Source organism: Pelmatolapia mariae, linkage group LG7, assembly GCF_036321145.2.
Source record: "Pelmatolapia mariae isolate MD_Pm_ZW linkage group LG7, Pm_UMD_F_2, whole genome shotgun sequence".
NCBI lineage: Eukaryota > Metazoa > Chordata > Actinopteri > Cichliformes > Cichlidae > Pelmatolapia > Pelmatolapia mariae.
In genome coordinates, this window is record NC_086233.1 from 26,587,095 (window position 1) to 26,648,325 (window position 61,231).

The following is a 61,231-nucleotide window of genomic DNA, read 5'->3' on the forward strand; positions in this document are numbered from 1 at the left end:
GTATAAAAAATGTGATGAGGAAAGTTCAAAATAACGAGTGGAACTGAAGATTTGATTTGGCTCATATGTATGGGTTACTCACACTGCTGAATTTATGTGGGTGTAATAATGATTTCTTCAATTTAATATCTGCATTCTGGCTTCAGTTCACTCCTTTAACACCTGTATCCACAGGTTCCCCTCTTTTAACAGACTTAGATTTGTGCATTGCCTTCTTTTTGTGCATAAGCCACATTTATAAATGAGAAACCAGAATCAGTATGGATCCGCACTAGACCTGTAGACTTTGCCTGTATGTTCACTGGCAAACTGTAGCTGTCTAGCCTGCCTCACATAAATGTAATTGTCTGAGTTCTCTTTGACTACGTGTGTAAAGGAGTAACTTTCAGATGCCACGTCTTCACCTTCTCCTTCCAGCACACTGATGCCGGTGGAGCCAGTCCTGAAAAAAATGGCAGTTTGAATTCGACCCTGTGGCTGATATCACTTACAGAGTAATGATTTACTAAAGTATTTTTAATGCAAGACATGCACACACAGTGTTGGGGAGTAACGGAATACATGTACCGCCGTTACGTATTTAGAATACAAAATATGAGTAACTGTATTCCGTTACAGTTACCGTTTAAAAAGGTGGTATTCAGAATACAGTTACTTTGTTGAAATAAATGGATTACACGGCGGTACTTTCCTGTTTCATATTGTCGCGGGTCAGGACTGTTTGGGTTTGTTTGACAGCTACGCTCTGTTGTTCCAGGCGGCAGCGTTACGGTTGCCATGGTTACAGGGTGACGCGCTCTCACAGTGTGTTTCCTGGGTGAGAGAGCACTTTTGTTGTTGTTGTTGTGCTAAGCTAAAGGGCAGAATGCTACAGGCATGGCCCTAAAGAATGTAGCCTCATGGGCAGTGTAGTCCGTGCTGCAGGGAGAATGGACTACCATACACGTTATGTGTCTGTGAGCGAGGGAGGGAGAGAAAGGAAAAGTCCGAGTTGTCACGAAGCAAAAACGGGAGCTGGAAGCATGTAAATATAATAATAACCACTGCAGCCAAGAAGAGTGCCTGACGAGCCCATTTGTAAGTAAGCTATTAAGACTCAACTGTACACTGTGTTCGTGTTTTCCTCCGGAAAAAATAAGTTCGGTTGGAGCAGCCTTTCAGCGCCTTTCTCTGTCTCTCGCTAGCAAAGTTGACCCAGACAACAAAGTAAAGCTATTTTTCGGGTACCAGCCCGACACGGAACCCACCGTATTAGCCAGAGGTCCCTTTACTACGGTTCGGAGCCGCGGACCTTCAGTAACAGTAATAAATCACAGCAATAGTACATTCATGTAGTTGTAAACAGCATGATAATATATTAAGTAATCCAAAGTATTCAGAATACGTTACCCTCATTGAGTAACGTAACGGAATACGTTACAGAATACATTTTGGGGCATGTATTCGGTATTCTGTAATGGAATACATTTTAAAAGTAACCTTCCCAACACTGTGCACACATGTGTGAAAAGCTGTAAGGGTGCGATTTACTTTTTCCGTGCATCTTACTTTTTTGCTTTTTAAATAAAAGCAAACATAAATTTGTCTTTAATAATCAGAAAGGATCAGATAAAGTTAGCATATTCCATGGGCTGTACTGTACTGTACTGTTGTTACCCAATATAACACTTAGAATAACTCAGAATAACTGCACTAATTTTGCTCATGCATGTCAGCACATCAAGCACATAACCACTCCTAAATAAAAGCACAAACTAACAAGTCACAGCGTTTCCTGTTAATGTAACAAATCAATTATCTCTCATTTCCTGTACATCTAAAGAGCCAGTTTGCTCCGGTTTCCTGTTTGTGTCTTGCAGGAAAGATATTTGCCAGCAGAGCAGCTGTCTTGTTTGTGACAGACCACATGCACACGTCAAACAACTTCTAATAGCTGTCTTATCACATTAACATCACATAAACATGCCATGAACCCATCAGGAGGGCAGCATGTGTACGTGTGTGTGTGTGTGTGTGTGTGTGTGTGTGTGTGTGTGTGTGTGTGTGTGTGTGCGCCCACTCCTTTGTTCAGTTGATACTGCTGTACCTAAAGCTGCTGTACCTAAAAAACATGTTAGCTAACAGATGGCTATTTATACATCCAGCAGACATAGGGCACACAGCATTAACATTCATTTGGTCTCATTTTTGTGTCCACCTGATAAAATATTCATACATCTCTGGTGAAAAACATCTTTAGAAACAGATATGCGCAATTTAGCTGCTAAATGGTCCTCTATACTCAGTGGATTTTTCACTGTGCTGGTGCTGGGCAGGTCATACAGGAAGAGCTTATGTGTGCTTGATCACCGAAAACAGCTGCCTGTTGGAACTGAAGGTTATACACATGATAATGGGACTGGAGCGTAAACCTGTTGACCGTTAAATAAAAAGATTTTTGAAGGAATCCAAAAGGTTTTAAGTGTTGGGAAGCTGTACGTTTGTTTATTGTGATGAGTAACACCTTTAAGGTACATAAAATAATGTGATCTATACTTAATATAACACTGGTTATTTTACTGTAAAGATTTCTCTCCCCTGACTTTCCACTGATTTGCTTCACAGCGAAGAACGAGCATTGAAGACCAATTTTAAATCCAGATAAATATTTTATTGTTGCTATCTCGTGCCATAAATGAAATGTGAAGGTCGTAAAGCACTACGCGGTCTGCCCATGTAGTCAGTTTAATTATTATTGCCATGATATGCATTTGAAATTACACTGAAAGAACATTTGAAAAACAAGTCATTTTGGCATCATGGTGAGATGAAATATATAAAAACAAAAGCCACAGGGAATGTTTCACATGGCTAAAAGCAAAACTACAGTTTTAAATAAATAAAAAATACTATGAATGCTATGTAAAACACACGCGCGCACACACGCACACACACATCCACATAAATTCTTTCAGCAAACATATACATCAAAGCAGTCGATAACACTAAAGTACTGTCCCTTTCAAAAATGTAATTTCAGTGAGACACATGACATGGGGCTATGGTGGTTAGTTCCTGATTTTGTTTCAAAAATATACTGCATATCTATTTATACTTTTCCATATAAACAACAATGCTTCTGATAATCTTAATTTTTTTAATAATTCTAAAATACTTCTATAATATTCAAAAGGCGTATTTACAATTTTCTCCCCGCAGCAGGTTTTTATGTAATCAAATCAGATTCTTCTAAAATAGAAGAATAAATTAAAGTCTGAGCACTCGTGTTTGCAAGCCCAGTGGGTTTAAGAGCCGATAGACATTGTTTGTCCCACGCCCACACGCACGTACTCTTACACAGATACACAAAGGACATGTGGTCCCAGTTGCTGTTGGAGAAAATATTTAGGCTGAAAAATTACTTCAGTGATTTCTCAAATTTTCAGAGCAACTAATAGCTGTCTACTATAACTGTGTGACCCAGCAAGGCACTGATGAGTTGTGTAATTAGTGATAACACTACCTCTGTTTGAGCTTCTTGTTTTCCCTACTGCATACTCCGTGCTCACTCTCTGTGTAAATTAAGTGAAACACAGACCTTTATGTTTCAAGTTATATGAACTCGCATGCACATCAAAGCCCAATCTGTAAAGAGATGAGCCCTACCGCCATGCTTTACAGTTCACTTCCAACATAGCAAACTTTCTGTGCCCAAACATCCATGGAGTGAACAGCTAGAGCAGACTTTTTTTTTAGAGAAGTACATGTGAAACCGCCACGTGCACGAGTTTTATTTAGAGTCCTTATAACCATTTTACTAGAGGGCCACAGTCCATATCTGTGAGATCACTATAGGTAGTGTGAGGAGGAAGCTAAGTAAAGACAACGAGAAGGTCGAAGGTGTTGGTGCTGCTGAAGGAACACGATGATAGTTGTACTGGCTTTGGATTCTGTCAGGCGGCTGCACCGTGATGTAACCATTGATGATGCGAACCATTGGGGGAGGCGGGGACTGCACCACAGAGCTGTAGAGAGAAAAGAGAGGCAAAAACATGGATTTAATAATGAAGATTTATAATATTTCTCAATTAAATGATGGGTCCTAAATGATGAACACAAAACAGAATGATTTTAATTGGTATAATTAACAAGGATCCTGCATTCATTCTTTATTTGCATTTCTTTCACTGGTTTGTGGGCAAAGGGAATGAGTATTAGTGTGGGTAATACTCCCCCCTCCCCGCGCCCCCACTGAAAAAACAATTAGTTGCACAATGATGCTGCACATGCACACTGACACAAATTAACACTCATTATTGCAAAATAATATTTAATTTCTGTCAACTACATCATGGTTTGGCCTTTAAAGGGTTAATTGAATGATGGCTTTCACAATGAACCCATCTTCACTGCCGTGACATTAACGCTTGCTTACATTCATTGATTTTTTTCACTCTTTTTATTACAGGAAAAACAAAACAACATCAGATCTTAATTTCAGAGGCTTTAAAACTCTGTATGCTGCAATTAGTAAACTACACCATAATTTTTTTACAGGCACTGGCTCCCATTTTGCAATTTAGAGTCACTAAAGACTGGGTAGAGTCTTATTAATTCCAGACTTTTACTTTTTTTTTTCTTTTTTTTTAAACAAAAAGCATTTTGTTTTGTTTCTGCACTGTACAATTCTTTGGGACTGTAGGGGACATTGTGGCAGGATCAGCAGGAAAACCAGCCTCTCTCCACATCCACACATTGTCAAAAATTGCCAGAGAAAATATGCAGACTGCAGAAAGTCAACAATGGAAACATTAATGATGATGAAAGCCACAAAGGAAAAGTTCTCTGACAGAACTTCTGGGTGCTCAAATCACTGATCGTCACATGACCAACTGCCAATAAACCTGAAAGCTATTATGCCCTTTATCACTCTTCCTTCACTCCCCAAATTACACAGACTGACGTGTCTGTGAGGCAATGACTGCTTTGAGGTGGTCAAAACCACACAGACATCATAGCATTTCCATTTTTATTAAAAAGAGATATATAAAACACTCCTAACATAATGCCACTTTGCCCCAAATTTACATTACTCTTCATACTTATTTGCATTCAGCCAAATACTCAAGGGCATAGTTTTAGAGAAATTAACTTTAGTTTGTGTGAAAAGACCTTAAGAGGCGTAAAGAAACCAGGTGTGACATATCACTGTGTGGCCGCACAACACTGTGAGACTGGAGTTGCTTCTTTTTCTCGAATTGCCTTACTTTCTCTTACTCAGCCACCTTTTTAGACATTAAAATATACAAGAACGTGCATAACATTGTAACGTCCATGCACAAAGAGTCCGTTTCATTTCTGCTCAAAATACAGGATCTTGCGGATTTAGAGAAAACACTTCTGCAGAAATAAAGTACACAAATGTTCACAAACCTCCTCTGTTCACATGAAGAAGTGACACTATTTGTTTAGCTTTTTCTTTCCATCACTAATTTGGACTAGTGCATACTGCATATTGAAATAATAATTACTGGTAGCACAAGTTCAGTTTTACAAACTGCTACCTGCAACAACTTATTAAGTCCAGATCTACATCTGAATAACGCTAAAGTTAGCTGTTCACCCATTCTCTGTTTCAATTAAGATTCTGAGTGGTTATAATGAACAAATTCAACCTGATGTATCCTTGACTAAGAAGCTGAAATTTTCTGATAGAACTATAGTTCAAATTAAAATATTTAGATTGCGTCTATCTTTTATTCATTTTTCTTTTAGAGTCACCCGTTTCAGAACACTTTTCTCAGATGATGATAAAATGTTAGATAAAATTTCTCTCTGTTTTGTGTCAAGATCACATGTTGTCCTTTTGTCTTTTCTCTTGCAACCCAAGTTTGGGCAAGGCCATGGAAAATTTAAACCCTAAATTCCCCAAAGGTGTGACTGAATAGATTAGGACTAAGTTTATGTGTTGAAGTTCATATTAGCGTTACTGCTTCCTACCCAATGACAAAAACTGTGTTTTGCCATTGCAAAAAATGCAGGGATGTTTCCACATGGCAGACCACACCTGGTGCAAAAGACTCCTTTTTGTCTGAAAGGTGATCTTATCGTGTTGTCCTGTGAGTTCCTGCCTGGAGCTACTGTGAGACCAAATCCCGATACTTAGCAGGAATTCCCAGGTCGCTCTTTTCATAACCAAGACACCTACACTAGCTTGGAACTAGTCAGGACTCATATACCACTGCAGGGCACATATGTGTATGTGCTGAAGTTTATGCAAACTGCATAAAGTGTATGGTGATGTGATACGGTGGCTGTTTGAGCCTGCAGCACTGCACCAGGAAGTGTCAGTTTTATTCTATATACAAGTGTGAGTTACACATTTCCCCTTACATCCTCTCTGGCTTGTTTCTGAGCTCTTGCTATCATACTCTCATTTCACCTGTGGCCTTTCATCTCAAGTCATTGATAACCCATATATAGAGAAGAAAGACCTTCACCTCCTTACCCCTCTTTCTTTTATCTTACCTCTCCTCTATCCGAACCCAGAGGTCATTAAAATGCCTGTGCCGCTGTTTCTTCTGCTTATTCCTCCTCTTTTTCTTTAGCATTTTTCTCTCAGATTTCTCCAGAACCTCCAGGCTATCTGGTGGCAGAAGCATGTGGGGTAACAGATCCTCCTCCAGAGTATGCCCCTGACCCTCCTCTTTGTGAGGAAGCTCGTGCAAGAAAGGTTCCAGCTGAGGCGACTCATCGTAATGGTCCTCCAGCGCTGGTGAGACGGGTCCAGATGATGATCGCCTAGAGGATGCACATTACAGTAGGGTAAGATGCTTTAGAAGGAAAGAGAAAAGGGGTTCGTAGCATGTCACTTTTATAATAAAATCATCAGCTTTAGTCTTTAATCATCTTTAATCCTGCCAACGATGGTGCCAAGCCTGTCTGCAAAAGAAGAAGAGTAGTTACCCTGCCTAGGTAATCAGAAGCAGAAAACTGGGGATACAAGTCAAGAAACCATATGAAGATTATCAGATGATATTTGCCTGTCCTAAGCAAAAGCAAAAACTTGAAATCTTTTATGCTGAAAACACATTTTTGTGGCTGTTTGGATCAAATCACATAGGACAAAAAGAGATCATTGTTGAAGAACTCATCAAGCGTGGCGAACTATATGAGCTCCAATTAGCAATGACCATTCATAGCCTACCATGGATACGAAGGTGATGCTCGACTATACTGGCGATGAAGCCAGTGTTGGTTTCACACTTCACACCGCAGCCTCCCCACATTTCACCCTGCATATGATTGCCTGGAGGGCTTTACCATAAATGGAACTTTCATAATGCACCAAAGAAGATGCGGATGAATCAAACTGAGCACATCTTACAGCCTCTGTGCCTTGTCCAAGGATATTGCCATGGACACCAAAGAATGTAAGGACAAGGTCTGTTTTGCTGTTACAGGCAAAATAAATATCACATTTTCCTGTGAGGTCACTGAAACATGGCATTATAGTCTCGTGGGAGAGTCTACAAGTGCAGAGAAAGTGCTGAGCAAAAGTAGCAAAGTGCTGAAAGTAGGTTAGAGTGTTTTTATACAGGCCAGGAGTTTATTCCACCTGACAGTCCTGTTAAAGAGCCTGCCAATAAAACATTAACATGACAGTTTAAAGTGAATATTTGATCATAATAAGTAAATGGCAGTGAAACACCCAAAACAAGCAGGAGAAACACACTTTCAAATCAAGAGCAGAGCGAAGTAGAGCAAAAATTATTATTAATTATTAATATTATATATTATTATAAACAGGTCTCCATTCTTTCTCCATTCAGGATGCAATGGAAGGACAAAAAACTAAATACAGTCTAATAGTTAACATAGCTTTCTTTTTGTGGAAGAACAAATTACAAGTTGGGAAGCATGACAGAAAAAGCTAAACTCTTCGTTTTGATACTATTTGACACTAGTTTTCCTTTCAAGACACGTTAATCACCATGAATAAACCAATACAATACAAAGTAAATGCACTTAGACCTGAACAACTGTGATGTCAGATATATTATCGAGAAGTCCAATAATAAACTGTTATACATGGATATAACGAAGGCTGTCTGTTCTCTCATGACAACATCAAGGTAGTCTATGAACAGGCAAGATGTGGGTTCATCTCAGGCTCATAATACCATATCAAACACGGGGGCTGTGTGTGAGAAAGTAGAATTACCTATTCATTCACTCAGACACAGGAACAAGAACACAGATTTAAGGCAAGATAACCACCCTCAGTGTGCCAAGGTAGACTGCACTACATGCTTCACAGCAGGAGGTGAGAACCCTACTTAAGTTGGCCTTTTCAACACCACTTCATTGGTGGCCAGCGGGGAATTTGTGACACTTATCTTCCAGTACAATCTAAGCTGAAACAAGAGAAGACTTGCAAAAAGCACACAGGCGGGGAGACGTTACCGAAAACACCATATAGTATATGAGAAACTGCATCAAAAAGCCGTGGTTGTCTTACGGTCCAGTCCCGTTAAACGTATAGCAGCATGATGATGATAATTAGACTGAAGCAAACTCACCGGTTTATGGGCTGCCCAGCAGGTGTGTGCTCCACCTCATAGCCCTGGCGTCGAAGCACGTCAATAACTGTGTTGTTACCCAGAAAGTGACCTGCGACCAAAAAGTAGAAAATTATAAATTTGCTGTTCTGAAAGGAGATGATGAGCTATCTCAAACTAAAATAAGCGAAACATTGTCAGGACAGCACCGATGCAAGTGACAGCTCTGTTAGTTCTCTTTCTCGTTTAACTTAAGAGTAAAACAAAAAGCAAGCCTGATATCACCAATCAAAATATTACGCATACATTTATATATCTGCTTCTGTCATCATTACAAAACTTATGATTCCTACATAAGTTCAGTGTTGCTTTTCTCTGCATCTCCTATCCACTTGTCATTGCCTCTCCTTTTCCCTTTCCTCTTCCACGTCCTTTACTTCGAGCTTTCTTCCTCCATTCTTAATTAATCTTCTACCCTCCATATTATATCTCTTTTCTTCCCTTTCCATTTTCTTCTCTCTGCTCTCCTTCTTTCTTATCTCCAACTTCCCCTCTTCTCCTTTTTTCCCCTCTCATTCTCGTTGTGACCCTCTCAGCTAGGTGAAGTAGGGGCATTGAGGCTTCAGGTTGCCATGTCAAGAGGTCTCCATTCTTCCTCTCACTCTGACAAAAGGGAGCAGGGGTCCATTGTTTGGGCCTGCTCAGCCGTGCCACCACAGAGCTGTGTAAACAATGAGCCCCAGCACTTTAATCTGGCCTAGAGCCATCGATAGAGAGAGGTTAGCCTAGATGCACTATGGGTGTCGTGATGCTGCCCAGAGACTTGGACTGAATGCTGGTTAAAACAATGTCACATTATGTCCCAGCCATAGAAAAAGGCCAGAGAAGGGACTTCTACAATGTTTGCATATGATCTGCTAGAGTAAAACAGTTAAATGATTTGTGAGTGTGAATTTTGTGAGTTTAGTCTAAGTCTAAAAAGAAGACTTTTTGATCCCATGATGCCTATTTTCTTCTAAAGCCTTTTCTTTTTCCTACGCTACAAGCTAACTGTATATTTCTGATGTATAAACAGAAAAAATACCATTAATTATGCTTTCATATCTTATGTTTTCTCTGTCTTAAGGCACATTTACCTAATTCAGGTTTGCTAAAACCTGTAGGAGAAAAACCGCAGTTGCCACAAAAAAAAGACATTTTTTTTGTACTTGTCCAGTAATCATTAGCATGGTCGGCTAAATATCCAGAAGCCCTTAAACTCACAATGAGAGCTGAACCAGAACGAAACAGAGACAGAGACACTGTTTTCCAGCTTGCCCAGGTTTAGAAACAACTCAGCGTGATTTATGCAAGTTTACGTCAGGGGATTAAGGTGGGATAAATGGAGCTGTTGAGCACAATATAGAGCCATAGAGAGGTGGGCGGACTTCAGAACTTCAAAGGAGCACAATTCACACACATACATACACACACGCAAGCGCTAAGGAGGTAAGCCATCAATTCTGTCATGTCCCCAAAGGCCAGTGTGTTCACGGGGAGTGAGAGAATGTTTGACAAGATGAAAAAAAGTAGAGTTCATTTATTCCTGAGTTTAAAAAAGTTTTTTTTAAATCCTGTGGCACAAGAAAATAAAATAAAAAGTGACATTTGTGTGCTTTAAATAATAAATATTTTTTTAATAACAAGCTATCTTATCAACATGCAACCAATGCTTTAAAGCAGATTTTAGGGCATGCTTAATCAATATAATAGAAAACACGAGTGGTGAGACTTTAAACTTTCACACGCTTGTTCCAGAGGGACATTTTTATTTTAGGCATTTTTTTGGATGCCATGCAGCAAACCCTTCACACAAAGACCATTTTATAAGTGTTCCATTTAGCATGAAACATGGGAAACTTGCACTCTAATGGTGCGCCCAACTCATGAAATTACAAACAAAAACAAAATGTAGACATCTTTGATTAAAAATGATTGATGCCCCAGGAAAAAGGTATAAAGTGGGAAAAGAAAATTATGTGTTAGGCCTGGATTTTGATGAAATATGGCCTGTGTATGCTGTAACATTTGGCCACTGGCATGAACCTTATGGCTTTAACCTTATAGGCTATTTCTTTTGTAGATACTAGTTTCATTTTGTGTTATATTGATGTGAATTGTCCAGAGTAACAATATTGCTCATTAATTATATTTATTTTAATTAAGATAAATAAAATCTGAGATTCTTATTTTTGGATTCATTTCATTTCAGTACACTCTGTGCCTTTTGATGATAAGATGAAGCAATATTTTCACTAATTTAATGGAACAAGTTAGCCTACACGAACTTAACAAAACATATACAAGCCCACACCCAGATGTAAGCATATACCATAAAATATGATTCTTCAGTGAAAGCAAATTCTTCTTAGTATGTGTAATTTGTATGGATAAAAAAATTACTAAAGTTACCAGTGCCCTGTATAATGTACCCTGCTCTCGCCCTGTGACTCCTGGGATAGGCTCCAGCCCCCCAGTGATCCTGAATTGGATAAGTGGTTAAGAAAATGGAAATGGGTGGATGGACAGAAAAAAGGAAGGCAGTGTTCTACTGCATAAGTGAGAGATAATATCTAAAGGTATCAACATGCAGAGCTCCACTACGGCTGTCTCCAGCACAGTTTAACTCCTGGTTGTCTCACGCTAAATCAAAACAAACATATCTTTGTACCATAGTTATAAAAGTTACAAATGTTGGGTTTTTTTAGAGTCTACTGGCTCACCATGTTTCTCATTACCAATTAAGTTTAGAGTTTTCTAAGTTAAGGTGCTGTTATGTGTTGTTTTGGGTTGGGTACATAAGCAGTAGTTTATATTTATAGGGTCCCATTCAAAACAGAGCTGCAGGCTGCCGCCCAGCATACAGCCCACGCCACAGTTTTAAGAGCACACTTCTAGAATAACATGTGTGACATCTGACATATTTCCACTGATTACTCATTTAGACCAATTTCATACATTTTACATTAATGAAATTGGCTCTTACTTTGTGTCCTATTGCACAATATATTCACTGTATGGTTTATTTTGTACCACTGAGAGGGGGGAGATGGTACAGATAAAGACCTGTGACCTGAAAGCTTTCATTCACAGCTAACTTCCTTCGTGGCGCTACATGCATACATGAATGGACCTCTGAGTTGGAGTACCATGGACCAGTTCATGTTATGGTTATATAAAAGTGACATCTTTTATAATCATCTACCAGCAGAGTCTAACAATAAACATAAAAACTAAAATCTTTCAAAACACTCTTTAAATCGATCTTATAACATTGTGTCTGAAAGCTGTTACAGGGTAGTCATTTGCATTGTTGCAAAGACTTTTGCTGGAAAGATGGATACATCAGCGGCTAGTCTAGTTCTTACATCCACTTTCCCACACTGTCAAACTCAATGCCGACATCATTGCTCTAGTCCAGTCATTTTCTTGCCTGGTTTCTGTAAGCCAGTTAGCCTCCATTCTGTGTGCTGTAAATATCACTGCTCATTTGTCATTCTGCCATTCAGGCTCTAATTTGTTCAGCCCATCTCCGCCTCACCGTAGTCACTCAAAACTCTATACAAACCCCCATCTTCACCTGCACCACCACCACCAGCGTCTAAACTCCAAGGGGTCCTGGCCTAAATCCTATCGTAGCTGGGACTCTGTTCTGTTATGATGGGTCATCTGAGTCTCATCACCACATAGAATAACTGAATTCTGTATCTCAATAAATTATGTTTCTCTTTATTGAACTTTTATTATGATATTGAGATAACATTACTTTCCTGGTTGACACTATAAAACCAGGAAAGTAACTCTATATAGTCCTGTGAAATATTAAGTACACCCTTAAAGCTTCCATAGGAATCAAGGGGGTAAGCAGATGCTGCTAATCAAATGCACACGATTAACCGATCATCAGCAAGTGTGAGCATCTCTATATAAGCAATAGTTTTGGCAGTTTGATGGTCTGGAGCATGTGTGTTAACATAACAGGTTAATGTGAGGCCACATAATGCCACAGTCTTCCCTGCAAATTCATCACTAACGTCATAGCGTGCAATGCTCAAAGAAGCTGCGAATAAACCGGGAGCTATTTCTCAGCATGTCAAAACAGAAAAAGACTGAACAGATATGCCTCGTTTGGCATGGTTGCCAGGGGAAAGGCTCTTCTCAAAAAAAGAACATGGCCTGACAGCTTAGGGATTGCAAAGTTGCAAATGAACAAACAACCAAACTTCTGGTAACGATTGTAGCTTGTTTTGCAACCACAGGGCCTGGAGTCTAGAGCTAAAGGCTAATTGCAAGGCAATCTATCTGACAGCTAAAGAATGGTCAAAATTTGGTGACATAGCAGATACCAAGCACACCAGCAAATCAACAGAAGAAACACGGGCAAAACAAATCAGGTTTGTTGCAATGACCCAATCAAAGTGAGACTGTGAGTCCTGTGGCAGGACCTTGAGAAAGGGATATGTAAAGAAATATCTGCAACCTTTAAGGAACTGAATCAACACTGTAAAGAACAGTGGTCAAAATTCTTCCACAACCATGTAAAAGACTTAGAAAGCCATACAAAAAAAATTATTACTTCGTTATTGCTGCTAAAGGTGGTGCTACTAGCTAGTTACAGGCTAGGTTCTACATGCTAGACTCTGCAGTCCACAGGACCTTTTCACATGACTTTAAGTGCTAAATGTGAATATTTGTCTGTAACATGAACAAAATACATTTTTGCTAACTCTAACAGAAAAGAACCACAGCAGTATTTGTCCTTAAACGCTTATCCAGTTTTCAGAATCAGTTTGTCAAATTATTAGAACATATGGTAAGCTTTAAATACTGTTCCTTTTCCATACACATCAATATTTACATTACAACTTGTAACTAAGGCTGAAGCAGCAGTTCTCATAACATTACAGCATGCTGGATAAACAAACTCTACATGTATAGGCACCACTGAGGACATTCTGCCCTACATAGCCCTTTCTTTCTGTTTATGTACACATGTTCCTTGCTAGTCAGCTGGACCCAGCAGCCCATAATCATGACCACTGAGCACTGAATAAAGCCTATTTACTGAAGACGATGACAATAAGATATCTGATGTGTGGAGCGTTTGGTTTGCTTCTTTCGGGAAGATACTATTATTGCCCAAGACGTTGAGCCACAATCTTTGGCTCGAATGGTCATTTTCAGTTTTTCTATTCTTGTTCAGATATTTGACGCTGCAGCGGTTTCCTGAACATCAACTGTGCATAAATTACAGCACAGAGACAAAGAGAGCTATAAAAACAGAGAGATTCAGACTATTAAAATAACAAACTAAATTTCATGATCTGACATCTCTAGGACGTCGGAAGTACTAACCTGCCAAAGATTTTACTGGAAAATCACAGTTTTGGCACTTTGAGCTGCTAAAAGTTGAGCAAAACCTCAGTGCCTTCAACTGTCAAGGAGACTTAGCCATCCATGGAGGCAACAGTCATGTCAAAGGCAAATAACAAGAAAATGACTGGTTATCAACTCACATAGAAATCACACAGCCATCCTGGTGTTTTTCAAACAATGCCAGCTCAGTATTAACACACATATCAAGTGTCTGGAAATACGGGCTGTGCTTACACTGCACTTTTTTAATCTCTGGTTAAGTCATAGATTTGCATGTCCTTGATGGACAGTCAATTCCTCCTTGTATTAAACTGAAACCTCATCAATTATCAGTCACATGCAATTTGGTTGAAAAGAACAGGACACTGTTGGAAGTAATATCAAACAACAGGCATGATGATTAAACACTGTCAAGCTAGTTAAGAGCAATTACACACAGTGCCTTGTAATACAGTCTATCAATCTTCACTTTATTATTCTATGATAATTTGTAGATGGATAAAACATTTCATTGGATACAGCTGAAAATACTGGATTTCTTTTTTGTGAATGGTTTGTTTCACTGATTTCAAAGCAGGCTTCACGACTTTTTTCTTTCTATTTTAAGGAAAAACCGAACATCACGCTGACGGTGATGGGAAATAAAATCACTTTGGGTCATAAAACCAAAGTGCTGGTCATATAAAAAGTTCTGGCATAATATGACTCGATACATTGTTAACTAAAATAATAAATTAGTATAATTTTATTGAACAAAACAAGCTTTCTAGTGGCGTGGTCAGTCACTAGTTTTCATCCAATTGAGACCCTGAGAATTTTACAATAGCACATCAAATACCTACCCAGAGAAATGCATAGTTGGTACTAGAGCTACACTGATAACACTGCTGTTGAAGGTGACAGAATGGAAATACATGAAATAACCACTGAGTGTTTAATCTGAATATATCTATACCACAGTGTGATTGCACAGCAACAGCTGTTGTTCTACATACATGAAACTTTCATAATCTTCCTACAACGCACAAAGTCACAACTCCTCTTATACATTCAAAAGATAAACAACCAAAATATTGCCAAGCAACCGCCTACAAATGACCAATTTGTACCAATTATCATCAAATCATTTTAATTTCACAACAAGTAGAATGCAATTTATATCAAGGTACTTTTCATGATGCATGAATTTAGCATGCAGCCTAGCAACCACCTACTAATGGGCTAAAGCATTTGTTTTTTTAAACATGAACTATAAAATGCTAAAGCATTTCACTTTATATATATTCACTTTATCGTTTGACCGTTTTTGACATTTAATTTCTATCTACAAAAATGCTATTATGCAAGACATGTTATGATGCCACCATGGTCTAAAATCACAGCCCATCAGAGGCATGCACTAGATTATCTAATGCAGCCAGCTTGTGGCGCTGAAACTCTTAATGTTAACATTATTCATATCTTTGTGGGCACCGTTATTTTTTTACCATTGGATGAATCATGGAAAAAAAACTTTTTTTGAATGTCAATGTCATTGCCTGGAATCAATTTAGCATGATGTTACATGCAAATGTGTGTTGTCATTTTGATCCAAACCCCCTGCAGGATAAGGGTACTCTTTTCGTGAAAGCATAAGAGAGAACGCCAAAACCAAGATAGTTTTGGTTAAACGGGTGTGCATACAAGCCAGCGGATTTAGTCCCCACCCAAGTCTCAAGCCTTTTATTGGAGTACACCAACTTTCTAACTGTAGAGTATATTACATTGTAACTCTAAACAGTTTTATCTCTTGCAAGTCCTTCAAAAACATAACTTAACTTACCATAAAGACTTTAAAAACGGTGGGCTCTATAGCATCAGAGCAGTCCAGCTCAGAGGACAGCAGTAGAGCTCCACGTGTTGTTTTAGTCAGACTCGACAACATATTACATCATTACAATCAGACCTCGTCCATTCAAACTCCTCCAGGATGTGGTTTTGAAAGGGAGATGCCAGTGATAAGAGAAAGCTGTGATAAACGATGGTTGTGATACGGCTGTAAGAATTTGAAAGACAAGCAGGACTGATCATACACAAGAGAAAGCCACACACCACGTACCTTTATAGAGTTAGGCCAAAGAATGCTAACATCTCCACCAATACCAAAACATTTCTCCTTGTACTTCTCTCAGGCATGTTACTGTGTGACAGACAGTTCACTAATAGGCTTAATTCAGTGAAATAAAACAATTTACAATCAAACTGATAGCAATCAGGATTATGTAAACAGACACAGCTGTTGAAGTAGAGATGACAAAGAAAAAATGAGACACACAGGGAAGGGAAAACAAAGAGGCTAGACATAAATGCAGACAGAAAACAAGGCAATTCAAGACAGAAGCAGAAACAAAAGAGCAGATTTATCCTTCTTACAAAAGAAAAACAGATTGCAAAGCAATACAGGAATGTCAAGACTTCAGATGCCAGACTGTGATAGTAGAGGACAAGAGCATCCTTTAAGGCCACAGTTTTACAGCTAAAACAAACTATTGAGATTCTGTAGACTGTATCTTGAAGCTGTGCCCATGCAAAGTCGGCTTACTACCACCAACCTGAAAAAATGAGTGGGGACGAGACGGTTTGAAGCGCTGTGTCAGCTTGGTGGTGGTTTTCAAACATTTGTATTAACCAAATATCTTGAGCTCAAGCTAAACTAGGGAAAACGGAGATTAGGAAATGTGAATTTGAGAAGAGATTACAACTAGACGTGAACTCCTCATTCACATAATTTGGATCAGAAAACTTTTAGGTGCTTCAGAGGAAATTGATTACATTGCCTTCAGCTCATCTGACACTGTTTGTTACCACCAATTTGTTATTTAATGATTGGCGTCTCTGTCCCAGACAAGTGTTTCGGAATAATGGTCTCTTTAATAATGTGGATGTTATTTGGGAGAATGTGAGAGAAAGTACATGGAGTTGCATTGCTTAGTGCAAATTTGCTGCAACTTTGTTCGCACTTGCAGATGAAGACGGATCATTAAATGCGTTTGTCATTTAATTACTTTGTCTTGCTTTGTGCATTTTTTTGTTTTTTTAAAACATGAACCATGCTTATAATTAGTGTGACAACCGCTCAAGGGTCTGCAAGAGGTTTTTAAGATTCTGCTGAGCAACTGCAGCTTTAAATTTATGCTGAGCCTAAATGAAAAACAGGGCACATAAGAGGTCTGTGGTGTGAGGTTGTTTTTTAAATAAACCCTCACTTGAAAATTTGTGGTGGCACACAGCACTTTGGAGCCGTGTTAGGGATTACATCTGTCAGGCTGCAATAGTCTACACTCTCTCTCTCAGCGCAGTCCTCATTTTTAGCTCCTTCTGCCAAGACATTAAGGGACTTGAGTACACATCGGCTCATTCACTGTGAAAAAGTGATCAAAGTTGGAAAATTCTTTACAAGCGAGCAGTTCTGACAAAATAAACCGGAGCAATGCCAATTCTGAAAGTCCCTACCACTGAATGTCTCATTTTACAAATAAAGTTTCAGAGAATATTTAATAGGGGATGGTGCTGGGCCACCTGTCCACCTACAGCCTGGAACTGAATGAAGTAGACGTAAATAGCATAAAGTGGAAATATCAAAGTAAAGCTCCTAAAAAACTGTACTCGTCACTTTCCAGTACTTATATCCAGTTCAGCGTCTCAAGCGCCAAGAAGGAGAAAAAAAAAACATTGTGTTTGAATATCCGTGACTGAGAAGGCTCTCTTACTGATATACAGTCTTTGGATTTCATGTTAAATTTAATTGTTTCTTCAGCTGCATGGTAGAGACTTTTTGAAACGGTAAAGTGAGACAGATGAAAAATGTATGCACAATAAGAACATTTATATAAGAAAGAGAAGGCAATTTGATATATGCAGATATATTCTTTTGAGAAAAAGAAAAAGGCTTTGTAAAAGATGCCTAGTTTAAATTAGCATTGCAACTTCAATATTATACAAGCTTACATACTCACCAGGTTCACCTAGCTAGTATTAGGTTAGGCCAACTTTTCTCTTTCAGAACTCTCCTAATTCTTCATAGTACAGACTGAACAAGGTGCTGTACACATTCCTCACAGATTTGGGTCCATATTGACATGATAGCATCAGAAAGTTGCTGCAGATTCATCAGCTGTACAGTCATAATATAAATCTGCTGTTCTACCACACTGCAAAGGTGATATGTTGGATGTAGACCAGGGGTGTCCAACGCCAGGCCTCGAAGGCCAGTGTCCTGCAGGTTTTAGATGTGTCCTTGATCCAACACAGCTGATTTAAATGGCTAAATTTCCTCCTCAACATGTCTTGAAGTTCTCCAGAGGCCTGGTAATGAACTAATCATTTGAATCAGGTGTGTTGACCCAGGGTGATATCTAAAACCTACAGGACACCGGCCCTTGAGGCCTGGAGTTGGACACCCCTGATTTAGACTGATGTCTGTGGAGATGGATACACTGTGGTCCCAAAGGGATGTGCATGGTAGGCATGCACCACACCATTACACCACCACCACTGGCTTGATGGAGCCACTCTTCCACCCTACTGTTGCAGCAGAAATTGAGACTCATCAGGCCAGGCTTCAGCTTTCCATTCTTTTGTTATCCAACTTTGGTGAGCCTGTTGAAATTGTAGCCTCACTTTTCTGTTTTTAGCTGAAAGGAGTGGCATCGTGCTTCAAGGTTCGATGTGTTGTGTTCAGAGATACGCTTCTGCATACCTTGGTTGCAACAAGGCATACAACAGGCATTTTTGTATTGGCATCAACTGGGCATGTTCTCTTTTTCAGATCATTCTCTGTAAACCCTAGAGATGTTTATGTGGGAAAATCCCAGTAGATCAGCAGTTTCTAAAATACTCAGACCAGCTCATCTGGCACCAACAATCATTCCATGTTCAAAGTCACTTAAATTCTTCCCAATTCTGACGCTGAACAATTCTGACGCTGAACTGGCTGAAACCACATGCGAATGTATTTAGGCATGTACATATAGTTAAGTTGCAGCCATGTGACTGGCTGATTAGATATTTGAGATTTGAGATATTTAATAAGCAGGTAAATGAGTGAGTATGAGTATGTAATTATTATTATCCTTTCTTCTGGGTCTGTTTGACCAGTGGTTCACAATCTCATGGTCAGGACACTGGAAGCTAATAAAAAGGTAGACAAGTGTACTTGTCAGCAAGCACACAAAGCTTTGTTCAGTGTGAGCAACACATACTGCAGACTTTGATGACCGTTATACTGAATCCAGAAAAGCCAGAAAGTTTTAAAGGTTGTCAAAAGTTATCAGTTGTTTTTTTACAGCAAAGAATGAAAAACTGTCTACACAACATGACCAGTTATGTTACACTCTGCCACCAGAATGTATTCCTGGAGGTTGCATACTGTAGCCTCAAAAACCACTTCCTCTCAAACAAAAACAAGACACAAACACACACAAACCTCTGCGATCCTGCTGTGAGTCTCTGCTCAGGCTTTCAACTGTTTGAGCACAGAAAAAAATATACCAAGAGGAGTCGGATGCCCTCTCACTTTTTAAAAAGAATTCCAGATCGTCATTTTTCTCAGATGTTTTCTCACAGGACTTCCATCTAAAACATGTGGCTTGGAGTGCAATTTTGTGCCTATTTAGTTTGAGTAATCTGCAAGAGCTGTAGCAGTTGTCCAGCGAGGCCTGCATATTGTCTTTGCTTTAGGTCTGTGTTATAAGTAGAAGCAGATCCACAGGACAGAGTATTGTAAAGTCTCACCGGACGTTTGTGACTGCCGTGTTGTCTTTACAACACAATCATTTTTCTTTTCCTCCTTTTTGTTGGCAAATTCAAAAGCACTTTTTTCAGACAGTTTCCCAGTTGTTCGTCCTCTGTCTCTATTCACTCTTGTTTTATCCTTTACTACCTATTTAAAAAGATTGTGACGTGCATTGAACTGTGAGCCTGTTTTCCTACATCCTCCAGCTTTCTGATTTCAGCTTCATAAGAAAACAGACCCACGTTTAACTTCTGCTGTAGCTAAAGCATCTGAAGCAGCTTGGGCAAAACCTGAAAATGATGTTTTTCTGATTAAAACCTCTCATTCACTCCAGATCTTTTTTAAATGCCAAACAGAAGTTATGACCCACAAAAGAGTAATTTCAGCACATGTTAATTAAAACCATACCATCTTAAGCTGATTATTTTGTTCTTTCTGCATCTTTAGCAGGAGGACAGCAGCAATGAATTTTTCAAAGCTCCCTGCTTCCTTCATTTTCCTAATGCTTATAATTTAGGACACATGAAACTCACTCATTTATCAAGTCATTCATTTTAGGACTCTAATGAAGCTAACGACTATTTGTACTCTGTTCAACTAAAACAGTAGTTCATTAACTTCCTTGCTTCTTCTTTGCACAAACAGTATTGTGGAAACATTGTAAGACCAAGTTCTCCTCTTGCAGAAATAATCTTTGAGAGGACGCAGATGTAAAACATAAAATAAAAATGCATTTGTTATGGAAATGACATCAATCAAGTATTTCTACAAAAAAAGATGAGCACATGTTTGGGCAGGCTAGGTCGTCCAGTTCCGTAGGCTATACTCTCACAGGGAGTTAGAAGATGGCCCCTCGCTTCAGAGTTTGTCTGTGTTTACTCTTCTTTCCAGATAAGGTGATTTCTACTCCCCAGCTTCGGTATGCCTAACCTTCATACTTCTGCAGACGTAAATAGAAGTTGCATAGGCACAGGTTCCAAGATCACCCACAGTGTCAGGTCCTAATGTTACAGAAAAGAATCCCCTGAGCATAATCTTTTAAGGCCTCCCCCAAATAGTAAAAGCTAGAGTGACCTACATTTCCTGAGCAGAAATAATCTTTCAGCAATAAGCGGTCAGAGAAATATCATCAGTTAGACATGTTAGTAAGGTACAGCTCCCTTGTTCAGCCATGAGCAAAGGTAACCTTTCTGAGTGCCTCGTTTATCTACTCTCTCCCTCGCTCGGTTACTCTGTCAGCTCTGGCATGTGTTTGAACTCTTACTTAATCCCACAGACTGCAGATAAAAATTGAGAAAGCCACTGTGACATCACCCATTGGTTAGTTAAGTCCCATTGTGAAGCCTTAAGGTCCCAATCCGCAGACCTAGAAACCAGCTGACAACTCCTTGGCAGCCACTTGTTTCTAGGGAAAAGTTTGTATTCCCGGACTGGTTGGTGAGTGGTTGCTGGCTGTCTTGTGAAACTTAAAACTCCAGTTAGACCTAGAGATCAGTCAGTGAAACCCTGGTAGCACCTGGTTGCTAAGAAAACATCTGTGTTCCCCAGACTGGTTGGAAAGTGGTTGCTGGCAATCTCAAAATGAAATAGGTCACCAAATGACATATGGTGCTGCACCAAAACCCTGCTGGCGAATGCTTGGTTGCTGGCAGGTTGCTGCTGTCACTGTAGCTTGCATGGAAGATTCTGACTTGTAAAACAAGTCAGTACAATGAATAAAGGAAACAGACACCATTTGCTTTAAAAGTAAAAGGTGCACGTTTTGAAACATCTTGGTTGCAGCAGCAAGGGAACAACTTTTACTTTGAAGGTGAAGATTCTCCATTTCTCATTTGTGTTGCAGTAGTTTCACTGCAGCTTGGCCAGTAGTTGGCAAGCATCTTTGATTCTAACTGTGGGCAACCATGGCAACAAAATCAAAACCATCACAAAGAGGTTTTTGGTGCTACGTGCCAGCAATAGCCAGCAACCTCCAGCAAACACTTGCCAACCAGTTGGGTAATACATTTTTTTGCTAACAACCAGAGGTTGCCAGGGTGTCCTCTACCTGTCTCAAGGTCTGTGTGACTGAAGCTTGAGCTGTGAGTTTTTGCCATCTTTTGAAATCAAGTTAGACCCAAATTAATACGTCTCCTATGTTGTTTTCCTACATCGAAGCCAATGTAGCATTTTCCAACAGATTACTAAAAATAAAGCAGACTTCATTTTGCACCCAGTGGAGTTGCCCCCTGTTGGTCATTAGCAGGAATCCAAGTTTAAATCGCTTAGCCTTCACTTTTGACCTAGAAGTTACGTCCATAAATGTAATACAGTTTAGGCGTATGCCTTCCTGACTCTTGCTTCCATATTTGATAGCGGAAGCAGCTTTTAGGTTACACATCTGACACCAGAAGTCGGGAAATGAACAAAAAGAATCAGTGCAAGAAGAGAATATTAGTGTATTATTCCTGCAAGTGACACATTTACCATAAACATTAAATTTTTTTATGTTATTAACAAAAACTATGAACAAGAACATTATTACAAAGACTATTTAAATTTGAATTATAAATGTGGTTAATTCAGGACTTACAATTAAAAAAAAAAATTATCATTTGTTATTGTGTTGTTTGCATGAACCATTAATCTAACCATAATGTACAGGACACATAAAGCTAATCTAAGCCAGAAAAGAAGTTACTGAGGTCAAACCCTGCTTTGCTTGTTTGAATGTACAGAGTCACCATACAGCCAGAGACAGACTCATTCATACATGAACTGTACATGAGAAATCCCTGCTTTAAAAATATTCATTAACTCCACAGTGAGATAGAGAATGAAGGAGTGAAAGATCACACAGCTCACGTGTTTCTCTGTCTTTTCACATCTTCATACTCTACAGGCAGCGCTCTTTTATGATCCGCCCTAAAATGAAAGAGGACAGCTCCTTCATAACAATTTCCACTCAAAATCATCAATAGATGCACTGCTGCTAAAGATATCATTTTCCTTTCCCTTTCCCCTTTTATATAGAAGCGAGTTACCTCTGGTCCAAATGAAAACTGAGCCTCTGGGCAGGCATGTAAAAAGCCTTTTCCAGGTGGATAAGGAAATACTGCTGAGTTTGAATGAGGTCAGTGGGTGAGGAGTTCAACTCTTTTAATAAATCACAGCAAACTGCTGTGACAAGCATTTAGTGCTGCAGCCGAGAGAGAAGCGTGAGCTATAGGAAATATGTCTTTCAAGTACAGAGGCTGAGGCCTTTGACCAGATGACTTCAACAAAATGTATATATTTAGGAGCGTTTCACTCAGCAGCTTAACAAGCAGTTAGTTACCCAGAGGGGCTGACAGGTTTATCGCTCTTTTATCCTCATGGAAGAAGACACTGGATGTGCTAATGATACATTACAGATTGTGGTATCTTAACATTTGATTGCTAGAATGTTTTGTCTCTTAATCTGGGCTGAGTTTAATATTAAACATGCAAACAGAAACTACACACAGTTTTAAATAATAAGTAAAAGTCTGTCTGGCTGAACTCAAAGCAGCTAGTTGTTCCTCTCTTCTGACACGAAACCTCATCACGGTGTGTTTACCACTCTGGAGGTGGTAAACACACCATGTCCACCTCCTCAGATTTGTTTTTTAAAAAAACACCTGATAGCTGTTGTTTTATTCTATCAAACATGATTAAATATCTTACTGATAATTTCATTTACAAAAAGTAAATGTATCATCATAAACTAAACCTTAAAAAAAAAGTTTAGTCATAAAGGTGTCATTCAAACTTAAATCCGGGACTTAATCCAGGATTGGCAGATGGTCCGGCCCTGGCTGCCTGTTTCCCTAACCGGTGTGTGGTAGGTCTGGTCTGGATTTTAATGGTGTTGGATGACATGTGTGTACTTGTGTCAGCGACTACCCCAAACAGTTGTAAACTGGCTGTTTATGAGTGTGAGGTTGCTGTGAAAAAAGCACCATATTTTTTTTGACTTTCACACCATCTGGGCGAGAAAAACCAAAGGGGCAGTGGCAGCGGTGATGCCGTGCATACAGTAAAAACACACAGCAGAGATCTGAGCCATGTATGTGGAAGATTTAACCTGGAGAAATCTCTAGTCAATCCTATGAATCAAGCATTTTATGCACGTAGGGGCAGTAAAGGCTTAGTTTATTTACACAAAAAAGTGTTGTAACAACAGTTATAATGTAATGCTTTTCAAATGAGCTGAATATGGTTTGATTACAGTGTGTGGCAGGATCATAAACTATAGATTCTGCATCAATTTGTTTTAACTCTTCATCACAACTATATTTACACTGAGGGAAATATTCAAACCTATGTTTATATGGGGTTGGCACGGTGGTTAGCGCTGTTACCGCTGGGTTCAAACTTACTGACTCCCCAAGTCTCAATGTTATCACTGTGCCAGTGGTTAAGTCCTGCCACAGACCAAAGCATGCTTTGTTAGCTGGTGACTCTAAATTGCCTGTAGGTGTAGATGTGAGTGTCAGTGGTTGCTTCATGCCATATGATTAGCTGACAACCTATCCAGAGTGTACCCCATCTCCCTTATGACTGTCATCGTATCTGCTAAACCTAATCCTAATCCTACCCTGCACTTTGGGAGAGCAGCACCAACCATTGGCAGCAAATAATGCATTAAAATATAAACTAAAACAAATACCTGAATCCCAAATATCAATTGAGATGATCTAAAATATAACATTAAATGTGATACAGAACATTTTTGCTTCTGCATGTATTATTTCACATAATTGTAAAATAATAACTGTATCATTATCACATCATAAAATAACAAAAAAAAATCTTCTGAGTTATTTACAGTAAGATATGTCCACAACATAAGCACGGTTAGCTTGTTGGCTTCACTCTATTTTTGTGGTACAGCACTTATGTGTCAATAAAAGCCACATAACTTCACTGTTAACATAAAAACTGATATAAAGTAGCAGCTGAAAATGGTTAGTGTCACACTACCATCTCAAAATGGTAGTGGGATTTGGATTCACTGTCATGTCCATTGGCTCGAGAGGGCTCCAACTGGAATATGCCAGATATTTTCTTATTATTTAAGTTGCTTTTAAATAGTTTGGCAAACAAATGCATTATAAATGTGGCTATGTTAGTACCCTTTGCTTATATTGAAACTAGAGGACTCAGCACAGTTCATTAAGGGACTCCAGTACCAAGAGCAACCCACATACTGACTTGTCAAGGTGCTTTGTGTGAGTTATGAGTTCATGTCAACTTCTGTCATGAGTTGCAGCTCATGAGCCAAAACATCCATTTATTACAGGCGTACCCACAGTACTAAACAGCTCACTAACCAAGGGGTATTCACTTTAGCAAGGCTGTACCAAGCTAAACAGCAAAAGATCCAAAGTCAAACCTTAATTGTCTGTGAAAAGAGTCAAACATTTCAAAGTACAGTAACCGTTAGAGCCTGTCAACCACACTGGCAATTACACTGCCGCAAATATTTAAATTTGTGGTTTTGGAGCAGATTTTCAGGAGAATCATGGTGTGCTAAGGAGCTTCAGGCTGAAACATGGATGTATTCAAGTTCAGCCTGGAAAAAGAAAAAAATTTGAGAGCAGGCAGAACGTCGCTCTCGGCCTTTAGCGATATGTAAACACACCATTTTATTAAAGTCAAGAGTGCCAGGGTATGGCAGAGATTATAAAGGGAACAAGGGTTCAGATTGTATACATGGATTGGGTTACTGTACCTATGGAGCGGAGCAATAACCACTTCCATATGCCTGTCTGAACATATGGCACGTTTTCAACATCATCATTCACGTTGAGTGATGGGCGTGGTATTTCAGACAAACAAGTGGGGGGAAAAGACAAATTTCTAGGAGGTATTTACTTACAGTACAGTAAAGTACAAAGTTGTGACAGGATAGCTGTTTAGCTACGCAAAGTAAAACTGGAAAAACCTTCATAGTTTTACCATTATGGTCAAGACAAGGGCACGATATATTAGTCTAAAATCACTGCTCCTTCTAGGACTAAAGAACTGGCAAATATTATATGTACACCATTATGAGTTATGTTGTTAAAAAATTTTAAAAAAAATTTTTAAAAAAGGCAAATCGCTGAAAGCTGGCTCAAATCCCAGTATAGTCAAAACCTTTTTATTGACATGTTTTTGTATGAGGATGACAGGAAAGACTGGGGAAATGTCTCTGTTACTCTAATAACCCTGGTTTTTATGCTTTAGCAGAAAGATGGGGCACTAAGCATGACACAGGGTACTTTGTGCTGCAGGTGTATGAAACGTTTATCTACCTTAAATTTTCTCATAACAACCAGAACTACTGGGTGGTCACAGAGGTCTGTGCATCATGAATGTGACTCTATTATAACCGGCTCTTATCACCGCATCTCTTTTCCTTCTTCAAATCTTTATCCACTGTACTCTGTGAACTTGCATTAACAGGCAGTTTGCACAAGGAAAAGAAGAAAGGACTCTAGACAACAAAGTGTGAGGTGGGAGTAAAGAGAGACACAGCCAGTGTAGAGTGAGAGCGTGTGTATGTCTGCTCCATTGGGCCTTAAAGTGTAGTGTGAGGTACTGACCAGCGACCGCTACTGTTTGTTTGACTGCTGCCTTCCTGACCACTATTCTGGCCAGACTGCTGAAAAACAAAGTTTATCTAACAGTGAAAGCTGGGATGCAAACCAATCACAGGCCACATTCTGGTGAATTTGAACATGAGTGTGAAAATGATGACAAGAAATTAAATAACAATTTCTCAGTTGACCAGTCAGTTTAGCCCCTACAGCTCAGTTCAAGTAAAAGACTTTGGCAGGGCCTCGTTTTCCACCCACATGTAACAAAGCAATTCTTTCTTGGTGTATAAATCAGTGTGTATGTGTTCCTGTTTGCTCAAAGAACATGGGAAATTATTTAGGGTGGGAAAGCATTTTACTCTAGTGTGTGACTACTGTCCATTCATGGATATTTTTTTTTTACGCACAATGCAAAAACACCTAAATACTCACATAATATGGCTCACACAGTCAAAGATAACAACTGTAAATCAAATCCAGTGCACGATTGTTCAATTATGACAGAAGGGATACATATCTGCACAAAACTTTTACAGGTTCCTTTGACTATGCGTCTCCTAGTTCGGCTTGTTCACCAGCCAGTTTGAAGTGTAGCCTCAATTTCTTGTTCTTAGCTAACAGGAGAGGCACCCGGTGTGATGTTCTGCTGCTGTAGCCAATCTGCGTGCATTTAGATGTTCTCTTATGCATACCTTGGTTATAATAAGTAATTATTTAAAGTATTGTTGCCTTGCTATCAACTGGAAGCATTCATAACATTCTTCTCTGGCATCTGGCATCAACAAGGCATTTTTATCCAGAGAACTGTTGCTCGCTATTTTCTCTTTTTAAGACAATTTTCTGGAAAACCTTGAGATGGTTGTGTAAGAAAATTCCAGCAGATCAGCAGTTTTTTGAAACGGTCAGACCAGCCCGTCTGGCACCAACAACCATGCCACATTCAAAATCACTTAAATTACCTTTTTCCCCATTCTGACGCTCAGTTTAAACTTTAGCATGTCTATATGCACATATCTGCCTAAAAGCACTGAGTTTGTGTCATGTGACTGGCTGATTAGACTCAGTTTGTGCCATGTACTACCCATCAGTTCTAGAAAAAAATCAGCTTTTCTGGGGTTTCTGTCTTGTCTTACTTAAAAATTGTCTTTGCTTTCTCTATCTGAACTTGTTAAGGTGCTCTGACTACAACGCTTCTAATCTCCTTTTTAGAGGTGCCCTTCAAACCTAATGAAGTATACCTAACAAAGTGGCCAGTGAGTGAATTGTCTTGCTGACAGACAAACAGACAAACTGCGTTGATCATGTAAATAAAAATTAAAAATAAAAAAACAGCCATATTTCCTCATCACAGTTAACTTTGTACCATATTAGAATGTTAATGCTGAACTCTAGTTATTTTAGGTCATTATTTTATTTCCAGTGTACTTAAGTTGTTGTGGCAATAAAGCTTACTGAAAGCAAAAATGAAAACCCTCAACAATTTTCCACATAGGTCAGTCAGGAATCTGCAGGCCGACCTCTGCAGTCAAATGGGATCATTACTCGGGAAAAGAAATATGTCAAATATGCTACTGCTGTTTCAAAAAGCACAACTCTAATTCCTCTGAATCAAATTTAATCTAAAGTTAACCTTATTCATAATCATAGATTACCTAAAGCTTTCAGCATGACAACTAAAGGGGAAGAATTCACTTCTTTCTGAAATTGTAGTTGCTGAAACGCATAATGCTGCAAGTCTTGTTTGTCTGAAAATGTGGAACATAAAAAATCTTTAATCTGTTTAAACATTCTTTAACGAATCAGAGGGACATGATATGGTCAGTGATAAGACAGATCTCACAGCTGATAGCAACAGGGAAACTAAGTACCCTGACATAATGGGCTCCATTGTAGCCGGTGTGTGTGTGTGAGTGTGCTTGTCCTCTGACCCCAACCGGGATAATTAAGGACACATTTTACTCAGATACTCAGGGGCCTGTGTAATATGTGTGTTCTCTGTGTGTGTGTGTGTGTGTGTGTGTGTGTGTGTGTGTGTGTGTGTGTGTGTGTGTGTGTGTGTGTGTGTGTGTGTGTGTGGACCATCGTGTGCCACATCCCATTCCTTGTACACAACGACCTAACCTGCCCTCCATATGTCTAAGACCAATGCTTCTGGGCTGATTGGCCATATCACTTTCACTCACCAGCTCACATGCAGACACACACATGCACAGCGAACACACAAATAAGCACACACCCATACATACAAAAATACACACAGAGGCACACACCTTCAGAGACCAAGCCCTTGTAAAGGCACCTCCTTAGGGGAAAGCTCTGAAATGTACTCCTTGTTAGGCGCTGGGAGTGGGTTTTGTGTGTGTGTGTGTGTGTGTGTGTGTGTGTGTGTGTGTGTGTGTGTGTGTGTGTGTGTGTGTGTGTGTGAGAGAGAGAGAGAGAGAGAGAGCGTGTTCATCTGCTTTTCCTCATCTGTTTCCTGCAGCAGACCAATAGTCTGTGAAAGCCTCACTCTTTCTGCTCAAAGCTCACTGCTGTTCTACTCAAAAATGACCCCCCAAAAGTTTACACAGTAACATTACTTAAAAGCACAAAAACACAAAACAAAACAACAAAATGGGATTAAGAAATAAATACAATTTGGTCCACTCTTCTTATACAGCTCTGTAACTGTATGAAATTAACTGAAACTTTATGACATGCCAAATTCAGAATGTAATGGCACCACTTTTCAATAAGACTCCCCTTATTGATGGCTAATAAATTGTTTATAGATGTGTTATTAATTATTTGTAAACGCTTTATGCAAAAATAAGCTGATTGTTGGACATTACATTAGCAAACTGTCCAAAATATAATCAATAGATCAATCAGTGATTTACAACAAAGACAAATTCAAAGGATTGAGAAAATGAATAAATCAATTGGTTGTCCATTACAGAATAAAGAAAGTCTGGCTGATGGACTTATACACACATATAATGCACAGTGAACACACACACACACACATAGAAGTATGCTTGATTTCTGTTCTTATCACCCTCCCTGTTTTCATTGGATTCTTTTATTAGATGGGTGATACTTATGAGGTTGCTATGTAGTGTTAAAAGAATTCGAAGTATTATGCTGACATTTCTAAATGACTCAAACACACCACAAGTCTGCTTCTGGTTAACCCTGCATTGATAAAATTATGGTTTATAGAAGATCTCCTTTAAACTAAACTATTTGGACTCAAAGTTGATAAAGACCATCATCTATCAGTCAGTGAATTATTCATTCATAGGGCTGATTAGCAGCACCAGTTTCCATAAATCCAATGCAATAACATCCCAAAAAAATTGTTTTTTTATTTAAAGACAACAGTAAGAGACATGAATTGCCACTTATATGTATAAATGTATATATGTGTGTGTGTTTCTGGACTCTGCCCTTTCAGTTCTGGGAAGACAAGCTAAATTCAGCTTTTCTGGGACTTCTGTTCACCTCTTCCTTAACCTCCTAGGACCTGGTGTCCACATATGTGGACATCACATTTTGAGTTGTCTAGACCAAAATACTAAATTTTGCTCTACAAGGGCCTGATATCCACTTATGAGGACATTATTCTGCCACTGTTTTATCGAAATTTAAAGCGAATGCCCTCATATGTGGATCTCATTTTTCTCAGAAACAAAAATCAGGTAAAAAAAAAAAAATCACGTAATTCTTTGTTTTTACATTCATCAGGTCCCAATCAGCCCAAATAGCAAAGAGAAATTAAAAATGCATGCCATGAAAGAGTTCAGGTCTTAGGAGGTTGAGATGTCTTTGCTTTCTCTACCTGAGTTTGCTAAGCTGCTCTGACTAAGAAGTCTCTAATCTCCTTTGTAGGAGTGCTCTTCAAACAAAACTGAAATTGAAGTCATTATATTAAATGGATAGAAGTAATTATTATTACCCTGCCACCAAGGGAGCAAGCCAACAACCACACTGGAACATCCAGCCACGCACCCCAGAGCAAACAAGCACCCACATCCCAAAGACGGGCAGAAGCATCCAGCCAGGAGCAGGACCATGTCCCACAGGGGTCAAGGCTTAGTGAGCCCCAGGCCCAGCCATGCACACACACACACACACACACACACACACACACACACACACACACACACACACACATACAGAGCATTCACTCATTCAGTCATTTTGAAGGTATTTAAGTAAATTTGTGTCCAGAAGTTTTGGTCTGGACTGATGGAAAGATCTCATTACCATTTTACAAATACACATACACATAGAAGTATCCATGGGGAGGAACTCGTGGATTTGGGATATTATACGTATATAACGGCATTTACTGTATCTAATAGCACACTAGTAAACCAACAACCCACACTGCATATTATAAAGCTGATACTCTAAACACTGATCACAGAGTTCACTGTTCATTTTTTTCTGTGTATATTTTGTATAAATTAGAGAACACCAACCTGCTCCAAAAGCAAAAAAGAAGCTCTTGTCTGGGTGTTCCTCAAGCAGTGCCTTGACCCTCTTGCCCATCCTTTCATTTCTCTTGTAGATGAGTTCCTGTCGGAAGTAGCTGTCTATTTCCTGGGCAGTGGCCTGCTCATTGGGTGGCAGTGTCACATTATTGAAGTTAGGGACCTATAGTTCCCGAGGTAGTTGGCCATGAAAGTAAAACACAGAAGACATGATTTTTTTTATTTAGAAGTTATTTGCAAACCTTTGACTAAGGTTAAATCAATAAAAAATCTGAAATTCTTAAGACATATCATTCAAGGGTTTTTACTTATTTATTTTCTTTACATGACTGATGGTACAATTGACTTAAAAGCCTTTGGACTGACAAAGATCTCATGAGATTGGCAGGAGAAACATATAGCAATGGTGGCAGAGAAAGAACAGAAGTAGCTAAGTATGGAGAAAGTGCATGTGTGCGTTTGTGTGCGCTGGGGGTGTGTGGGGTGGGGGAAGAAGAAGGTGAGGTGGGTCAGTAGGTTAGGGGTGAAAGTAAAAGGTTAAGGGTTGTGCCAGTTGGACAAACCTAAGATCAAGGGGTCAAAATGAATCTAAGCTTATTAGACAGACTGAAAGTTACAGATAAGATAAGATAAGATAAGATAAGATAAGATAAGATAAGATAAGATAAGATAAGATAAGATAAGCTTGTGGATGATCTGACCTGTGATGTGTCATGATTGAAGATAATGGAGTTGAGATCTCCACAGTTGTAGTGCCTGATGAGGTCTTCAGTGGTATATGGGACCTGTAGGCTTCCTGCCCTTAAAGACTCCTGTTGTAATAAAGTCTGGTTCAGGGCAAAGATCACCTAAAATAAGACAGGGATAACCAATTAATGAAAGATTTATTTCTACCTCGCTCTAAGACCCAGAGGTTTTTCTGGGCTCAAAAATATGAAGATCAAGCAAATTAATGTCAATTATATGTGTAAACAACTTCTAACAATCAAACAAGCAGCGAGTCAGCAACCTCACACATACATGTGACCATTGGTATGTTCTGGTGTAATTACTGGATACCAGCAATAAACAGTGCCCTCTCAACTACAAGCCAAATCAATATCTTTGAACAGTTATTGGCTGTGCAGTGTGCCACTGCTAAAACTGCCATGCAGCTGAAGAATGTTATTGTTGGGAACCATTTACTGATGACAGTTGTATTCAGGAGGCTTCATTCTGTGACTCTGAGGTTTTATTTCAAGGCCTGCCAAACAAAGAGACAATCAAATTGAGAGTTAAAGATATTCCCAGATCAGCTGTTGAGCAATGCAACACAAAAAACAAAAACAACAAAGAAAGAGGATCAAGAGAAATGACAGCACATGTGGCTGTCAATTATCCGTAAGAGAGAGGGGCTCTGCTGCTAAAAAAAAACAAATGTCTGACAAAAGGTGAGAGGATAGCTCACCTAGAGCGGAAAATCTTGAGAAGCAAGGAATCCACATAAGGAAGATTTTTGCTGTGATGATATGTAGTGGTAACTGCCACAGTGGGGAAATGGAGAGGAACTATCAATTTCAGCATAGTGCAGCATGCCTAGCCTTTTGGAGTCCAGCCTGGTTTAGAGTTAAAATGATCCATTATCTGAAAACTATTTTATGTACACTCTTTATAGGATTCCATTTAAAAGTTGTTGAGCTATACTAGTCTGACCGACAGACACTGTCAGCAAACAGCAAACATGTTAAATTTTAGGCAAGACTGGGCATAAAATTCTGATTTACGTGTCCTATTGAATTAACCACTTTAAAAGGGACACTTTTTTCTGCCTGGACCCCTTTCAGCTTTGCAGCACAGATTCAGCTTTTGTGTGAGCATGAAATCAGCCAGTGTTTGGTTAGAGAGCCCTGGTGAGATGAAAGACATATGCACACATGCACATGCAAATATAGATATACACAATTACACATCAGCGCACGCACATGCTCAGAAAGCTGTACAGTCTACACATCAGACTTGAGACAGGGGTTCGTACAGAAAGCACCGCCAGTCACCTCAGTGCATGGTCTCCCTCTGATCTCTCACCGCACACACACAGACGCATGCACACAAACGCACACCTTTCACCCTGGAAGCCATTGATCTCAATCCCAGTGACAGAAGAAAGTTTTGTATAGTTTATTTGCTTCTCAAAAGGAACAATGAGTCAAAGTGAATACGTTTTTGGTTAGCAGCGGAACTATGTAAATTTGTCCACAGTATGTCAGCATGTTTTTGCAATTCACCAGTTTGTGTGTGAAGCCTCAGCTCTTGAATTCTGTAACGATATGCGTATCTGTATGCAAGGCGGACCCGAGCGGCTATTTTTTTGTTATGTTTTTGCTTTTTATGTTCTGCTTTCTAAGGTGCTCCGATGACACTTTTCCCCCTCGGCTTCCCCTTTGTGGGAGCCTCCTTATAGCTGAAGAGAGCAGGAGAGGAGAGCAGCGTGGAGCAGATGCCTTCTTGTCAGGGGGACAAAGAACCCCTCCGTCACCCTCTCTTCTCCTCTCCTCTGTGCTCCCTCCAGCTTTCATCGGCCGCGCATCAAAGTGGAGCTCTGCATATGAAAAGGACCCCCGTCTTTATGCCACGCAAATTAGCCTATCGCCGCCCCTCCCCGACTCATTTCACAAAAACACCCTCACATCTGTGCCATCTCCGTGAAGGAAGGCCCTCATCTGCAGGGTCTCCCCTTTTTCACTGCTCTCCCTTCTCCTCTTTCTGTGCTCGCCATGCCTTTCAGCCCCTTAAATTATGGTAGTGAAGGGAAAGGAGGAGGGAGCGGAGGTGTGGGTGAGGGGGAGGATCAGTCATATATAGGCAGCTTAAAGTACAGAAAAAAAAAAGCGGGGAAGGAATAAGACAGACAGAAAGAAAACACTAACAGGAAAGTGAGGAAACAGAAAAAAAGCAGTAAAGTGGAGGACTGAAAGAAAGAAAACCTTAACAAATCATTCCTTTCTTTCTGCTGTAATCGTCCTCTTCTACTACTCCATTGCGGGTCAGCGGGTGCTTTTTCCCCACTCGGCTCCTTTCATCAGATCCCCCTGTTTCTTCTGCTGTCCCCTAACCCGCCCCCCTCCTGCACACACAGACAGACACACAGACACACCCCTTGCTGATATCAAAGCAAGCGGAGCCAATGAAAGTCAATAATTGTCCTTTGTCATGGAAATCTCCCCTCTTGTGGAGATGGAGTGGGGTGGGTGTGTGCATCTAGAGCAAACATCATCACGGTCAGATTCCCACATGTGGAGATTTGGAGTGTTCAGCGGTCCAGTTAAAAAAGCTCTTGCTGCTCTTGCTCTGGAGTTTGGAGTCTTAGTTTAAGGTTTTGAGTTTTGCAGAGTATTGTTAAGGTGTTGCATCTCCTCAACTATTTAGTAAAAATTGTCATTTGGTTGCGAGCCGAGTGGAAAGATGCTTTAAATCATGTGAAGGAACATGTACCAGAGCCAAATGTTGATTTTCTCTAAAGCAAAGGTGTCAAACATAAGGCCCGGGGGTCAAAATCAAGCCAGCAAAGATGCCAGTCCATTCCACTGGAAGGCTTTATTAATTTTGAACTTTTCATACGTTTTACAGCTTTTTTCTATTAATAAAGCTCCCTTGTCATTCATTCTACACCAGAGTAGTTAAATAATTAATAAACAATTAAATGAAAAGTTCCTGCTATAGATATATAGCAGGAACTTTCCAAGAGAGATCTGGCCATGATGCCAGGTCTCTCTTCACAAACTAACATTGTCCATTAACGTCACAGATGTGCAGGACTGATAATGTTTGCTCTCTAAAGGCCCCAGTACACCCACCAGGTTGCTGGCTTCACAGCCTCATTCATTTATGCTCTCTGTTATGGCAGCAAAGCAGGTAGCCACTACACTATTTTCCTGATGAGATAACTACATGCGCACTGATACAGGAGAAAAAGAGGTCAAAACAAGAAGCAAAAAACTGCTTTTTCCAGTTTTGTCCACAAAGTATCATCTTTTCAAACTGTTCCAACATCTCCCTTTATATAATCTGTGAATGTTTGAGCATTTCTACTGATATACCATTAAAACAGCAGGGAAAAAAAACAACACTGTCATTTTTTCAAGCAGGTTACAAAACTTGATAAGTGCACGACCAAGAAATGGCGGCTAGTGACAGCAGATTTGACGTCAATTCACTGCATTGAATATAAAATGTCCCTAAGTCCAAAATTAGCATTAGCATTTTATTGTTAGCCAAAGCCACTAGACCCTATTTTAATGATAGCACGTGGCAGCTCTGTAATTAATCAGGTAACATGTGTCCAGAATAACATGTATGACAACTGTTGATAAAGAGTGGGCTGTTGGTCTTTTAATAAGCATCACCAAGTTTGATGCACTACTTTTCATGTGTTCAGCTGCTAGTGAGGGGAGGGGCTGTGAGCCTGTCAGCTTACAGTGGGGCTGTGTAAAGCAGAGTGTCAGCTGGTGGAAGTGAAGAAAGCACTGTTGATGTCAATACTGCTGCAAATGAGTATCTAATGCGATATAATCTGTACTTTTTCTTTATCAATTAGTATTCGAGTATCAGTGTTTTTTTGGTTTGGTGTCAAAAGGTATCGAAACTCTCAGTTCTGGCGACAAACCTATTCAGTACTAATGTGATGACACCATAAATAAGTCAGCACAATTAATTCCATAACACAGGAATAATATAGGAATAGGAATAGTGTCACAGTTTAGAGAAGGACCTCTTTTGTATCCAGGGAACGACAACGGCACAACAGCCAGCAGCATTCAACACTGGTCTGCTTCATGTTACTTTATGTTCAGTATATTTCGGCCTTAATGCTGCCATCATAATCACCATAATCATAACAAGCAAAGATAAGATGACTTTACGTCTTTAATCTCGCCAACAATGTCATCAACACATTTGGTCTGTATATAAATATATAGACTATGTAAACTATACGAGAGATCATGTCATAATATGAATCTGGCGTAATGTGACCAACATGTAAACACAAAGCTATATTCCTTTTATGGTAAAGCCTCCAGCTAATTTATGTTATTCTGATTGTAAGAGCTGGCACTGAGATTTAGAGAGTGTTTGACTAGTTTAATTTTCAGCTCGGCTTTAATGAGACACTAAAGATGAGCATGTGTGCTGGTGCGTGCAAGCGTCTTTGTGGTTTTTTGTGATTTTTCCAAATATTCTGTTTTTGCGTGACTAAGTGAGCAGAAAAAGCATATGGAGTAACACACGTTTTATAAAGTAGGCTATCCACACTGCTGACAAGCCATGTCCTCAGACAGATGCGCACGCACACACACAGAAAGAGAGAGAGTGAGACAGAGAGATCTTCCAGGCAATCTCCCAAGTACAAATGAAGACTCCCAACAGCTCCTCGGTTTCCTACGTACTCTGTGATGCTATCACAGTAATACAAGTCTCCTTTTCTCTTTATCATACACGCACATAAATAGGACAGAAACAGGCACTGAGTATGATTTATACCAGAAACAGTAAGAGAAAGGTTCAGACAAATAATAGAGAAGAAAACATAGAAAAAAGGGGAGAGAAAAAGAAAAGTAGTGAAAAGACTTTCACTACTGATGTTATCAATGAAACCTCAGGATGAGAGTATAGACGAAGACGAATGCAGACAGAAGTAGGCAGAGACGGGGATTCTGAATTACTTATGAGTGATGTTATCAGTGAAATGTTAGTCAGAGCAGTCAGCCCTAAAACAAGACCCATCAGGAGCACAGCAGCACTGCTAGGACTTCACAAAACAGTGATTCGGAGACCTTCTGCTGTCCTCAGGTAGTTAACATTTAAACACCAACGCCCTGTGATTTGATTGTGATGGGGTTCAGGAAGTAACCTCTGTTTTATCTGAGTTTCCAGACAAAACAGGCTGAACTTCTAATACCTAAGATGATTTAAAAAAAATGTGACTGATTTAAAATTGATTGTTTTCTCTTTCATAGTAGTCTCATTGTGTATTTTAAACTGAAAGTCTCAATTTGTCCACTTGCACGTGCTGGAACTTCCAGCACGTGCAAGTTTCAGAGGTTTCAGAGGTTTAAAACCATGAAAAACGAACTTTCACGTTTCAGTGTAACATCTAACAGTCTTGAGAAACAAAAGCGATCAATGAAAATCAACAAAACGTGTTTCTTTTGTATTTTTCTGCTGCTTTCTGGTCAAATAAATATCCAATATTGGGTTTGAGCCATGAAAAGGTGCATGGAAATAAAGAGAAACCCTAAATAAACTAAAAAGGTGGTTTAAACCATAACTACAAGCTGAAAAGTGAAAGAAAACATAACAAGTTTCTTTTTCTATAAGACTGTGGTTAAAAAGTTTTATGATTTTTGTCTTTATGTTTGTAAAGAAATGGCTGTTTAATGGCTATTGCGGCTGCAAAAGTGGAAATAAAGTGTTTTATTCAGCAGACATTCACTGACACTCCCACCGCGCACACATAAATCTTTCACCACAGCGCAACCTTTTCACTTTCTTGCTGAAAACCCACCATTTAAACACAGATACGCACACCTGTCAGTTTGACTTATCCGTATTGTTGCTTCTTTCTTTCAATTCTCTCTCCTCTATTCCCTCCTTCCAACTCCCCTGAGAATATTTTCTCCGACTTGCCTACACATCTCTCCCTCACACATTTATCCTCCCATCGTTTCATACCTCCCTTCCTCTCCTCTTTGATCCCGCATATTCCCTCACTCCCTCTTTTTCCATCCTTCTCTCCTTTGATCCTATAGATCCCCTCTATCAGGTCTTTTTAAGATTTGACCCTTACATTCCTCGGGTCACTAATGACCTCCTCGCTCCGTGTGTATGTTTTCGTGTATGTAAGTGTGTATAACCTGTACAAGATTAGGTCTCATCTTACTGTGTTTATATGTATATATTAGGGGTGCAACAATACTCGTATCGATATTGAACCGTTCGATACAGTGCTTTCGGTTCGGTACGCATATGTATCGAACAATACAAAATTTTTTATTTATTTTATCAACTTTTCTTCTGACGATGCTGTCTGTGTTGAGCGCTCAGTGACTCTGCGTTCGACTACTCCGCCTAGGCTGCACTGTCGAGTGCAGATCCACTGAGCGCAGCGCAAGCTAGCAAGACAGAAGCTAAGCTCGTTGCAACATGGCAACTGCCTCAACGCTACCCGAAACTGAACCTCCCCCACCCTCATTCAGATCTGGCGTTTGGAACTATCTTGGTTTTCATGTGAAGCATGACCCTGATGGTAAGCGCGTCATGGACAAAAGTAAAACAGTATGTCGGATGTGCCACGCAATGCTCAATTGGTGGGAACTAGTGCATTAGCGCAGTTAGCTTGTTAACGTGTTGACGCCGTCCAGCCCCACCGGTAACTCGTTAACGGAGATTTGCCGCGTTATGGCGTTAATATCATTTTAACGAGATTAACACTGACAGCACTAGTGGGAACACAACGAATATGACTGCACATTTACACCGACATCATCCTAGTGCAAAGACAAGTGGAAGCAGACAAAAACAACAAGCACGCATGCTACAAACTTTACCTGAGTCATTTAGACAGCCGTTAGCACATGATTCTCCTTATGGGGACCTGATATGTTTAATATGCTGCTGAGAATATAGCCCAGAAAAAGCGTATAGTATAGCTTTTATTTTGGAAAGAGCCATTTCTCTGTAATATACTCTCTTTTCCCAAAGATGAGTGATTTCTCGATCAGATAGATTTATTTTTTTATTACTTTGTTGTTTCAGCAACATTAAATTTAAAAACTGTACTTTTGGGTTAAAATATATATTTATAATTTTAATAAATGACAAATTAAAAAGGCATGAACATTTTTTTGTATCGAAAAAATATCGAACCGTGACACCAAAGTATCGAACTGAACCGAACCGTGAATTTTGTGTATCGTTGCACCCCTAATATATATATATATATATATATATATATGTATGTCTCTGTGCCTATATGTGTGTGTGTGTGCTTAAATGCTTCATCATCATGGATTACTGCCCGCTCTGCAGAACTCAGAGCAGACCTTTGAAGAAAGATTTATTAATTTTCCAATACAACAAAAGAAGGAAATTATTGGGCAAGGATTTCCTGTAAAGGAAAGAAAGAGGAGAAAGTAAAAAAGAGCAAAAGAATCATTGAAGTCCCCAGGCCTATAACTTTGAAAATAATAATGACCAAAAACGTATTCTCTCTCTTTAGGGAAAAAAAGTGTCCTCATATACCATTTATATTTCCTAATCCTTATGATCCTTGTGAGTTAATGCTGACATGAACAACTCCAGGTTAAGCCCACAGTTGCATTTTAAATCACTAAAATACTAAAATCATCAGTAAGCAATTTTTACTTCACAAGTGGGTTTATAAAAGCCAAGTCATCTAAGATGAGTAAGGTTTTTACTAATAGCTGTTATCAGTAAAGTAACATCTGTTTGTTTTGTCTGCTTTTTTAAAATGTTTTCAATGAATAAGTTAATGTGCATGTTTTGTTTCCTCATAGATCTCTTGGGAGGCTAAAGTTTAAACTTAGAGTGTGTCGATACAATTTCTTATTGATTAATTATTTGGAGTAGAGTTATGCCTCCAGACTTCAGCACATAAAAAAATGAGCACATGTTCCATGTACATCACACTGACTACAGAGAAACCAGTGGCCAGCACTCAGACCACATTCATATGAAACCGTGACTGCACTTCTCCTTCTCTTCCTCTCTGTGCGTTCTCTCTCTTTCTCTATTTATCTCTGTCCAAAACCTATCTCTCGCCCTCCTCGCTTCCCTTCTGTCTCTCTCTCCCTTTCTCTCGCCCTGTAAAAACATTCTTGCGGGGTGCATTTACCTTGGTGCCCGACGCAGCCAAATATTTAGGCTGTCACAGGGAATCAGCCTCAAACCAAATGGCTCGAGGTTTCTGCACGCGCATTGTGTGTGTGTTTTAGTGTGTGTGTGCGTGTGTGTTAGTGTGTGTGTGCGTGTGTGTGTGCGTGTGTGTGTGTGTGTGTGTGTGTGTGTGTGTGTGTGTGTGTGTGTGTGTGCGCGTGCAGATCGTGGGGGTTGCGGTGATTGAAATGTCTACTTCTCAAACCCCCGTGCTTTATCCGGCTATACTGCTTCGCTATACCCTGAACAAGCTGTACAGGAGTCCTAACAACACACCGTTTGCACACAAGGGTCATTCTTAGTCTGTGATCAGCCCCTTGATTTAATGTAATGTCTTCTTATACCTGATTGACTGCCTAAGTGAAAATGGCAAAATGTCAAAGTTCAGTAACTCCAGCTTTTCTAACTTTTTATATAAATTATATTTATAATCAGTTATTTGATTTTAACAGTCAAATATTGGATTCATACCCCCCCCCCCCCCCCCCCCCCCAATTTATTTTCACATCTTATTATCGTTAACATAACAACAGTGGCTTCTCTGTGCAAAGCTAATTTCCTAATTAACATAGATGCATTGTAAACACACACTTTCCCACACACACATGCTGGCACCTGTCAGCACACATTCTGACAGTGACCAAACAGGAGTGTCCACTATTTGCAAAATTTTCCTGTCTCTGTCTTCCTGCCTGTCACTCTTCCTTTCTCTCACATGTACATACAAAACAGGCCCACACAGCAACCAGCGAGCCACTCGGCGAATCGGTCCACCAAGACACAACACAAAGATCTTGAAAACACAGCGAGCCGCAAGGAAAACAGCCATCAATCTCGACGACTGTCTGTTGACTGAAAGAACACTATTAATTCAGGACAGCACGAGTCAAGAACAACACTGCCAAGCTGTTTCATGCCGAGATTCAGACCGAAACAGCTGCGAACACTTACTGCAGACGCACACTGACCATCTGAGAATTCAAATTGTGTGTATGTGTGTTATCACGCAAACAGACAAAGAAAGAAGAGGAAATTAATTCAAGATTTTCCACACTCAAACAGGCAAAAATTAGCCACTGGCCATGTCGGAAATAAATTGTTTTATCTTCTTTCATCTGGGAAAAAGTTGTAATATTTCGGTACAGTAGGTTGTGTCAATAGTAGAGCGTTGTATGCCATTGTAGACAAATGGCCGGCCATCGACAAGCTGGGAATCGCAGCTGGACAAAAAAAACAGCCAAGCAAGGATACAGGCAAGAAAAAGACTTTCCAATATTTCCAATATCTGGAAATATCTCAGTGTCGAGTTTATAAAAAACACCATTTCAGATACATGAAGTGCATTTTAGTCCGTGTGCTCTTTTGCACTCCAACCTCTGTAGAAACAGAAAAATCCCACTCAGTGCACTCATTCCACAAACTTTGCCCCCTTGGTGAGGCTGGCAGCTTTTTCATCCTTAGCCTGTGGCGATAACAATGTATAGATCAAGACTGCTTGATGGTTTCTTGCAAGATCAGAGGAGTATTATTAAAAGCTTATCTATTTACATCTCTGCCAAACCACAATGATTAAAAGAATGGACGTAGTTTGTTATTTTCGAGCTAAAAATTCATTTTAAAAAACAGATCAGTGAAATGTGTTTTTGCATGCTAATGTAAAAGTTTTAAAATTTTAGGAAATATCAAGAAGTAAAAATGGAAAATTTGGGATATTGGCTGGTTTTTGAACACTGCATCACATATAACATTATATTTTGTTTTTATTTGAATACTTGAAAAGAGATTGTTTTTTTCTGTCCTTAATAAACTGACTGAATCTGGAACCAGATGCTGTTCAGATCTATTACTAGATTTTAACGTCTCTTTCTATTATATTCTGCAGAACTACTCTCGTATTTGTAGTAAGGTTATTTTAACCAGCTTTTTGTCTTTATCAGTGTATGTACAGAGTAAACACAGACCAATCGCATGCATTCTAAGTCGTCCCACATCTTGCTACACAGATAATTGAACCTTTATTCAGCACATGTGTGAAAACAGGAAACTGCAAAGAGTCAAGATGCAGAAGTCCAAAGAAATCACGGAAACATATGAAGACAAAAAGAGGCTGAAGGTGAAAAGGTTTACATGGGAAATGTAAATTATGGAAGAAGAAGAAAAGGGAAAACTCAAACTACTCCTTTTTCAAAAATTATATTTTAATTTAATTTAATAGATTAATTTAGTTTTATAACTGATTAATTGTGAAAAATATTAATACACACTGTTGAACTCTTATGACAGCTAGTCGTTGACTGTACAGACACACCTGATCCCGTTAGGCTGCTTCAAACTACACTGCGCTGAATTTAATGCATGTGGAATTTTATCCTATTTCAGACCTTTGTTCTATAAGTGGAACTCTTAAACTGCTTTAGGGGATATTGCTTCTTAGGTTAAAATAACTCGACCCAACTGAATAACTGTCATAAACCATTTCGTACCATTTCCTAAAGGACAGGTTTTGGTGAAATTTTAAAGATTTGTGATCTTCACGATTTGGAGGCTCAAATGTTTCTGAACTTTGTGAAATATGACCAAAACTTTGATCCAACAGCATTGACTAAATTGCTTTGTTAAGATGATTATTTTGTACTTTTTTGAATCCATATATTAATCCCATAAAAAGTTTGGACATTGGATTGAAATACACCAAATTCCTCACTGTACAGGATGATGGGGGCAAATAATGTTAAAAAAACAACAACAACAGATAGCAGGATAAGAAATTGCTCTCCAAGTTCTCCAAGAAATAAAGACACAGCAGGAATTAAAAACCCGCATAGTGCTATTTACCACTGGCCTAGACTCAGAACCAAATCACCGCGGGCAAACTAAACTGAAGAAGCCAGGCACATGCACAAGCACACACGCTTATTTACAGTAATATGCATGTGAACACTTTCAGTCAGCTTGCATCACTTCTCTTATTCTAAACAAAAACAGAGACTGTAATCCCAGTAAACTCAACATCGACCTTTAACGCCATCAGCAGTATAAACGCTACACCTCCCAATCACCTACAGAATAAGTCTATGTAATGGAAAATAGGCCCTTGCATCCAAACCATCTTAGAAATGAATGTGTTTATTGTTCTGTCAGGCTGATCAGTACAGGAGACAAAGGAAGTAAAGGAGATAAACAGAGGGCGAAAATATTTTTGAGACAAACAGCGGGAGGAAAGAGAGAATCGTGTTTCCACGGAAAGAAAAAAAAATAGCGGTTAAAAAAACAGATAGGTAGGCCGAGTGAAAATCAGAGAGTGTGATGGTTGCTGTTGTCCAGAGATCTACCACTTCCCACAGCTTCACAACCACAGACTTATGAACAGTCAACAAAATATGAAAAACATCCAAACATCATAAATGTGCTGGGAGTTCAGTTTTCAGAGAAGTGTCCCTCTGCATCCATTGTGAATGGTACAAATATAAACATCCTGATATGCAAACTGACACCAAAATAGCAACTGTCAAAGCAACACAAATGATGAAATATACTGTAAAAACAGCAAGCGAAGAGGCTTCAACACGTTTTAGATAAGGGGAGGAAACAGTGAAATACGAAACAGCCAATGAAAGATTCACACAGGGTCAAAGAGTGGTTTGCACACAAGTTTAGATGGTGTGGAATCAAAATTTGCATCATGTCTGTAAAGTTTCTTTATTATTGCAGACTCAGAAACAGTTTCAAAGTGTGTGACTTCAGAGAAACTCAAAATAAAAGCAGAAAATGTGAAAAAAATACAGTGTGCTTGTTTTGTTTTTTTTCCCAACAACAAAGATACTGAATTCAAAATTAAAATAAAAAGCAACAAATACTGACCTATGAGCGGTTTGCATCAGAGTGAGTCTGGTAGGTTTTGCTTTCTAAATGACTTTGAAAATAGATAAATAAATATTTCCATTAATTACTTTCCTGTTATTGGACAAGCAGAAGAAAATGGACTGATTGGATGGATGATTTTCTATCACTAAATTTATTGATCAGGCAGTTGATGTCTGATCTAATTTTTAAGATCCACACAGAGACATGCTGTTAGCAAGCTAGAAAAAGTTCTCTTATAAAGAATGGCTGTTAAAACCTTTCTAGGATCATCCTCTTAGCAAAGAACAGTAAAAAAGGGCCAAAGCCAGTAGTCAGTTGCCAGGCCAGGCTTACAGGCCTAACATTAACACTTAGTGACATGGATTAAAAGTTTGTCTCTGTATTTTAGGCTGTATGGTAGTACACTGTATTTGTCTCAGCATCTTCTTCAAGGAAGTCGATGTTTGGGGGCAGAAAAAGTATTGCAAGTAACAGACCGTGAAAATTACAGTTATATCAATGGTATTGAAATACATAGGTTACAAACCTTACCAAACAGTTTTGTTGAAGTCACAAAACCACCTGAAACTCAAACCTCAAAAGCCAAACCTAAAAACCCTTCAACTTCTGAGTAGAAATTCCACAAATGCTGAAACAGTGTGTGTTCACAAAGGCTTAGGTACACCTTAGCACGTTTTTTAAACATTATTTTAGCCTGGTATTTGAATGCAGCAATGTCAATAATGTACAATTTTTGACTATTTTCAAAAAATGATTCAAACACACATAACAGCACGACACAGACAAAAATGCACAGCACACAAAAACCACACACCGCAAAAGCTTATACAACATATCTGTCTTCGTCTACAGATACGAAACAAGTCAAATCACCAGACCATCACATTTGCCGTTGTATTCAGACCAATATGTGTCAGTTATCTAAGCAGCGATTTATCAAAAGGAGTGTTCCGCTGAAAAGATCTTATCTAAATCTACAACTACGGGCTTCCAGAATAGGAAAAACTGCTTTTACCATTTTTTTTTTTTCGCTCACGTAAAGGGAAACTGTGCAGGCCGTGTGACATTCAAACCTCCAATTAGCTCTGTTCTCAGCCAGAAACACGAAAATATCAATTTCCCTTCCAATTGGGTAAGAAAATGAGGCATGGAGAGGTGAGGGAATGTTTAGCAGTTACTTTGACAGTCTAATGCTTTTCTTTTTAGAGTGTGAGCAGCTTAATTCCTATTAGAAAAATCAGCTAAATAGTGTCCTAACCTGACATGTGCAGAGTGTCTGGAGCACTATTTACTGTCAAATGCTTTCACCATAAGGTGTACTGCTTCACAATGAAAGAAGACCAGGTCTGCATGCAAGGCACCTTACAAAAGCCCAAGGAAAGACAGAAATTTTCCTGCCTCTTCTTTGGACAGCTTGACAATGTCTGTGGTGTGCTGCTGCCTGAGGTAAAGGCTATCTGATTACCTTTGCAGGTCATGATTAGCTGTGGAGCATGTGGAGCTCAGTGTCTCTTTGCCAGCTCAAGTCAGATATTCGTGTAAGTGATCACAACTGTCTAATCCACCATGGTTACCATGCCTAATTCTATAAAGAGTTAAATTAGAGTGTTTAATTATGCCCACACAAAGAAGTAAGTGCCAGATCTGAATCATGTGAAGGCTACCCACATGGCAATTTTTGTCAATACAAAGTTATAAAAGGAGGAGAAAATGTGGGCAAGGTTTTGTGGAGCAATTGTAGTCTGACAGTGAACGTTAGATATATGTGGTACACTGATGATAAGCTAAGCAACAGAGTAACTTTTTTGGGACACTCCAGCTCATGCTAACCTTAAAAACCAGCACTATGAAGATGGTCAAAGGCTACCTTAAACAATATGACTGTTTCCTTCATCATACACACATTGTAGCTAATCTTAAATTAATGAATGAATTAGGTTATTACCAGAATTCTCAGCAGAATACAGCAAAAAGATCATTTAAAAAGCATCTTCCTCATTTCGCTGCATTTGAAGCATGTGTAAGGTCCTGGCCTCCACTCCCAACATGACAGCTATTCATCATTTACAAAACGTTTCACTTTTTAGCTAATTTGTAGAAATTGCCACGCAGGAAAAATATCTCAGAAGCATCTAATAGTGGGTCGAGCTGTGTTTTCTGAAACTGAACACAGCCTGGCAAGTGACACGTTAGTAATGGCATGAAATGGTCAAAAAGCAGCTTTGCAATGTATTTAAGAAATCATCACCTAGCTTGGGGGGGGGGGGGGGGGCGGGGGGAATCTAGTGGATGCTCAAGGCAGCTATTCATTACAGACCTGCTGTGAATGAGGTGTGTAACAGCACTGAGACAGTTCAAAACATCTGTGCAGAACTCTCACAAACTGTCCTGTGTGGCACTCACCTGTGAAACTTCACCGAAACCCCAAAAATGTGGACTGGAGCCAGAAGGACACAAGTGCATTTACGGTCATTTATCTGTTTTAAAAGTTTATTCAAACACATTAAGTATTATCAAAGTCATTTACCTACCTACTCCATTTAATGGTCAATAACATCATTGTATTTTACAGACTGAAGCCGAAGCCAAAAAAAAAAACAAATCTTAACTGGAAATACGTGCTACAAATGTTTAATCAACTTTTTTCTAAGTATGAGAAAGCTGACCTCAAAGCAAACATATGAAAAAATAATTATCTGACATTCCTTCAATTAGAAATGATAAATATATTATTTTCCTAATTTTAAAAAATGTACTTTGGAAAAAAACCTTTTGACAAGTTCCAGGTGACACAGAAACTATTAATCCTCTGTGTGGGAGCTTGTGGACAGCTTTGGCCTTGTATCACTCGGCTGAAGTCCAGCCAGGTTTGGCTCACTTCGACAGGCAGTGGAGTAACTGGATTTAATCCAGACCAGCCACAAACCTCAGCAGCACACAGAAAGCATAAGCTTACCAGGCAGAATTTATGAGAAATCATGTCATACGGCGAAAGGTTAATTTAAAAAGCATCTCCATCTCTTTTTTTTCAGCATTCAGTGATGATCCAGCTTGATAATTCTTCCTTGAAAGGTGTTCCACTGTTTTCTCTAGGTCAGAGACCGCGGACACAACGGAAATTATTTCACAATCTTGTTGTTGAAGACAGAGGCCAGGTCTGTAACCACTTGCATTTAGTTGCCATCTTCAAAGCAACTTTGGTGCACCAAGATAGCAATTAAGAAGTGTTAAGATGGGGCCAGTCTGTTAGTAGTCTGCTGTAAGTTTGCGATTGAATGGGTCAGGTTGGCAATGGGGTTTGTTTGTGATGAAACAGCGATTAACTACCAGCAAAAACTGCAAATCTGTTGCACATCTACACACACAGAAATCCACATGAACTACTTGCATTCAGAGGCCACTTAGAACCTCACACATCTGAAACAGAAATCCAGATTTTCCACCACAAATAGTGATGTGATTCAAATTCAAAACATCATAGGTGCTCAGCAACCTTGCTTTTATATAGTAAAATAACCAGAATACAACCAATGAAGACTGACTTAGATCAACTGCAGTGTGTTTGCAATTTTTCTGTGTTCACGAATTGTCATTTTTCCAAACTTGCTAGCAAATCTTTGCCAATCTGTCTGCAGTCACAGTCGGACCGTGACTGTTTGGAGACACGTTACCTAGCACGATCACCTTGGTTGACTAACGTTTGAGGGAGTTACACCCGCAGGCTTGCCTCAGACACTGAGGCACTGATTTTTCCTAGTCGCAAGGCAGTTGCTGTACTTTTACTCTAGTGTGACTGAGCCATTAGCGATATTAAAGCAATTTAGCTATCAAGTAATCCTGACCAATGGCTTCATTAGTCATGGGAAAACAAACAGGATAAAATTTACCAGAGTCAAGACTGAACCATGAGAAGCAACCTTTTATTTTTTTTTTAAACAAATCCTTTATCATGACACTTTTACTTTTACTTTTACTTAGCTTGTATCTCTTTTGCAATACACAGAAATAAATTACACTAAAACAAGCATGTATGGGATTTCTTACTTTTCATCAGTCACATGCTAATTTAATGCTAATTGGTCACGACTTAGTATAAACAATAAGCCCGGGGCCTCAACCACATACAGCCCGCAAAAATGTTAACTTACACTACAATAGAGGGATTGATGGGCACCAAACAAATTGAAATTAGTGTCGTAACGACTCCCGCAGCTCTTACATGTAACCTACATTAGCTTTAATTAGGTGAAGGCCTTAGTATGTGAGGGTTAAGTTCATTTGCAGATGCTGAGCTTTTCTTACTTAAATGAAGGCGGCGGTTCACTGTGAGACAACAAAATCCATGTTTCTCTGTGAGCTGTTTACTTTCAGTAAGGTTTCATAATCAGATGTTGGAACAGTGGATGGAAAACTGCCTATTAAAATAAGCAGTTTCAGAGATATCTTTCTGTTCATCTGAGTTATTTTTACATGTCCCAATTCAGTTATTATACATTAATGCTTGAAAAAGATCAAGTCAGCGATTAATTATTTCTAATGAAGTGTGTTTAACTTGTGTTACCCTGGACCAGGATTAGTGACTTGCATTTGTTTGACATAAGTGGCAGCTATTATGTGTGGTTTTGCATGTTTTCTTTAAGAGCTTATGTTTTCTAAAGCTTTGAGTGTAAGTGTTATGTTTTAATTTGGAGCATCCATGTATGAATGCAGTGTAATGTTGATACTATAGTTCTCTGGAGCCTGCAGAAACTTTCATGACTTAGCGTTAAGTCAGAAAGACAAGCTATTAAATCCCTAACTGAGCAGCAGAAGCTTGTGTTACACAACCAGGAAAAGCCTGAAGGCAGTCTCAAAAAGTCAAACTCCGCTCGGCGGGAGTGTATTACTGTATATGCTTTCAGGAATCTAAGCTCTTTTTCTTGGCACACAGTTGGCACCATCCAGCTGAATCTTATCCACTTTGAAGCAAATATACTCAAAAAACAAAACTATGCAAATGGGTGGACTTACACAGGACAGGAAAATGGAATTTGTAAAGTTTTTGTAGCTCAGTATGGCGCCGGTTTTCTAATGATTCTTTTAAAAAGGTGTGCAGTGATCACACAAAGAATATCCTGACAACAAGAGAAATTAAATAAATTCTCTCTAATATCTCCTCAAATATTTGAGACGTTACACGTGTAAACTTTGAAGCGAAGAAGGGAGTGCTGTAATATGAACATGAATATTTGCAATCACCAAAGCGAATGGCACCACATTCAACTCCTCAACCGTCAGGAGAAAAACAAAATCTCTGGTGTTTTATTCTTTTTTCTTTTTTTTTTTTGCTGTTAAAATGAAAGCAGCCAATACAAACTACATATCAAGAGTCGATACAGAGTGCTGATTTTTGATTTGTATTCTTTTCTGACTTGTTGCCAGGCTTCAGTTTCTATCTGTAAAGCGATTTGGAAGTAACAGTTGCCGCTTCTTTGTCTCTGGTGTCATGTATCCAGACAGATTGACAGATAATGTCTGAGGAAATGCCAGACATCTAATACGGGACTGTTTGGTCAACAGTGGGGAGGAAATCAAGCACCGCCATTTGACATGAAACCGAGGAAAGAAGCTGTAAGGGCATGTTCAAAGTTCAACCATAGAGCTGTATATGCACATAAACATGCACTTACGCATACACACAGATACAAACCATCATTCATATCCAACTCCTGCAAACAAGCACAGAAGTGCACATGTGCATGGAAATATTCACATGCACATGCAAGCAATAATAAACGGATACAAGCAATTATATGAAAAAATATACACTGGACAAACACGCCCCAAGCTGTAATTAAACATGCGCAGTTTACTCCCTGTGATCAAAGTAGAGTGAAGCAAGACAATAAATTATTTTATAAACAATTTAGAGACGAAATGCTCAAGTTAATGCTGGGCATAAGAATACAAATGACTGCAATATGAATGAGATCATGCAGCTGCACTGCAACACCTGGGCAACAGGTTGCATGTAAATAAATGTTTTTCACTAGATCGTGTCCTACTGCGCTCAGTCCATATCTGCTTTGTTGGCTTTTTGAAAATTGCACTGCATGTTTGCCTTTAATATTTCAAACAGTGACGTTTCCTTGGCAAAACTGTTTTAGCAAGTTATTTTAAAAATATCCACGATTCATCATTTCTCCAAAATCACAAATTAATATTCTTTAAGCCAAGACAATTATTTGGCAGAGCATTAAACTTCGACGTCAAGAGTACCTTAATGAGCTTAATAAATTCAAGTGCAGGTTAAAATGTATTGCTGTTCTTTTCCCTTTATTTTGAGCCATAAGAGCACACACAGACATTTTTCTCGTCACATGCTCCCTGCTATGGCTTTTCAGTTGGACAAATGAGCTCTAATCAGATTTGCTCCTGTGTATTACTGTGTAATACTGTCATTATGACACCATATGCTCTCTGTTTCTCAAACGAAAGAATTTTTGTTTTCCCAGCCAAAACCAATACCACTGCCCTGCCCGCAGTTATGATGATTCACTGATGCAGTGACCAACAATTACCTGCAGTGTAGCAATAGTTTTGAATTTTGCATTTTGATAAAGAGTTAAATTATTTTAACTTAATTTATCTAATTTTAAAAAAGTTTTATCTATAGTCTTACCCCACAACATGTTTGAACAAAAACTCATAGGCAGGTCTCGTCCCATCGTAGAAGCTACTAGACAGCCTGGATGGCAGGCTACAGAAAAATAGTTAATTTAAGCTGCCAGCCTTAAGCTAATTCTGGTACAATGCATGGTTCCTTTTCAAATAAAATCATTTTAATTTAATTCAATTAACTAATTAAACATTTGAATCATTAGTGGCCTAGAATATGCTAGTCAGTAAATCCCTGAGAAATACATTTATTTGCTTTCCTGTTGAGAGTTAGTCGAACTGTTGTGAATGCTCTCATATCTGTGCAGTTAATCTGAACCATGGAGAAAGTGTGGCTTCATGCATAAGTGACAAAGTCTTGTGCAGAGCAGCACACTAAAAGCTGACAAATTAACAAAACAATTAACATTTATATTGTTTATTGCTTACAATAGATTTGGTTTTAACAGGCAAGCTCCTCCCATGGTCATCAATACTTCTTTTGTTCATGTAGTTGCTCTTTAGTATTATGTTCCTGTAACAGCACACTTCTGTTACCATATCTCCTTTTGATGATCTTACATAAATATAGAATTGTATTTAAAATTCAAACAGTTTTGTAGAGATTTTTTTTTAAAAAAGGATGTAATGGGTAAATTAGTGCAGTAAGAAGCCTTTTTGAATTTGAGGCCAGAAACAGTTGCAATTCATTTTCACACGTGAACCTCAGATATTCTTGGGTGAATCAGGTTGGGACACTGTCTAAAGTTGCACTTTCTCAAATGTAGCACACTGCTGTCAATGGTCTGAAACGGTTACATTCTCACTACAAGACATACTCTGGTTTTTTTCTTAGGTGAGGGCACAGCCGGGTTAAAGTATGCAGGAGGCAGGACACTTGACACCAACTCGCTCACTGTGAACTCACCTGACAGTGACCTGTGCTATTCTCAAGTGGACTCGATTGAACAGCACAGAAACTTTGTAAGGAGACGGCAGGTTAAAGACGGCCTCATATCCGATCTACATTTGCTTTTCGTGTGCACCTCCACGGGGTGATGGCTCAAAAAGTTCAGGGCTGATGTGCATGTGTGAAAACAGCTTAGATTACAGACATGCAGGAAGATATGATAATTAGGTTAAAATCACTAGTGCTATTGAGCCTTGTCCGTGTTAAATTTCATATCAGGCAGAAGTTGTGTTTGGCTTTCCTTAGTAAAATATCTCTCTAATATCTTATGCTTCTCCTCAGGCAAAAAAGACGAGCCTAAAAAGAGGGAAGAGAGGCGAACTGAAAGTCTAATGAGAACTGAACTGCTCCACCAAAAGAGAAAACGGCTTCATTCTGAGTCTGTGATGTTATAAATGTGGGTTTTGTTCAGATATCATGAGGCCTCACCTTATGAAACCTCGCACATCCAGAGCTCGGTGGCTCCTCAGTTCATGTGAAAAGAAAATACCACAAATGGAGTTTCAAGGTTGTCAAACAGAGGTAACGTCATGATACCTTTAATGGAGATGGAGTCACGCCTTCCTTCCCTAATGGCTCTTCTACTGATCTCAGTCTGCATCTCAGCTCTCCCTGTTCTCCTGGTCATGAATGAACCAAATGGGCTCAAAACATTCTTTCTCTGTTCTCCTAGACGTACACTGAGACCCGCATTCATCACCTCCCCATGCACCATTACACCCAATGATGGAAGCAAAGAAACAACACTTTGATTAGCAGGTCCGCTCCACTGAGGTGTGGAATGTCTTGTGGGTATCCAGCAACAGTGACAGAGAAAGCCAGCCTTCATGCAGCTATTGTTGTCCTCAACAAGCTCACTTAGTGTAATGGGCAAGGCTGAGCTCGCTCTTCAAAAGACTAGGGGCACCACGCAAGAATAAGAGCAGTCATGCTTAGCCAGATTAGAGATGCGACAAAAGAAAGCATAATAAGTTGTGGCATGAAAATAATGACCTAAATGTGTTTAATTTATATTGACAAGCAAAAAAAAGCCGCCTCTTGTCTTTTTTATATAAAAAAGTTGCGGCAGGTACCAATGTTCTAGGGTATCAACAAATTGCCTGCCTTTAAGATCCATGAATCCGGTAATTTTTCTAACTTTCCTAAGCCATCGGTCCAAGAAGCATTCCTGCTGCATGCAGTAGTTCAACATCTAAACTTTCTCAAAATTCATATACTCTAGAGCTCAAATTTCCTTGCTTGATGCAATTACTTTATCTCTTTGTGAATGTCTCAAGTACAAAACCACAGAAACCTTTCAGGGAAAGATATGTTCAAAATGTACAGCATTATCTTTATATGTAAATGACTGCATTATGCCATTTGCATTCCCTTCTGTGAATTTATCTGTTTGGATACATTCACAGAAGGCAGGAAGTTGGCTCATTAGCTGATTATGAAAAGGGTTGAGATTATAAAAACTAAATGACAGTGAGATGATGGTGTAATGCTTTCCTTCTTTTTCTGTCATTTCTTAGAAAAAATACCCAGACTTCAAAACCCTTTAAAAGACGTACTTTGGATGTCAAATTATACATGATTGCAAGACCTATTTGTCTTAAACTTCTTCAAGGTTTTGGTAAAATTCCTGAAGGGCAACCATGATTTTCCAGTGCAAAAGTCAGAAATAAAGACCCAGCCCAGCTAGTGGTGCAGTCATCCAATCAGCTGTGGAAAGGTTTTGTGTTGATTTTTCACAAAAGAAGAGAATGTCTACATCGACTGTGGCTTTGAAAATCAATTTTACTTCAAATGCATATCCATCTGAGTTGTTGGAAGTGAACAGGCCTACATGCTGGTTTGTCCTTAACAAAGGCACGAGGAGAGAACTTTTCACTGTTTCAGTACATTAAATATTTTTATTTTCCATGCCAGAGCCAAATAGCCAGTGAAAACATTACAGAGACTATTACAAACCATAAATGTGCTTCTCTATTTGCAGCCTGATTAAACATCTCTGTCAAGACTGGTGGCTGAGGCGGCAGTATTGTTTCACCAAGCGTGTATCTCACTCATCACACTCTATCTGGACATCTTACAGTTGAGTTGAGCTAAAAGGCTTTAAATGGAATTGCCCTTTTCAACTACAAGGCAAACTGTGAAAAAAGGTATAAAGCAGGCTGCTTTAAGCCAGCGGGGCGAAGGCGTCAGTCGAGCTGCTGGTGATTAGACTGAAACTGAGTGTGGAAATTACGGAGTGCCAAGCTGTGTGTTGTTTTGATAGGATCAGGACAGGGGTTGTTTTCAGGACACTACAATCCATTGTTGAGCCTTCTGGAGGTTTTGTGGACCTAATTAAATGGAAGCTGCGATGATGGAAGGTTTAATCACTTTACAGGTCTGTTGACAAACCCAATTTCAGCCACCCTCAACCTTTCTCTGATATTGATAATGTCTAACAACCATGTCTATACAACGAAATAAGCAAAGTGTCAATGTCTTTCATAACAGGCCAACTTTGATTCGGGAAATGAATTAGGAGATATGCCAACTCCCGTAAATGATTCTGGGCATTTAAACTTCTTTGCAAATGCTGGTGATAACGTCAGGTACATACACCAATTCACCATTGGAGGAATTTGAGCAGTACAAGCAGTGCAAACTTCAGACAACTTGTTGTTACCAAAATGTCCTTCTGTTTTCTTTATCTTGTGTTAGTTATTTGTTTCATTATTGTGCCAGGGCAACACAGAAATCATTATAGAACATATGAAGTTGTTTAGGTTTTCACTCCCTTCAAACATTTTATAAAACCGATGTGACGAAACAGATAAACAATAGCCGGTTAGGCTAGTTATACTCTGACATCAATCAACAAGACCAACATGGGCCAATACCAATGGTCATTGGATACAGAGCCTGCAGTAATATCGGTATATCGCCATAACAGAATGCTAGCCTCTGATGGCAATGTAGTACCTAAATAGGGAGCTACTTCAGCAACCTCCAACAAACTAATCCTGCTAAAGGTGGAAAGGGCAAACTTGCTTCACCACTCCCACCACAATCCAACAGTAAATAAAGTAAATGACTCAACCTAGCATCCCTGGAACACTCGCTAGTTATGCTCAGTAGACAGAAAAAGGAAATGGTGGATGGAAATTACTGATGCTGTTACATGATGGAAAAGGTGGGATTTAGCCAACTAGTTAAAATGATCAACCCAAGACACAAAATTTCAGGTTAGAAAATATTTTTGAATTTCTGCTTTATTACATAAAAATATTACCTAGCTCCTGAAGGGTTTTAAGATTACGTTACTTTAATTACTGTTAAACAAAAGTGTTAAGCAGTTATGTTTCTAGTTTTATGCTTACATTTGTTTTATGTTACATCACTTTATATAATGCTTTGTCACAACTGCTACATTATAATGGGCTCAACTTCGTTCTGAATTGGGCTCCTCTCAGTTTTGTGCTGCAGCACCCCCTGCCAAGTGCCAAAAAAATCTAGATAAATATGTTAAAAACCTTTATAGTGCCAAGAGTGTTCCTGTTATCAGCTGTCTAAGAAATGTGTGATAGGAAGTTGTAATATATTAAAAATGTCAAGTAATGATGTTTTTTTTCTTTAAACATCACCAGGTATCATGGTCAAATGACTTTACATAGTAGCCACTAATACTTAAAACATGGTGCATTTTTCAAAATGACAGTAATATCAAAACACTTGTTTTGTTACCAGCTAGCTTATAAAAAGAGCACAGCAAAAGACCAGCATATTATAGAGCATCATCCCCCTGATGACTCTCAGAACTGTTCCTGTTGGCCTCACCAGAGTGATTATTCTCCAGTGACGCCATGGTTACTGTTCAATACAATACAGATGAGAGTCACACACCTGGTACTGATGAATGCCTTCAAAGACATTTTGAAAACTTGGGACAATTTCTTCCGTAGAACTCATGAAGAAATTCATCGCCTAAACCTCGGAGCACCTAGTCACATTTGGAGTATTATATTTGTGCACGCAGATGAAAGTAACTCTTTGGCCTATTATAAGCTGCTGCAGTTTAATATTGTTATTAGGCAGTGATTTTACAGTCCTACATTTGCTGCAGAAGGGCATTTGACCATATTGTATGCTGTGCAAATCTGGCTTTGGGGCAAGTATTATATGCTAAATCTGATAGGTTCTAGTCAGCAGTGTGCAAACAGGCCTGTTGTATGTCCCGACTGCTGTATCTTTAGAGACTAAACAGCTGCAATACCTGAATCCTCTTTAATGTTTTTATAATGGATTGGCTCACCTGTGTATGTGCCTGATGTGTGCGCCCAGAAGTTAATTATTGTAGTGCCTGAGTTAAGATATTGTAAATAATTGTGTCTCGTCTATGCGGAACAGTTAAGTTAAGTTTGGCTGTTTATTCTTGTCTGCTGTGTGCAGTGGGAACTATTAGTTGCTAGGCTGACATAATTTTTAGAGTTAAGTTAAAGCTGCTGGGAGCTTGTAGCAGTAGGTTCTCACTTCAAATTACATAGCTTGTAATCAGTGACAACAATGAATTGAAAATGAAAATTTTGGTAGCAGAAATCAGTGTCACTGGCTGCAAGCTGCAATCACTAATAAAACATATTTTTTCTAAAGTGTCATAAATATCATTATTGCAGATTTCCTGGAAATATCACAGCTTTATTAATATATCCATTGGCCATTGGATATTTTGTCTAATTACGAAAAAAGCATGCTTTTTAGAAAGGGGTTAGCAATTAGCTGATACTCCTGTAGTTCTTATTTATTAGAGGACTCTAATCAAAAACACTCACAGTTATTCAAAGCCATTCTTAAATCAGTCTTAGATGTTTAGAGCACAAGCTAATTTTAATCATCTTACCTCAGTGAGAGGAAAAAAATGCTTTCACAGTAACTGTCATCTATCACTCACACACCATGTGTTTATTAAGATGTAAGCACTGCCATGGGGAAAAAAGATTTCTATTAAACTGCCTACACCAACAAGTAAAAAAGCATAATTCGTTTTACATATGACTGATTATATGTGCTGTGAGATTATTAAAACCCTTGTTTCCATCTCTAGAGAATGCTTATATAAGTGGTGTTGGGTGGTTTGAGTTGAGACTTATGGTGGCCAACAGGGCGCCCTTTAAAATAACAACAATTTAAGCTTCTGGGTGTTAGGGTAAATGGTGTAATCCCTCTAACTCCCGGCCAGCGTTGGCTGAAATTCCACAGTAATATGCGACATGATTTCATAGTGGCTGCTGTCTTTGAGACATGTTTGTAATGCTGAAAGGGTCACCGAGGGGCACAGACAGATAAACAGAAAGGCTGGGAGAGAGGTTTGAGGAACAAGGTTCCCTTTTTTTCTGGTGATTTCAGACTTGAGTTATTAGAATCCATTTTTCCTTAATAACAAAAGGATGTAGAGAAACAAGCACTTGGATGTTTATACAGCTGATTACTCACACCACACCTTTCTCCACATAAGCTATGGGAAAAAGAGGGAAAGGGACAAGAGGGCTGTATATGTCCAGTCTCAATCATTTGTATTACACATACTAGTGTCTTATGCTGATGTATTTTACAATATGTGCGAGCATTGGGGGGGTTGATGTTTATTGAAACAAGCAAGCCTGATGCATGAAGGCCGAAGCCTGAACCCACCAGCTGCTTCATGTAACATCACATCATTTGGCATCATCAGCATGAGATGGATGTTGTTCAGACTCCAAAAGACATAATCGCATTCAAAAAAAGCACACATCTTAAAATAATGCTTTTCTTAAATGTCCAATCAGTTGATCACTCCTCTGTGGAAGTTATTAAAAACTTATGTGCTGCTACACATTAAATGTTGACTATGGAGACAATCATAGCCCAGCGACCTTTTTATGCTTGTGTAAATTGTAACTGTAGGTTTGGGAAATAGCATTGCTTCAATGTGTCCACCTCACTCTCCTTGTCATGTTTAATTTATCTGAAACAGTGTGTTTCTGTTATTTTTGCAATATTGACAATTTCACACAAGCAAAGATGAGACGGTATGAAGAAGTACATCTCTCTAGTCATTAAAGTTTCTAACTAACCTGGGAGAAGTTGAGCCCATTGAGTGGATGGCACTGTTCCTCCACCTTCTCGACAGCTCCTGTTCTCTTCCTCATCCTCTCCGCCTCTTGGGCCAGATACAGGTCCAGCACCGGCACCCCTCTCGTCTTAATGTCTGCCTCGGTTAGCGAGTTCACCATCAGCATCACCCAAACGGGTCGCTTCCTCTCCCAGTTCCCAGCGATGGCATTGAAGAGGTAGTCTGCGTAGAGTCCCTTCCCTCTCTGATCCGGGGTCATCCAAGAAGGCATCATGAGCTTTACATACTCAAGGTGTCTTTTAAGCCTCCTGTAAATGTCTCTGGGTAATACGTCCTGCAGGTTCTCGCCTTGAGGAAGCAGCTGACAGCTGGTCAGGGCTGAGATGGTGTAAGGGTCTGTTAGGTCCAACTCAAAGTAGACAATATTGCTCTCCTGGAAGGCCTGCTTGGAATTTTCTGGGATAAAGTCCCAAACACGTGTGTAGGGAACATGGATTGTACCGTAGAAATATGAAGGAGGGTCCCGTTTGATCGTCCACAGGAAGGAGTTTAGGTCAGTTTGCTGTGGGTACAAGAAAAAAATATTAGTAAAGCTACAATCAAGATAGACAGACCCATTCATGGGCCCTCTTCCACTTATCCAATTCAGGGTCACAGAAGGTCTGCAGCCTATCCCTACTGTGATAGGGCGAGAGGCAAGATAGATCCTGAACACGTTGCTAATCACACACGGAGACAGACAACCATTCACAATTTAGAATCATCAATTAACTAAATCCCATGCATGTGTTTGGAGTGCAGGAAGAAGCCAGTGTAGACACACAGACATGTGGAGAACACGTAAACTCCACACAGTAATGCCCCCCGACTGGATTCAGATCCACAACCTTCATACAATGAGCCAACAATCCCAATCACCAGATCCAACAAACAAACATAAACTGAGTGGTTCATAATAACTTGCTAAATATTTAACTTTTTATGTTTGTTCGATAGTCCTAAACCACAATCTCATGAAATATAGAAATATATAAATCCTTAATGTAGGAGATTCCTGATTGTCTAATTAATTCTAATTGTGAGTTGCTCAAGTAATCAAATTATCACCTAAGCACATAGCACCTAAACAATAGCAACTCTAAGAAAAGAAAAAACATAGGAAAACAAGCGAGAAAGAAACAAAGGGGCAAATTTACAGTCTTTCCATTATGTTTACATTACAGCCTGTCTGACACCAACTGCCTCTTTGTCTGTGAGTGGCTGTTTATTAGACAGACCACTAACACACTGATAATGACTTATTAACAGGCCACTTAGAGCCCAAGTGTCAAATGAACAATACACATGTCAGTGACTGTCAGACTACAGGCTGTTGCCCTGAATGTTTTCCTTCCTGTTGCTGCTGGATCTGACCTCAAATTGGTCTGAGTTACTCTGGGGCATGATGAATGATGTTTCAAGAAGACTACTCGCAAGGAGACTGAAAGGTTATTTTTATGAATGCACACATCTTTTTGTAGATTAGATAAGGATCTACAAATAACACAATCCCAATACACAAAAGGAGTGTTAAAAGAAATAGTTCATTGATTAACTGACAGAAAATTGTAGGCAATCCACTTCTTTGTAGGCTTGTTAGTTTTCAAGTTAAAGCTACATTAGAGATTTGGAATTAGGGAACTTGTGCTTTTTTCAGATTTCAAAGATCAGATCATCAGTTTATTAATCAAACAAATAACGAAAATAAGTGAGTAGTTGCACAAAAACAAACTGGGCCGATTTTACAAGTTATAAAAGGCAGATTTAATTAAATCCAAGACAGCTCCAGTCTGAGATCAACTAATTTATCTGTTATGCAAAAAAGTGTAAAGTTAAAAGAAAATGAAAAAACACAAAAAGCAACACTGTTGCAAAATGAAACAGTGTGATCACTCATACACTCTCTCTTCATACAACTTACTTTCCTGTTCAGCTCGCAGCTGGCGGAGTCCTTCAGCCTCCACTGGTCTGCTCGGACCAACAGTATGAGGCAGGACTGAATGAATGCGCCCAAAGTGCCCCGCATCGTAGCTGTCTCCAAACCGTGCACGGTGGCCTGTGTTTACTCTACCACAACGTGTTTGCAGCAACTATACCAAAAAAGCATGGACCAAGTCCTATTTCCACAGCTTGAGCTCCGTGCGGTCACGTAAAATGAGCTGACAAGTATCCGATAAACCGCCGGACAGAATCATGTTGACTTCAGCCTCCTGGACTCAACGCTGCCGCTTCACGTGTGTCTGAGAGAGAGAGAGGCGGTCATAGGAGTCTACACAGGGTCACATCATCCTCTCACTGCTGGTCATGTTGGATCCCCCTCCAACAGACACACACTCCCCTCTCTGCACTCCCTTCTGGTAAGAAAAACTGCGCGAGTTTATCCAAAAGTTGCCTGCAAAAGTTGAAGCAACAGGTCCACGCCGTGCCAGCACCTGAAGCCAAACATCAGAATAAAACTCGGGATTACGTTTTGACCTCTGTTTTCCTGATGTCTGGTTTGGTGAATGTCAGCGTGGTGCACGAAGCCGCACTTGTCAGATAGATATTTAAAAACCCCAAACTTTTGCGCACACTGCTCCGTCTATCCACCAAGTCTGCACTGTTTGTTTCTGCGTCTCTCTTTCTCTCTCTCTCTCTCTCTCTGACGTGTGTGAATGAGCACCTACCACCCCACCCCCCTCCCCCAGGTTGTCTGCATAAACCCCACCGCCACCACCCTGCTGCAGTCCACCCTTTCCTTTCTCTCTCGCTCTCTCTAACACACACATACAGTAATCTGATTAAACGTCACCTCGTCGATCACTATTCATATGTCAATGAACTCAGTGTGCATACCTTTACCAGACTTAAATCAAGAGCAATTTATCACCGATATGTGTGATTAACAAAAGCTACACTGATTACAGCATTTATCCCTGATTTCAATTATTGTTAGACTGATGAGGTCTCTTTTTGTCGCCCTAGAGAAGCAGACCCCAAAGGCATTGTTTTTTTGGGTGCCGCTCGAGATCCCGTGGATAGATTATCATGTTCTAGTCCTTAATGCCTTACAAACAGGAGGCATTCGCATGAGAAAACCTGCCATAACACTGGCTTACATCTGGGACAGACAAGGAAACCGCAGAGCTTCACCTTTTCATGAAAGGCCAGCAGAGACATGCAGCAGCTGAGAAAAGGTCAGTCACCTCGCCCTGAATAAATAAGGACTACCAATATGACATTTTTACTATTCAGGGTCCACGTAGAAAATGTGTTTGTAACCTATTTTTATATATTTATTAGGTCGTATTATCATTAGATCCAACACAGCTTTACATTTTCTAATGTTTTAGCAGTTTTGGACTGAATTTCCTAAGTAAGGCCTTGAGGTTTATATCTGAGTCTGTGCGCTCTGGCTCGAAACCCCTGGTTCACACGGGGGCAGTGAACACATGTTGATGTTTTCAGACGTCTGAGTAAATACGAAATGGTTTATTGACGCGAGGAACGACCCCGGGGCCCGATTTCTGTCGCTTTCTGTTTGCATACAAATAGAACCGGCTGGTGAGAGAAAAAAAGTGTCTTGTATGATAATTGGTTTCAACAGTGCAAGACATTAAGCTCACGGAGTCAAGCTCACCGAATGTAATTGACAGCGTTGACTCATGCGATTTAAATCCGTTTAAATCATTTAACAGTGAATGATGATAATCACGGGGAAATTTAATCAGATATGTGGCTGCATGTGCATACATTTCCCAGTTGGTACACTAATAATCTGCTGTGTTTTTGCACAGCTGTGTGTAAATAAACCAACTTTACCAATATCTGTTAAAGCGCCTCCTAGTGGATGGAGTCGTTTCTGCTGGTTCCAGAACTGGACTGAAGGAGAAAAAGTAAGCAGAGAGGATGAAAGATAGGATGAAGGGTGAGACGA

The 61,231-nt window shown here is 39.4% G+C and overlaps 1 protein-coding gene across 1 annotated transcript; it reads right to left on the reverse strand.

Moving 5' to 3' along the window:
• Positions 1–2,642: 2,642 nt before the first annotated feature.
• On the reverse strand, positions 2,643–59,875 carry trabd2a (TraB domain containing 2A). Its single transcript, XM_063480702.1, has 7 exons — positions 59,237–59,875; positions 57,278–57,838; positions 31,492–31,638; positions 30,779–30,953; positions 8,562–8,652; positions 6,508–6,780; positions 2,643–4,004 (listed from the first exon to the last, which is right to left on the reverse strand). Exons 1-7 carry the CDS (start codon positions 59,339–59,341, stop codon positions 3,797–3,799), a joined length of 1,560 nt encoding a protein of 519 aa, XP_063336772.1. The 5' UTR covers positions 59,342–59,875; the 3' UTR covers positions 2,643–3,796.
• Between the last annotated feature and the right edge of the window lie 1,356 nt (positions 59,876–61,231).

Coding starts and splice junctions, on each gene's coding strand:
- trabd2a (XM_063480702.1), bottom strand. CDS start 59,341: ATGCGGGGCACTTTGGGCGCATTCATTCAGTCCTGCCTCATACTGTTG. Junction 31,639..57,277: donor ATGGGCTCAACTTCTCCCAG/GTTAGTTAGAAA, acceptor GTCTTATTTTAG/GTGATCTTTGCCCTGAACCA. Junction 30,954..31,491: donor TCAATCATGACACATCACAG/GTCAGATCATCC, acceptor CGGGAACTATAG/GTCCCTAACTTCAATAATGT.